The following is a 51,936-nucleotide window of genomic DNA, read 5'->3' as shown; positions in this document are numbered from 1 at the left end:
CCCACTTTTGCTCAAAGTGTGGTATAAGAAAAGCCTGCAGCACTATATTCACTGGGCCACCACTATGGTGATTTTGGGTGGGGGATGACAAATTGGGAGGATTTTGTTGCTATTGTTCCAGCAGCTGAATTGTGTAAGGCAAGAGTTGTCGACGATGGGTCAGTAGTTATGGGAATAGGCTGTTAACATTCAGGAACATATTTTAAAATCTAATTAATTACATTGAAGAACATAACATCAACACTGCACCTCTAAACGATCTGCATGGAGAGGCCAAACGAGCCAGTTGGATGTGGAGAATAATGGTTGGACTAAAACTGCCCACACACTGGCAGCACATATTAATGACATAGCTTAACTTCATATGTTGTACTGATGAACCAACTGTGTTCCAGATGCTGTGGCCACAAAACAACCACGCATTTAATGGGGTGCAGCATAATAATACCACAGGAAACAAAGCTAAGAGTGACGGCGCCGTATTTCCACAGCAGAACCGGTATTACTGAGACTCTTGCGCCACCTTGCGTCCAGGAAAATCATTCTCCCCTCCTGTCCGATTTTACATTGTTTAGTTCTGGAAGAATATATCTAATCTCTGGATCTCTGTCTTGGCTCCGGTGCAGCGCTGAACCGAATCAAGTGTGGAGAGAAGCAGGTTGGGCAAGCGAGACTAATCACTGAGCATCAGTGCAAAGGCTTTTCTGAGGATTAGAGACAGCTGCCACAGTCTGGATGTGGTTTGGGCAGAAAGGGGAGAGAAGAGCACATTGAAAAAATAACTTCATACACTAACGATACTGCTATCGCTGTAAACTAAATGAAATACGAGTAGGAAAACAGAATTCACCGCTCTCTCTGTGCCCCTTACACCGCACGACCCCAGAGAGACCCGCATCCTTCTTTACACCCACCAAATGTTACTCAACAGGGAAGGTCATAATATGAACAGGTAACATCACCAAGGGTGTCAGAAGAGCTCCACTGATAAGGAGAACTAGCGAACAACACCAGATGACTAACTATAAAAAACTGGAGCAGGAACAACAATTTCAACAGGACATATTCAAAACATCAACCAGCAACACCTTTAGAAAGTCCTTAACAGGCACTGAGTCTTGCAGCACTGCGTCAGGCCACGCCCACTATGGCCTTAGATTATTATTATGCATTAGTTTATAAAAAAGCACAAAAATTCTTATTAGCTTAACTGTTTACCAAAATAGTTTAGCATTAATCAGCTCAGATAATGAGTCAGTTTATTCTTTTAGCTTCATATTACATGACTACACTACCCTGCAGTAAAGACACTATTTCCCATGATACCTAAGGAAACGTTACCCGTTGAAAAAAACTGAGGTGCAGTTGAACGCTTCAGAAAACAACCTACCAAGTACATTTTCAAAACACAACTAGAGGCTAAAGCGTGAGCTTTAAAGCTGTACAGACCTGCACATTAGTTTGGAAATGTTTTTTTACACCCACCAGCTGCTGCTAATTAACCTATGCAACTAATGCAAAGAAATCCTTCATATTTTGTAAATTTAATTATAAACATATTTTCACAGGTGGATACACTCAAATAATACCTCGTTTGAAAGCTTGGACACCCCTCTAGAATACCACAGCTACTATAGCCTACTGGGCATTTTTCATGTCATCTTACCTGTTCGCTTGTCTCTGCATACTAAAACATCCATGGACAATTGATCGATAGTTTAGAAACTAAACAAACCATTACAAGAATATTAGTAGATTTCCACAGCTTTTTGCATTTTGCTAAACGCGTGCAAACAACAAACGCCTTTAGACCTACAGGTGCACGCCCAGCAAAAACCAAACCAATCAGCAGCTTCCTCTGATCTAAAACGATAAACTCACCTGAGACACGATGAAATTAGCCTATAGAAAACCGACGCTAAATTCTTCAGCATAAAACCCATTCAGGGACTCAAGATAATAAAATATGAGCATGACGCATATTTTCACAGTTTTCTTAGTGATACACATGTCACAAATCCTAGAAATAATGTGTAAAACAGTGATGTGTAAAACAGTGATGTGTAGCTACTTCTGAAGAACTTCTGCAAACGGTTTTGGTGAGATTTTTGTGTACTGTGCTCTGGAGCCAAAACTCTACTTCTGTCGGTCATGCTAAAATGCTAAAATGCTTAACGTTGGTACACACATGCTGAATGATACATAGGTGTGAATTTTCACTTCATAATCCATATTATGACTGTTTGAAATATGAACTAAAAACAGTTTTAGAATGACAAACAGTACAGCTTCTCCACTGAAAAGACTGAAATGCAATGAGCCTCAAATGTCTGTTACTGGGATTTGTTATTGAAATTACAGTAAGAAACCCAGTATAACAATATATAACATAGTTGCAACTAACCAAGTAGGCTGCATTTACATAAGGTGGACAAAATAATAGAAACATGTCATAACATAACATCTTGTAGCATAAACACCTCTTGATTTACCACAATACAGTTCGACACCACGGTAAAACTACAGCATCCAAAAATGACCAGCTTTTCATTATAAAGTGCGTGAATGTGAACGTAGGATTTATTGCAGGACTGCTGTATAAACCTTACTGATAGACAGGATGGGATGGCTCTGTTATTCGAATTTCCCACGTAACCTGAATGCAGCATTGGGCTCCTCCCAAACCAGAAATAAAACCGACTACAGCGGAGAGATTATATCCCTGAGTTTAGCTTGTCAGGTACTGCTCAATTATAATATCCTGCTACTTTCGCTACCAATGTCAAACCATCGTCTTACTGTGAAACAGGACGATCACCCGACAGACTGAACTGAGGAGAAAACACATACCAACGTACGTTTCTTGGCCTCGAGATCGCCGAAGAATCGAGCGTAGCCGATTAGGTTTCCGTCTGATTTGATCTTGATTTGTCTAAAATAAGGTTATACAATATACAGTCTCCACGTAGCCTAAGTATGGTCAACGCCGATACTGGTGTGTTGCTGAATAAATAAACGCCGTATATGAAAAGGAAAGGTACGCTTTTGGTTTTCTATGAAAAGTAATGTTAACACAATGCAGGGCCGCTGCTGCTCTTTGGTAACCCTGGGTTGGACTTTATACATGTTATGTAATATAATTATAACTTAAATATAATTTAAATGCTTCTGGTCATAACATCAAAACATACATTTTATTCTTTAAAAAATTTTAAAAATAAAGTGTTTATTTATGTTTATTAAGTGTTTATTTCGGGAAGAGCCTTAACAAAACTGAATTTAACAACAACAGTACATAGCATGTCAGGTACACAACAAGCACTCAACACAATAGAGATAGCCTAATATAGAAGAAATAATAGCGGATGAGCATTTAATAAGTTAGGAATAAAACAAAACTATGCAATCAGACACAAAATGTCAAAAATAAGTAAAAAGTTAAAATAAAAATACACAGAATTATGATCTTTTTTTTTTTTTTTTTTTAAAAAGGGAAAGACAAAAAAAATGGGAATTTAAGAGCCCTGCCCTATACTTACTATAAAAAAAATATGTGGACCAAAAGATTTTACAGTTTTGTGTTTAGAAGGCACAGATTTGTCTGTAGCTAGGCAGAATCGTTACCTCAGCTCTATCTGTCCTGACTATGGTTGATTCTTTTGTAATTATATATTTGTGCAGTTTGACCAATGAAAATCAGTATTTTGTATCCCTACAAGCTTGTTAACTGCTCTCTGAAGATTTGTTTAATTCTCTGATGTAATATGTAGCCAGTTAACAATCAAGTGGATTTTTATGTCAATTTTTTCCACCATTTCCACATTTCATGCATTAACTGTGCAGCTGTTTCACGTGTTTATGTGCTGGAATGTGTGACTGTGTGTACCATATATTCTCTTCTGTCTCCAGTTTTAGGTGTGAAAGCCTTTCTTATCATTCTTTGGTTTCTATCTGTCTGTTATTTTTTATTCTTGTGTAGTTGGTATCCGACAAACATAACCAACATGCTGGAACCACAGGCGGATCGGATCATGGCACTTGGAGAATGGGAGGAACGTTGGAATGAGGGCCAAATCGGATTCCATCAGCCTCACGTACACCAGTAAACATCAAATCTAAATGCACATCCAGGGAGCCAATGAAAATGTCAAAAAAGTTGCACAAACTTTACAAGACAAATAAGTCTAGACTTGGCTAATTGAACCCAAACGTTGCCACCTCATTCACTAGCTGACCTAAAGCTCATTGTGATTGAATGATCTGAGGGTTTTTCATAGTGAAGGAGTATAAAGGGAGTGATCATGTAACTCTTAATATATATATATGCAGGAATGTGTGGTTTGCTGTTAATAATGATTTTGTTTTGTGTTTTTTTTTTTCAACAGAATGCTGGAGAGCAACCTTGATAAAGTTCTCGCTAATCGCACAAGAGTTCACTTCTTTTTCCCTCTCTGTGGGAAAACTGTAGATATGAAGTGGTATGAAGATCGAGAAAGATCACACTTAGCATTTTCAGTTATCTGTTCTTAAAAAGGAATACCAACTTGGATTGGACATCCCATACTTCTCTCCTTCTGTGTGAATGTCAGGCTAGCAGATATGGGCCATTCAGTGGTTGGAGTGGAGGTTAGTGAAGAAGCTATAAAACAGTTCTTTGAGGAGAATAACTTGACCTTCAGTGTGGAGCCTGTCCCGACCATACCTGGAGCAAAGGTTTACAAGGTATGCATGTGTAAATGGTGATCACAAGATCACACAGATCATCTTGTTTTCCATAAAGGCATATATACCATTTATTCAACATGCTAATAAAAACCCTCAAGTTATGCAGATGTTTTATGTGTAACAAAGGCCCTGTACATTTGTTCAATGCACGCTCACTAGGGATTCACAGAAAATGACATAGTATGTATTTCAGCATGACAGTCTATAGTTTTCTCACCAATATCAGGCTCTCTTACTGTTGTCACACTGTATGAAGTTACTGATAATGCAAACAATATTTTATACCAGTGCTAGTTCAATATAAAAGCATTCAAATGGAAAAACATGTTGTGGCAAAACTAAATCACTTGTTAAAACTATGCTGCATTTACAGAAATGGAAGAAAGGTTAATCCACTCTGACCTTGTTCCACAGAGCTCAGAGAAAAATATTTCGATATATCAATGTGACCTGTACAACTTCTCCAGGTATCTATGTTTTGTACTTTTTTTTTTATTAAACCACTTTTGAAAGTGTTAAATTACTTACTTGCAATTACTTTCTCCCCATGTCGCAGCTCCATCGAGGGCCAGTTTGGGGCAATTTGGGACAGAGGATCTCTAGTGGCCATCAACCCTAGAGACAGAGAAAAGTAAGATGAGGATGAACGCTCCATACGCAGTAGATCATAGTCGATAACATAAAAGCAGATGCACTTGATTTCAAACCATAATGTCCATTATTTGAAATGGAAACCATTTAAAAAATGTTTATACTAACTAGAACTAAACATTAGGTAATTTATTAGCAGTAACACAGGTTGATAACATTTTGTGACCACAGATTCGATGTTGTTTTGCTTCACTCTCTCTTACAACAAAACAGGTATGCCTCTCTCATAATTTCTCTCATGGCCAAAGACTGCAGATACCTTGTGGACACTTTACTGTACAATCCTGAATTATATAAAGGTAACTTACACATCAACAGAAGTCTGGGGAGTCATATTTGTACACAGGTCCTGGCCTCGTGTGTTTGTGTGAGCTTGGTAAAACATAAAAGATACTTGTGACTGTATTTGTATTTCAGGTCCTCCATTTTTTGTGCCTGATGAGCAGGTCCACAACCTGTTTGGTGAGTCATGTTAAAAACAGTCATGGCTAAGTATACTCTAAGTCTATACTTAATCATAAAACTAAGGCCTATAAATTATCCCAAATATGAAAACCACTTTGATATTATAGGAAGTGATAGTTTAGATTCCTGGGAGATATTCACACACTGAAATTTGAGTACCCTTTTGCTTGGATCAGAGGCTGAGATTAGTTTGTGGTTTTTTTTTGTTTTTGTTTTTTTTAATTGTGCATTTCCTTTCGTCAGGGAACAGATGTGATATTGAGCTGCTGCAGTCAGTGGATGCCTTGACAGACAAACAGAAAGCCTGGGGGCTGGACTACTTCACTGAAAATGTACACCTCATCACTCCAAAGAGCAACTGAACAGCAGTTGTATGTTTAGAGAGCTTAAAAAAAGCTGATATATGGCCTCTTATTGCAACGCAGGTCCAGAGCTCATTTTTAGAGAAAAAGATTTAGGTGTATAGAATTAAAATGCCAAGAGAATTGACAAAAACATTTTTATCTCATAAAGCTTCAAAGATACTAACATATAATGTTGTGAATGCCTCACGAAATAAAAGATTTTTGTATCCAGATGTCTGTGGCTTTACTGGATCAAGCTGGATAGCTGACAGCTGTTACTACTGACACTATGAAAAGATGCACAGAACAGGATGCACATTATAAAAGTCAAATGGAAAAGCAAGGGGAAAAAAGTGAAAAAAAAATGCTCAGCTGCTGAACTTGTCAGGTTTTAACAAATAAATACAATTTTAAAATTCTTACTAAATTTTAGTGCATTAAAGGTGGCATATGTATTTAGTCAGGGAATCTGAAAATCAAAAACAAGTTTGCAAAAAAATAAAAATAAAATATCACAGTCTCTGATTTCAAATAAGACCCATGTCTATCTCAAAAGTCAACATAGGTTATATCTTTCTTTGAAAAGTGTTATTCTAAAATGCTAATTGTAAACGCAGCCTGGAAACAGATCAACTGTTTCATAAAACATGAATTTTATATAGCATCATGTTTAACAGCTGGGATCACTGACAAATGTAATGCAGCGTATCAAGAGTTGAAAATCATAAGTCATACTCATAAAACTGGTAAAAGTCTTCAAACATCACGCTGATAAAAAAAGTTTCTGAGCGGGCCTGGGGTCTCCAGGGCAACAGCGTAACGGAAACACAAAAGCGTCATATCTCTAACATTACGTCAGATGTCAGCTTCTTCCCCATTGGCTGTCGCCTGGACACAGTGTAACATTAGCAAAGGACTAAGAGAGTGGTGCTAGCTAAAATGTAGAAAGTTTTGCTTACAGAAATGCTGAAATATCCGGAGGACACGACAAACGTAGGTTACACACTGAAACAGACGGATTTCAAAAGTTCTAAGATGTTAAGTAACAACGTTTTGCCAGTTAACTAATATTAATACCGATGTTTGTGTCGCCACTTTAATATTTATAACCTTTTCAAAGTGCCAATAAGAACTAACGCTATTTAACGTTATAATTAATCACAAAAGTACGCATCAAGCTAGTTAAAGGTCTGACTGACATTATCGGAGCACCTTACAGGTGAGTGTGAGTCCAGGTCGCTGGGTGTGGAATGATGAATCCCAAACAGTGGAGTTTGTCAGGTGAGGACAGCTGGAACCAATGACTAGTGCACATGCTGCCTAACGCTCATGAAAACACGTTCAACCAGTAGACATCTAACTAATGCTAATGCTAATGCTAATCTCTTTTCTAGCTCTGGTACACCAGAGGAGGGAGTTTTAAGGAAAAGGAGACAAACCAAAGTCAATTTCAATCTTCTGCAGCGTGCAGAGTGGTACGTTTATGTTTATATAACTTAATACCTGCTCCAGCTTTTCAGCTGCGCATATAAACAATTAAAAGGCAGAAAAAATAGGCCTATGATCGCCTTATTCCGCAAATGCACATAGTTCAAAGTTTTTGCTTGTTACATTTGAGACTGACCTGCACGTGTTCCTCACCGCTGCCTCCTCAGGTTGGCTGAGATGTGTGTGTTGAACCATAGAGGGCGCCAAAGTCTTGGAAACAGCCTGAGTCCAGCTCATCTGGACACATACAGATCCTCAGTAATGAAGAGGCGAGGAGACTGTGTCACCCTCGATGATGTTAAACGCAAGTGTTTGAATATGTTGTTGAAATCAGTTAGGGTGCATGACAGCTACTTCTCTCTCCTGAACAAACTGGAGATTTGGATTTGTGTTTACTTACTCCATTACTTGTGTACATGCACTGGTATCACTAGACTGCACCCCAAAAAACTGAGGATTCTAGTAGGGGCTGGATGAGCTTTGAATCTCTTATGACAGATCTTTCTGTATTGTAGAGGTGGCTGTCAGTTTGCTGCAGGAGAATTATTCACTTCCAATTCCACTCTGCTTTCTTGATGTGTTGAAGTAAGTAAATACAGCGGTGGGCAATCCATGTTCCTGACTGTTTCCCAACTATCACTGCCTACCCACTGCTGATTACCTAAATCGGGTGTGTTCAGTCAATCAGAAGGTGGAAAATACCATCTCAGATGATGTGAATCAGTGAATCTTCCAGCTTCTGATTAATTGAACACACTTGATCCAGATAATCAGCAGGGCAGAGCAGTGGCCCTCGAGGAACACGGGTTGCCCACCTCTAAAGTAATATAAAAACATGACTTTATACATGCATATAATTTCGACTGTTGTATTTCACATGAAAATATCAATCACACAGTACTACGTCTTCCCTCTCTGTGTCTAGGAGCAAAGAACTGGACGATGTTCTGGCAACTCTTCTTCTTTACCTCTCTTGTTTCTTTGAGCACAAGTCTCTGGAGAATAAACCAAAGCATTTAATGACGTAAGCATGCTTCGAGTGGAAGAGTGCTGTCTATTATATTTAGATTTCTCTATATGGATTATTGCAATTATTCCTTTCTTCTGATGTGATTTTCTTTGTCATAGCATGGCTGCTCCTTTTTTTATCTGTGACCTTTTTATATTTAATTCATATTCCAATTCTCTTTCTTACTTCTCTGTCCTGTCTTTTTGAAACTTCTCCCTCTTTCTGACCATTCTTCCAGTCTAGACCTCATTCCACAACACCAGCTAAAAGCAGAGCCCTTGGCAAAAAAGGAGATAGCCAAAAGGAAGCTGGCTGTCTGTTATTTCACCTTAGTTATGCACCTGGAGATAGAACAGCACCAACACAGGCCATATCACAAGTAAGCATTAGTTTAAATTTTCAGTTATATGAAAACCTCAGGGAAAATTATGTATTTTGTTGACTCAAAGTAGAAAGAAGAAAACAACCACTAGAGCACAGACATTGAAAACAAGCCTTTCTTCAAAGGCCTTTATTATATTCATTTTTATTTTATGAAATAAAGAAATAGAGCCATGCAACTTACAGAATCAAAATGTTAGATCATGTGCTAAATAGAAGCTAAAAAACAGTTTGCCACAGCATACCAAGGCCTTATGTGTCTTTGTAGGGGCCAGATGTCATCAAACAGTACAGAATGGCTGCTACATGCGGTAGGTGGAATCATAACCTTTTTGCTACAAAAAAATGAATCATCTTAATTGCAAATAGTCTGTTCCAAATAATATGATTTATAGTTACTTTGAATATTGGGAACTGGTTACTGATCTAATTTGTGCTGCCAATCACCTTATTTTTAAAATCAGGATGACTCTGTCTCATAGCTGACCTGAAATTCTTTTCTTGCAAAAGCAGCAGTTGAAACTGTAATGCCTCATATTCACACAAAAATTGCAGTCTTCATCTGGTCCAAGTGAATACCAATTTACCATCTGTGAACACAGATGGAAGCGAGCAGAACAGAACAACACTGAATGCTGGTTTTGCCTGGTGGCCTTAATGAATTTGTTAATGGTAGGAAATGTTGACTCAACACAGGTGCTTTGCTTTGACAGGCTCTCTCCAGTATTTAGCCAGGTGGTTGGACAAGGCTAGAAATGTCACGTTAACAGCACCAGCTTATTGCCTGCTCTGTATGTGACCTTTTTTTGGACAGAAATAGCTGTTGTGACCTTTTAAAAACACAAGAATAAGTGGCCAGCTGGGCTTTTAGTCAGAAAAAAGGCATTCTGAATGTCCATCCAATGAAAGCATTAAAAAAGAATTAACTGAAGAAGGAAGTGATTTGAGGATAAAGAATGGCTTCACACACTCTGCTTTACCTTTCTTTCCAGTCCTTGTACAGTTTCTTCTGCTATGTGGCCTGGGTAACATTTGGCAGGAAGGACCTTAGGGACATCCAAGACGAAGTTGGGCGTCTTTTGTACTCTGACACTTTCAACACGGCCGTGGGGAACAGGACTGATGGGGACTCAGAATTGACCTCCACTGTTTCTAATGGTTCACTGAAGATGGGAGATGCTGACCCTAAGGAGATCAAATGCAGTGGCACATTCAAGCAGAGGCAGGTTAAAGTAAAGTAAATATGTGGTCAGTTAGAGTACATAGCATCACTCTGGTCTTTGTGAAGTCTAAGTAGTGGTTAGGCCTCTAAATGCAGTCACATTTTGTCAACAAACTATAAACTGATGTGTGCTGATGAGGGCTTTTCTTGTTCAGTATCACTTGCTTGGGATGTGATATTTAAAAATATCTAGGTCTAACCATCAGTATGTTTAAACAGTCTGTCCTGATTCAACATATTATATAATCACTTAATAGCTCAGACAGTGAAGCTGTTTGTGGTTGATGGATGTCATACGAGAACTCTAACTGGAGTATGATTGATTTAGACAGGTTCAAACCATTGTTTGATAGGAAGGACTGTCTGACAGCCAGTTTTATGTTGCTCTTTGTGTCTGATGTAAGATTGGCACTTGTGTAAATTGTCAGAGGGCCAATGTTCTTTCCTGCTGTCAGGTTGAGACGAAACAATCGAAAACTGGGCTTGAAAGGTACTCTCCTCCTGAGAGTGGATGTAAGCAGCATTGGTTGGACTAGATTCAGCACTGCTTCCAGCTGTCTTGCAGACACTGAAACTACTGTGATTAAAAAAAAAAAAAAAAATCAATCCATAATATTTTGTTTTATTTTAGATTATTTGTATTTGTTGTAGAGAGAGTTTGGCTACCATAACATTTGCCCTGATACTTGTTTGGGTGTCCACCATATTAAATATTTATGATAAAATATGTGAATAATGTATCCTTTTTAAAATGCATATACAGCTGTTGTCTTAATGCAATGACAGTTCTATAGTATCATAGCATTTTGCTGAATCTGAGGGGCAGTAGGTATAAACACTGAGAGAGAGTCTTTTTTTAAGTGAGAATTACAAATACAAAATTTAAAAAATACAAATGATTATATGAAATTCATTTTACTCTGCCTTTGTCATAATTAATTTGCATGTTTCCCTGGAGTGTTTATTTGGACAATGTGTTAATTACTTTTTTTCCCCTCAGAATGCCTCAGAGGCGTCTTACCCTCAACAATATACTTAATCAGCGTTCCCCATTGATGGTGACTCTATTCCCCACGCCCAAAGAACGGTCATCTTATCTATTTCTCGGGATCCAGGCTAAAAGGCAGAGCTCACTGCAGGCCGAGCACTGTGACACCGAGGCCCTAACAGAGCAGCTCAACCAACAGCTGGCCAGAGCCAGGTGCTGTAAAATGTTATAGAATATGTCACATTTGCACTACTGTCATGTGCAAAATAACATTTACTACTACAATAATGTACAATAATGTCAAACATTCACAGCCATATGGGTTAATGTTGCATTAAGTGACCATTAGTGGACAGAAATAATCTTACAGAAGCATGTCCCTCCCACCTACCATCAATATGTGGCTACTAAACCAAGTTCAAAGGTGATCATTCTGAGTGGTTCTGGCATTTTAGCCACCCTGGTTACATTACAGTGCATTGGTTAATATTATAATATATAGTGGTGCATTACATATATATATATATATGTGTATCTGACTCCTAATTGTTATTTTAAAGTATCGTTAGCCATCACAAAGCTTTTAGACATTAATACCCACTTTACATAACTATTTTCAGTGTTTCCGCAGTGGTCACATTAAAAAATTCCTGTCTGGTTTTAGGCAAATAATATTTAATAGTTTTTTTTAATCAGTATTTACAATAGTCACACAAAACTGAAAAAATATATAATAATATAACTGACATTTAAATGCAGGATGAAACTAATTACTACTATATAATCAGTTCTCCCTATTATGCAAAGATATTGTGCCCATTTTATGTTTTTCTGTCCATATGACAAAAATTAAACCACGTGTCTTGTTTTTTTCTTACTTTTACTTAATCAGGTTTGGAATTCTGGGTAAATCATGGAGGCAATTCAGCTGCGATGCCCTAATACCCTACAAAGAACAGAAAATCAATGGGAATGCAGCTGAAGATGAGGCCCATGAACCAGGCAGTGGTTAAGTATCATGCAAGCATCCATGTTTGAAGGCAGCTTGTCATCCTTCATGAGACCCAAGGTGGCAGACATTGTCATTCTGGTACCACCACCCAGATATACACCAGAGAGTCAGCAAATACCACTGAGCCGGTGACCCCAGATCCTGAATGAGTAGCATATATATATATACTGTATGTGAAACAGACAATGTTTTGACGGAGTGTACATTGGCATAACACAGGCCCTGCATGTGCTTAGACTTACAAATGCATTCCTTAGCAAAGCCCACAGAGTAAAAACTGACAGAAAAGAGTCGAGGAGCAGCTGAGTATTCCCTCTGCTTTGCTCATGTGTGCCTCATTTTCAGAACCACCTGCCTGGACTGTCATCACACATACTGTCTTTGTTGGGATTGGTCTCTGAATTTAAATCAGTTTCTTATTTGCCAGCTGGTGGTGCTATTGAATAAAATAGAATGAAATCCATAACAACTTTGAAGGTCTTCACTTTCTATGGATTCTGAATAATATTCAGTTCACATATGACAATGAAGGAAGCCCAGGTCACTGCTTGCATAATCCCCTTCAATATGTTAATTACATATGTATTTGGGTATCAAATTAGACTTTATTTGCAGTTTATTTGTCAACCTGGTTAGTGTTTACCATTTTTATATAAATCACTGAAGACTTCCCTTCAGACCACTGTGTCATTCTGTGTCCTTGTACTGCCTTTCACACACACTCACACACAGATTCTCTCTCACACACCACTCACTAGCCAGACTTGGTGACAGAAGGGGCTTTGCCTTCGCCCTAATTGGCTGTGTAATCTGGGACACTAGGAGTAGAGTTAAGCTCTCTGGGGAGGAGAAGGTTGAGGCATGGGAAGCTTGTGCATTCAGGAGTGGAGGAGTCACCATATAAAATATATATTGAATTATTTATAAAAACCTGAAATGCATGTGATTTAAATTCACATTTCTTCACACCCAAAATTATTAAGTACTCATCTCTTTTGTACAAAGCTGGTTGGCATCACTTAGTTTTACTGCTCTTTGGTTTTATTGAGGTCATAGAGGATGAGCAATTTGTGGACAAGGAAGTGCGGGGACAAAGGAAATTGTACAGGTCAAGAGGGACCTGCTAGTCCTTCCCCTGAGGGCTGCTTTCACTTTCCCTCTCTGGCTCATCTCTTGTTCTCCTTGTATTCTCATTCAAGAGCAATATGACTCATACCAGGGAAGTAGTCAAATACTTGACAGAATGAAACCAGTCTTATCAGTTAACCTTTTCTCTGACTGACTGAACAATAAAAAGACATGCTACTCTGGCTGTCAAAGCACAGATCTGTAATCTGTCCCTATATGCGGTTTGAATTACTGGTAATTGCTGGTTGTAATCTTGACAGCCTTAAAGAGTTCATACATGTATTTGTTTTCTTGCCAAGGATTATGTGAAGAAGATCAATACCATCTCTGTTCTTAATGGTAATAATATAGCTGCCAGCAGCTAGTTTATGTAGCTTAGCATTAAAAGTTTCAAATGAGGGAAAAACTAACCTGGTTCCCCCCCCAAAAAAAACGAGATCAAATCAATCTGCACAGCCAAAAAATGTCAAAATGAAAATTTACATCTTTACTTGGGTCTCTGTACTTATGACCAGGCAACCAGAATAAACTCCAGTGAGGTCTAAGAAAAAGTCCTGCACATAATCCCCCTCTAAATAGTGACTTACCTTTATGCATTTGAAATTTTGTGACTCCACAAAACCACTGCTGACCTTAAAGTGGGATTGACTGCAATAATCAGTGGATTACAAAAAATCCCTGTTGTAAAGGAAAACACTACACTTGCAGCAGAATGGAATCCTAGCCTGCTCCCAATAACCCTTCTTTTACCTGATGTTAACAGTCATCCCTGAAACTCTGTTTAACAAGAAAGCTAGCTGCTACAACCAGTAACAGCCAACACTTAGGAGATTTCAAGCTTACTAGTAGCTTTACACTGCCAGGGGCAAGGGAAATGTAGAACTCTATCATATACAACTGGGCTTAATGGCAGGTTGAAGGCAGAAGCTAACATGAATCTCAGGGCATGTTTCTTCTTGGAAGCAAATTAAATATTAATTATATCATTATATCTGAAATGAAGCAACTAAAACAGATCTGAATATATAGCTTTCAGCACAGGGTTCACAGGCACAAACCTACAGGTAGAACACCTTTTTTTCAATAATGTTATTCTGTAGATGTCAGGTTATTTATTACCAGCAGGGGGAGACTTTGCCCAATGATTGCTGAGCTTATTGTGAATGGGGTCTTCCCACAGCATGAAACTCATAAATCTAAATTCAGTGTTCCCTTTCTGTTGTGTAGTGGGTTTCCAATAGGATGCTGTGCGTTGTTTTCACATATAACGAGTTGAGGTGATGCTGAAAATACAGTTGCAATTGAAGACTAATCAGTTATGTTTGTAACATCGATGCTGCAAAATGAAACCCAGGGCTTGATTGTAATTTAATGCAGTGAATGAATGGGACTATGTGATAAATGGCTGTGAGGCGTGCCTTTACGCACAGTCTGTTACCCGACCCCCCCCCCGTGAGAAAAAAAAAACAATAGTCAATAGTAATCCATATAAGGACGCACAGCTTGTCTATAAACAACATATTTGGTTTGTTTTAATTGTTCTGTTATTTTTCACTTCCTCTCCGGACACTTTGTCGCATGTTCTCTCTCTGTCTCGCGGTGACATGGCTGAAAAGAGCGCACGCACTCACCGGAGCGTCAGTTGTGCTCGCGCTTTACACTTTGTCCTCGTTCTTTAATGTGAGCGCGGAGGGAGCGAGGAGCGCGAGCTGGTCGTCTCGTGCGGATTTCACTGACACGGGGCGCGTGGAGTACGTCGTAATTAAAGCGTGGTTATTTTGGTAGATTTTCACAGAAATAAATAGAAAAACAGGTGACCGGACAAAGGGGGGAGGAATAACCAAAACGCAACACGTATCCGGTAGGATCCCACTCCTGAGAGAGAGAGAAGCGGCAGGAGTTGGAGAGAAGGGTGCAAGGAAAGCGAGAGGGACAACGAAGAAAAAGACGAGGGGAAAGATTTGACGCTTCACTCGCAACAGCGCGTTTTAATAAATAAAGAGGAATAATGAGGAACGTTTGGATAATTTTGACCCTCGGGCTGACCGCTGTCCTCTCCGGGGAAAGGGTGAGTTTTTTGGAAAGCAAACTTAAAACGAGGTGACCCTATATCGCTGTGGGGGGAGAACTTACGTCCACTTACGGACAAGTCTGTTTTTTCTGGCCGATCTGCAGTTTCCCGTGTGTCTGTCTCCACTTTGGTGCCACAGTTTCATTGGTATAAACAGTGATAGGGTTTGAGCTGTTGGGATGTTAGCGATATGCGGTTGAATCTGTGTTTGACACCCAGGCAGACATAATGCACAAGACTTCGGGCTGTAACACTTTTCTTTTAACAGGCTACTAAAACACACTTGGTAGACTCTGAAAAGTCTGCAGAGATCCATCTGTCATTTCTATTTTCTGGTAACACTGAGCGACTTTAAACGGACCTTGTCATGCGTGGATTTGTGGCTTAAATGAAATGTCTCTCCTAAAGCTCAGAAGTCATTGAACAACTAGAAACGGCGCAATTAAAATGAATAGCACATGAAATATTGAAGACTTTGCGACATCTGAAATAATGGATCTGATCACCACAGAAGGGCGCACAGAGCGACTCTGAACGAGCCCTGTAGCTGTGTTACAGTGATTTGTGGCTGATTCCTATGACAGCCGTGCGGGTTCATGTTAACTGAAATAGAAACAATATTGAGTAGATGTCTTCACTACTGGAGGCATGAGGATTATTAGATAAGTGAATTTCCTTTTAGTGGCGCGTCTTGAATGCCTGTGACATTTAAATAAATAGGGCTTATCTGACTAATATCCTATCATTTTCAATTCCCCTTTTAACCCTCTAATTATCAGTAGCATCCACCTTTTAAACCCGGTTCATTCCCGTTCTTTGCTCCATTCAGATCCAAGTCCAAGTCATGGAAGCGGCTCCTAACTGAGCGTGCATCATTCTGCAAATTGGCTGGCCTGTTGGAATGACAGATTTTGGCACCTTTCATGTGCAGCCCCTGTCATTATCGTCCCCTCCTGTTGTTTCTCTGTGGGTTGTGACTTGTGGCTTGGCGCAGTGCCGCCTCCTCTGTTACAGCAGCTTGTCCAATTACCTGATTCAGACATTGTTGTTTTAATGACGCATTGTTTGGCATGAGGTTCACACCAAGTGGATTTTTTTTATTTCTACGTTTTCTGTTTGCACTTTTTACAATTAAGAACTTGACCTCAATTGTGCATGTACAATGGCCCAGTGTACCCTGAATAAATGCAGTACTACAGCCTCAACAGTAGAGTTGAACCAGCACTTTTCTGACACAGCGTTTTGTAAAATACCAGGGTGGACTGGTTACAGTATATAGGGACACAGTTTTTGGTTGGCTGAACGATTATATGTTGGGATCTTTAAAGAATTCAGTTTATTTTGGCATGGTGGTTTGTCATCTAGATGAGTTTATACAGGTCAGCCACACACACACACAGACAAACACACATACTGAATACTTTAACCAGATCAATATCTTCCTCCCCTTTGTCAGTGTTCCCTGAAGGCCTTGCTGGAACTTGACATGTGGCATTGATTTTCAATATTGACGCTGGTGCTGACAAGTGGTTGATAACCTGCTTTAGGCACATCTGCCTGTGTTTTAATTACCCCTCACATCATAGGGATGCAGTGTTCTAGTGAGTGGCTTTTGAAAACTTACAGATAAAACTAATTGCTCATGGCTCCAGAAAAAAAGAAATCCTTCAATGAGCCAGATTTGTTGTTGCCACCCACAGTACTGTAAGATCATATATAATGTTTATGCTTCTGGTGTGTTTGCCTGACTACAAGCTTATTTAGTGAGCAATACTTTCTCAGCAATGTCACATGTGAGGTCTCTGCACATGTTGAGGCCTCTAGTTGAAGGGAAAGTAGAACATGCTGCTGTGTTTTCACATCTCTGAGGTCAAAGTAGTGACTGTGGAGCTGAAATTGTCTGCGCTTTTATGCTTTTCTCTCACTGGCTCTGTCACATTTTCCACTCCTCTGCTTCCCAAAAGTTTTGTGAACAAGGAGGAAGAGTTTGGCTGGACTAAGCTCTGCTGTACATGCTCGACCCACCCCGCAGTGTTTTGGTGCACGCCAGTCACCAGATGTTGTGGTCTGTAATTTGTGTCATGTTTTGGTGGGAAGCGTGGGTGTTGCTCAACTCCCTTTACATCTGTGATTTACAAGGGGGTTCAGAGTGCTGTCTCACACTCTGATGCTGGACTCAAAGGAGTCACTTCAGAGGAGGGCTAGATTTGCTATGAGCTTCCAAATATGGTGGTAAGAGAGGGAGGATGGAGGACACAGACTCAAAATGACATAGAACATCTCTTTCGAAGTTTAAGAGATTTTGAAAGCAAGAAAAGGAAGATTTGACGTGTTTATATTTTCTGCTGGCATTTGTTATAGACTAACCCTATTCGAGAGGGATGATGTGGGATATAAGCTGTCTTAGTACTTCCTCAAAAGGGCAAGTGAGGTTGAGTTGCTATGATAAATTGCCCTGAAATAGTTAAGAAGAAAAGACACCTTAAGCCTAAGAAAATCCCTTATATTATTTCAAGGGTTAAAAGGCCAAAGCACCAAATACAAGACTTAAACTTGAAGCCTTTAAAGGCTGTTCAAGTGAGAGGAGAAGGTGCAGGCTGTGTATTGGGGGGGATGTATTATCTAGGTCCCACAGCTGTATTCAAGCTTCATTTTCTGCCTTGAATGCCAGTGTTGTATCTGTAGAATACTTGGTAATAAAATGAAAAGCACAGACACACACTCTGACCTTCCCCTCAACTTAAGACTGTCTAGTGCATTTCCAGGCAACTCACACTTTTTGTAAAACACACAAACACATCTACACACATCATTTACCCTTAGATGCACCAAGAACAAATAACTCACAGTATTTTTTCCTTTTGGCTAAATTGATATGAAGGTTACATGAATCCCTACCGCTATTAATGTTTTTTCATCCTCCTGACAGCCTCTCCATAACTATTGAACTAAATGTGACGCTTTACTTGTTTTGCTGCACAGTACAAGGCTTTCATAACCTGAATGAGGTGTGTACATTGGAAACCTTCTCTCCATTCAACAGTGATAAAAGCAATTTGCCTCATCGTAAGAAATTAATTTTCAATGTACCTCATGATAAATAAGTAAAATGCGGTGGGTGGATGTAACATTTACCCTTTTCTCCATCATTCTTTATTCAACTGGAGAAAATAGAATTAGAGAAGGGCAGCAAGGAATACTAAGCAAGGATAAATACAAAGAAAGTAAAGAATATAATAAAAGTGATGTTATAAAAGGGTAATAATGACAGAGCAGTGAAATGAAAGGATGCGGCGTGACATAAAAGTAAAAGCCAGATGCTGTGCTTGACTGCAGCATCTCTTGCTTTATATTTAATGAAACTCTTTTATTTTGCATTAACCTAGAATTCCTCAAACCGAAGACATAACCAGCTCCCCTGCATGAATCTGCCAGTGTTTTGTCTGACTGTGAAAAAGCCTCTGCTTTCTTTTTATTTTTCTAATAAATCCATCACTGACACACACAGGAACACTGCGTTTCTCACTGCACAGAGCACCCTAGATCCTCACTAGTGTTCAACCCTTCAGGGGGTGCATTCACTCAGTCCCTGTCCGCCAAGCATTATGCAATCCCTAATGGACTCTACAGAAGGCAGGAGGCAGGGCCTGCTGGACCACTGAAAGCACAACAGACACCAGTGAGTTGTGAACACACACGCACGCACACACACATGGCCTCTAGACTCCTCCATCCCTCTCTACATTGCTCCACTCTTGGCACATCTCTCTGCTAGCGGGATCAAGATGCTGCCTGTCATTACCACAGTCTCCTGGATCAGGCTAACAGTGACAGAAAGCTGGAAGGAATGAAAGGAAAGGATTTTTTCACTGAAGATACACCCCATTTTTTTCCCCCTTCCCTTAAGATGCTGAATTTGCTAACATCTGCAAGACGCATGTGAGGCTGCCCTCCCCCATTCTCTGTTCTCTTGTTCGGCAGAGTTGGACGAGCCTCTTAACTTGGCAGGGACTTGTGCATACTAGTAAAGACTCACAAATAGTCCGGCTTTGACTGTGCATGTGTCTTTTTACGTCCCTGTGGGTATATGTGTGTGTGACTTTATGGGAACATGTTTAAAATACACTTTCATCCCAGCCACTGAGGCAGAGAAGAAACACAGTAGGGAGATGCGGCTGCAAGAAAACCAGCAGCAGCAGCACTGGTTTATGTTGGGCCACAGCCACTGTCTCTAGCAGACTTATCAGTGGCTGCAACAGTATACAACAAAACCTTCCGCATGTGCATGTGGCAATCTAGCTCACAGTATTTAGACACAGTAGTCCTGGAACATTACTCTTTCGTCCTCTGTTCCCACCCTCTTTCTCCCCATTTTCTTCTATTTAATTAGCTTAGCAAATGGAAACTTCCTTGGCAGGACTGTGTTGGAGGGGATTGTGGTTGTGACAAAGAGAAATGGGGAAAACCCTGTGTCAGGATGGCTGTTTTCTTCCTTTTTTTCTATTTTTTTTCTTAATGCCCGCTGCTTTCCAGTTTCAGTCCGTAGGAGGAAAAGAAAAGGGAGATGAAGGAAAAGGAGCAGGGGAAGAGTGTGAACGCTGGCTCCATTTTGGTATACAGGTTTTCCCAAGCCAGACAGGACCTGGCTGATGCTTTGCTGTACAAAATGAAAAGTGTCTAACTTGCCAGAAGGTGAAACAACAGAAACAGACTCATGTGGTAAATAGAGTACCACTAAAAGTATTTGGTGTGGGACTACTGAACTGGTCTACAATGGGAATAGTTTAAGGTTTTAGGAAACTTCTGTTTACAATTATTGTTATTGTTTGTGTTTACATATTCTTCTAATATGATTTTGAAAGAAAAATTCTAAGTGATAAGCCAGAGTCCAAACTGCATAAGAGCAAAAGACTAAATAAACTAATTAGTACTGGCACAAGTAACTTTTACTGAGAGAACACAGTATATATTTTTGTTTACTGGTTGAAATGAGGGACAATTTGCTGCAGCTTAGGGGATTTACCTATGCTGGACACGTATGTGTGATTAATCAAAAGATGTTTTTTTCTTTAATGAGTCAATTGGTAATATTCCAGTTTATGCTTAAGATGGTGTCTTAAAATTGCCTGTTTTAGCTGAAAATAATTTTAAAAATGATTTTAAAATGATTTTAAAAATGCATTTATTATTAAATTAATTTTGCCTTTATACAGAGCGTCTCTCACTCCAGCTAAATAATATTTTCCTTTAGAACTGCATTAAATGTTATTAGTGTAGATTGTGGTCAGTTCAGGTTTTTTTTTTTTTTGGTCTGCTTGTTAAGGATGAAGTGAAATTAAATGCTGCTTGGGAAACTGTCTTGGTTGACTTTGATCTACTGAACAAGACAATGATCTCAGGTCCAAATTAGTTCCATCTGTACAGTATCGAGAAAAAAAAGGCCGATATTTGAAGCCATGACGTCAGCTAGGTTTTTCCATCCAACTCCCAAGATTGCTGTGGAAAACGGCACGGCACATTTAACACATCTGTGCTCACTCATATTTACGAGCACGCTTTATCGTCTCCAAAAGGCGCCAAATTGATATCTGCACTGGCATTCCTCCAAGCAGAAAAAAAAGTAGTTGTAATGTATGGTGCTTCCATTATTTCCCCCCATTTTGAGTTAAAACAGCTCTGAATGAGCTGAAGCATGTAAATCATGATTTCTATGCAGGGTGTATCGCTAACCACAAATTATACTCCATGCAGTCACTTAATTTAGAGCTGTTTTCATGAGAAAACTCAGAGATTCCAGAGGGTATTTAGGAAAGCAGAGCTGGAGAGGGATATTCATTAGTCCCACACAGCATTTTTTCCTCTAAAATGCATGCTGGTGCGTAAACTCGTTTTAGTGAAATGCAGTGACTTTAAAAGCTCCAATTTAGGCTTCATGAATATTCATTTATGAGATGCAAGAAAAAAAAAACAGGAAGCAAATGTGTTTCTTTTCCTGTCTTAGAAGACTCCTGAATACTTTTTAATGATTTCCTTATGAGCTCATAACCTGTAATAATAAGCATATATTTCCATGTCTAGAAAAATGAGCATCAATCTCTAATACTGCATATTCTTGGTAAGAAACATTTCAGTCTCAGTAATGTTTTCATATCCTATTTTTAATTTTAATTTCAAAGGCACCGGTTACTGCTGACTTTGGTGAGGTTTGCTTCATTTCCTTATTTTGAATTGGCGGTGCCACAATGTCAAGAACCTAGATCCACATCCAGATGTTTGTGTGTATCGCTGTGGCAGATGTCCAGTGTTTGAAAGTCTGAACTGTGACCACATCATCAGACCAGTCCAGACAGTGACTCACAGTGTAAGACTGAATGAGCTAATAGTGGTGGAAAACGGGGCAACTATATAAAGGAACATTGCTGGGCACAAAAACTCTTAAGCAAAGTTTCATTTGCTACTGAGGATCAAACTAAGGACCTTTTCACACCTATTCTAAAACTAATTTATAGTCCATAATCTGAAAAAACAGATATAGTAATCTTAAAAAAAGATTTACAGTGGAAAAGTAAAACCTGTGAATATACCTCCTCCTGTGAATGGAGACATATACATAAACTAATAATGGAGCCTTGATGTTATTTCCTTTATACTTTTTGGTGAATAATAGCTCTTTTTATTTCACTGGGTATAAAGATTGTCTTGAATAATAAAAAGTATATAGTATCTTGATATATAAAAGGTAATCTTAAATAATTTTGAGTGTGGTAGCACAAGTCAGAAATATGAACCTTGAACCAATTTCCATTCAATAGGTTTTTCCTGAGCTTTCAAAGTATGCAATATCCTTCCAAATCTGCTCCGCTAATGAAAACCAAAAGAGGTGATTGAAAAAGCTTGTGAGTGGATATTCTTCCACTGGAGTGAGCCTTCACGCTCAAGAGTCATCAAATCAGCAAACCTTTATGTCAGTTACTCAAGAGTATCTAACTTGTTACCATTACCCATAGTAGAATACTGGACATGTCAGGCTGTTTATTGAACTGGGAAATGCTGCAGTTGATTGCTTATGAATAATCATGGGATCACAATTATCAGTCAATTTTTCTTACATATTGTTGTTAGGGCTGCACCCAGCCATTATCATCTTCGCTAATGTTAAGCGTAAAATTATTTTGTTTTCTGTTGCATAAAATAAAGAAAAACTGTAATGTTTAAAAAGCTAAAACTATCAAACATTTGATTTTTTTTTTTTGCTGAAAAGACAAAATCTGAAAAAAAAAAGGTTTTCTAACTGCAATGGACAATATAGTTTTGTTGATGACACTTACTTAAGTGCACAGTTGGCATCTTTGTCAGCATTTTGACTGCTGTTTATAATTCCAGTGGCTACATGACATTTTGATGTGGGCAGGATTCTTAAAAATGTAATTTCAGACATTTGACACAGACAATTAACTGTGCATAGCCCAAGCCTTATCAGCCTACACTGTCTCTGTGCTGTGGTTGTTAACATGATCAGAGGCACTAATGTGACTATTCTATCAGGAGAGTTAATCTTCACTAATGCATTCTGATAACAGCCATCTGTGTTCGCAGCATCAACTGTAAACCCTTTCAGGAGAGTACCACGTTGCATTCAGCACCTCAGCAGTCATTCCTCCATTACACTGAGGGATTGGGTTTGTTATTCAGCCCAGTGAGGCTTTAGACCAGAGAAACCATGTCAAATGGGATCCATTTTTGATTCTAAATGCAAATACCGCTGACACGCTCATTGTCAAAGCTCTCCTTTCCGATGTGACCACACAGCCCCTTTTCATGGGTGGAAAATTTCAGACAGAGCTATATAAGCAAACAGAGGCTGCCAGTCAGAATGTGTCATGTCCACAGTCAATTACACGTTTGACCTTTTAACCTCTTTACTGGAAATCTATTCTTGCTGGGTTGAGTGTGTTTGGTTGCAGGGTTTAAGATGCTTGGGATTTGAAAATTTGAGTGAATATCCCAAGAGCCTATTATTAGTTTCATATCAAAAGAACTAGAGAAGGATATAATGTTGACCACATTGTCCTCACTCCTGTTCTGCTTTCACCCGTCCGCTCAGGCTCACTCTGTCTTATTTCTAACCCCTGCCTGAAAAATAAGCCCTTTTGACAGTGACATCAGTCAAGGTCGCTGCTTCACTTATAATCCATATCGTTTCAGTGCTGTGGCTAAATGAGTTTTCATGGTTTAATGTTGGCAGGCAGGCAGACAGAGTGCAAGGCATGATTACTTTGGTGATGATAATTTGTTCATCAAGTGACTGGGTGGGTGAGTGGAAGAGCTACATGACCGCTACCCTTCAGACTCAGCAGGCTATCCTTTTTGTCCGGGCAGCCTCCTGGCTTTCCAACAGTTTTCAGATTCATCACAAAATTAAAATAAAAATAATTAAAATTAAATGAAATTAAATTCTGGATATAAAAACAATGCATGCAAACACTGGTGCACATTCACAGTCTAACATTTTTAAACTTTACTAACAAACTGGCTCAGTTAAACAGTGCTCTGTTTAAATGAAAATGTCCATATTATAATCATCATACTTCATCTCATATCGTCTATGAGAAAAGAAGTCCATCCTACATCCCACTATATAACTGGCCGACTGACTACTTTCCTCATATGATGAGAGCAATATACAACTTGATGTAATTATTTCATGTCAATTACCAGAGTAACTTTGGCTCTGTGCTGTTTTTGAATCATACTGTGGTATTGTGGCATCCTGATTTTACAATGTGCATCTAATGAACTCCACTGACCTTGACACATCTCTGTGTGTCAGACAAAGCTGCCTACACATCACCAGCGGCTCTGAAGAGCCTATTGAAGATGCCTTTTTGAAGATGATTGCTTGATGCAGTGCCTGCTTTGGTTCAGTGTGGTGATACTTCGCAATGTGTGACTTTGTGACCGCAAGAGGCTTTATGACAAGTTTTCTTGCCGCTGGAAACATCTGTTGCCTGGTGGGTTTTTGATAGTGGCTCCTTCTTTAGTGTAGGATGTACCACCACAAACTTTGCCTTGCAGCTTCACAGCATATCTTGGTCTGTTTTTACTTGAGAGATCAGTCTTTAAAGTTTATGCATGTACGTGTGTTGTTTCAGGATCTTTCAGGAAAACCAGACGGCAGTCTTCAGAAACCGCACATTCTTGCAGAATTAAAGCACAGGGAAAGAAGTGGGAAGGCCCTGTAGTGAGCAGAGGAGCAGAGGTTTGGCAGACAGATTAAAAGCCATTTTTAGCTGCAGGAGTTTTGTTAGTCATATTTGTCCTGCATACAAAAGGGAGACCACAAAAATGTTCTCTTCTGTGAAAGATTGGCTTATTGCTAATTGTGTGTTCTCTCAGCTGAACGTGTTTTCTGTCTTGATAAATTGGCAAATTCAAAGTCCCAACTTTTTCTTTCACAAAGTCATTAAAGATTGAAAATGCAGCCTAGCTGCTGCAGGAGCACTAGGCCTATTTTGGTTGCCAGAATTCAATTATTTACATGGGATGGGAGATCAATAAGAATTTCACCCCATCCTTTACAAATATAAGCCTGAGACTACAAAAATATATGCACAAAATAGAATATAAAAAGCAAGTGATCCACACACAAAGGTCTCTCCAGTTATGGGCTAATGAAAACTGAACTGCATCACGTAATGCACGAGGGAGGATATCGTCCAGAATGAACGGAATTGTTTACTCATATTTCTGAACTCACTTGTGGGCTCTCTGTTGTTTGGTTGATAAGAGGAGAATGGATCTGGCATTGAGCAGCTGGTCTGCATATGTAAAACATGGACATTCTTTTTTCCCTTTTTTTTTTTCTGTTGAGCGGTTTGTTTCAATAAACACAGTGCAGACACTGTGGTGTTTCAGTCAAGCATCACATTATATACACAGAGAGGGCAGTCTGAACCCTGAGGTGGGCCATTTTCTCCAAACAAAATCACATTTGTTATTTCACGCTGATGAAACGGAAGGTTTATGAACTAAAGGAAGGGCTAGTTTTGCCTAGATCACTTTATCACACACAGACCACGCACAGATCTTTAACTGCTTAACACTGGAGTTATTCACTTTGTCTTTAAAAGCTTTTAAAAAAAAATGCAACCACTATATATTTTTGCTGTTGATTTATCTTCCATTTTTTTCTCCAGTCATCTATGCATTTAGTTTATCAAATGCCAAAAACAAGAAAAAAGGCCATAAATGTTTAAAGACCAGAAGGAAGTCTTCAGATTCCCTGTTGTTTCTGAGCAGAAGCCAAACGTTATTCAATTTACAATTATATATGTCAAAAAAGGACATAATTGCATTTGAGCAGTGAAATCAGTTGATGTTTGGCATTGCCATCAGTTTATTTTTAAGTAGCTCAGCTAATCAGTTAATCAACTAATCACTTCAGCTGTAGTTAAAAGTAGTGCTTGCTTCTGCTGTTAAACTACTATTGACAGCATTAAGTGAACAGATCTTGACTTGCAAGCGTGCTGGTATTTGCACGCTAAGATCAATCTAGTTTGGACTATGCTGCTAAGGCAACTGAAGCACTGTCGAGCCGCAGTGAGCTAATCTTCAGCATGTGCTAAATGAACCTCGGATGACTCTTCAACACTGTTAATCCACACAAGTAACAGTGTGACAGTGGAAAAGGGGACCGTGGTTTCATCCTTTCCCACTCCGTACCTGAAATCTGCAGTTTGCCTCTTAAGGTGAATATTGAGGTGTACACACATCCATCCATGTAAAGGAGTAATCCTAGGTAATTACACCAACAGTGTTTCAACTACAAATTAAGTGTTAATGCTGGGCCTTATAGCACTTTAAAGACAATAGAAATTAAACTAATACTTCATTTATAATGCAAAGAAAACACTACTGTACATTGATGGGAATTCCCTCATCACTGTGTGTGAGGATATTCCAGGCTTTTTGTATTAATGGAGACTAGAGATTTAAAAACTCTCATGTGGCTGTGGACCCTACACTGAGTCTAGCATGCAGCTCAGCTCATGCGCCCATAATTAGACAGTGTCATTAATGCTCAATTATGTGAGTCATGCTTAGCCCACGTTGGATCTAGTCACGGTTCATACTAGAGCCCATCAACAGCCAACTTCTCTTCTCCTGTGGTTTTCATCTCCCCCATCTTTGGTCTTAGATGTCTTACCATAGAAACGTGTTTCCTATTCTTTTCTCTTCTCTTCTCACCCTGAACTATAAGTGATGACATTACACCACTGCTTACATTCGAGTGTCACCCCAGTATTCACAGTCTGTTGTTAACACTGCAGGCAGTTTTGATGAAGAATAGGTGATAATAAGTCATTACCTGTCACATAAACTTGCCAAATATAATGTTTAAGGTTTTCAAAATCAAAGCACATAGTGTGAGCCTCTGCCCCTAATTCAGTCTCAGTAAGACCAGTAAAGCGATCGCATAATAGCCCATGAATAACTACAAAGACAAATAAATAAAGATGTACAAGTACATTAATCAACCATCTATTTATAAAACAGATGATGAACAGTGTCAGTCTAACGAGCTAATGTGAAAGCAGATTGTTTCCTGCCTTACAAAGCATTCACAAAATTGTCCATGAGAAACAAGAACTCTTTATTCCATAACTTCTGATTTGCATTTCTTTCTTTTACTCTCCATTTCTCACATGGTGTGGGAGGTTGCGGTAAGAGCAACAGTCATGTGCATGCCAAGAAAGTGCAGCTCTATTATTGTCAAGGTGGAAACAATGCACAGTATAAGAAACAGGTTGTGATAACAAAAGGTGTAAAATGTGTGAACTTTTGTCACAAATAGGGAGAAATGTGGTAGAATTTTGACTGCGGGAGGAAAACAGGAGACTCGTGGAAGAATTGGGAAGGTTGGCAAGTATGTCCTGACTTTTAAATAGCACTTCACAGTATAGTTCAATTTTTTTCAGTGTTATAATAATGTGTCAGTATTTTAATTGTTAGTGGTTGATGTTCAATTTGCCAGGATTACAGTTTCTTTGGACATACATTTTTAAGCCTTAACATCTTAGCATGACACTAATGATGGCCTGCACATCTATAGTACATCTGCAGCAGTCATCCAACATTATCATGTGACATGGTGGCCCAGACTGGATTAGAGCCAGAAGATAAAACCCTCTTCAAACAATGCACTGATTACAGCCATTCTCATTGGATCATGAAAAACAATAATACACAGATTGCTTGAGCTTTGTTGTGGTTAAGTTTTGAACCGGCCGGAGATGCTCTCTGACCTGCTGTATAATTACATAACATGTAACACTATGTTTATTTTCTGTGTTATAATAATTATAATATCAGAGGGAAGTTAAGGTTTAATATGGAATTAAATCATTGTCAGATGTCTTTTTTTTATTTTAGAAAACATTAAAAAAAACACAATTTAAGGTGATCGATGATGCAATCTCCACTCCAAATTTGAACAGTGTGTGTCTGAATACAAACACATGGTGACCCAGACTCACAGGCTAGCTGACTATTAATAAAACCCTGTGCTTAGTGTAGATGACAGCACCTCTGACTCACCACCACACCGAAGTACTGGGACTGCCAACTGTCACACTGTGAGTGTCAGACTCAGCCAATCACACCGTTCCTGCTGTTTCTTAATCTCTGAAAAGTTTACACTTGAGTTTTATTGTTTTGTGGCCACAAGGCAGAATGTACGTGCTTTTTCAGGCAGTAGGTTGTCAGAAGTCTGTTGAGGAAGTCTGGGTGGATGGAGATAGAGAGCAGATGCACGCAAGAAAAAAGAAACAGCTTGTTAAAATACAAATAATTAATACTGTTCAAAAATGACAGCTAAACTTTGTCAAGATTCACATCATTGGTTGGCCTGAACAGCTAATTTGTCTGACTGAACAGATGGCTATGGTAAATATTTTAACATTTAATTATACAATCACCATACTGGCCTGCCACAACTGTTAATTTTCTTGTTCAATTTTCATCCTTTTTATCTTATTTAATTGCTGTCTTTCACTGTTAGATTCATTAGGTTTGGTCTACATTGGAATAAGACCAAATATGAGAAATTTAAAGATGTTTCAATCCTTTCTGCACATTAGAAACATGGCCTATACACTAAACCTTGCTCCAGAAGTGTAGTGAAATGTTAACATGTCGATCACGGTGTTTCCTAAAATCTGGCCAAAGGTTGACTGACAGACCCGATCCTTCGTTGTGTGTCATGCCAGCAGCAAAAACGCACACACATTCTCCAGTACACATACAAACACGCTCACTGCTGGTCAGGATTAGCCCTGGATAATGAGATCAGAGATCACCACCTGCCACCATCTCATCCTTCCTATGCCTCTTTCTGATGAGCCATTCTTTAATTTGTCACCGTCCCCTTTCTGACAGTTACAAAGTGAGTGACTTCTTTCATTAACCTTTCTCACCATCTTTGCTTTCTTACTGTCGTTAATTGTGCACACATCATCCCCGCTAGAAGTGATAACAGGTTTGCCCCAACTAAGACCAGAATTTATCCTTGACCTTCCTCCTTTTTTTTTTTTTTTATGATCGTGGATCTTAATTTATTTTTCTCGGATTTTCCCAATCCTCCTCTTTCGTGTTTTCTGTAACCATGGCTTTCTCCTCCATCACTCCCATCATCCCATCATGGCTTCCTATCCTCATACTGTAGTCCTGTGGCCCTGTTGACTCCCTTGAGTCCAAATCCTCTTAAGGAAAAAGCTTGGACGGGAATTCAATCGCTGCACCACAAGGATTGAACCAGATCAGCACACAAAGCAGCAAAATCGTTCTCCTCCCTCTTCCCCCCTCTTCGCATGCCTCTGCCCCATCTGCGTCTCTCTCCCTGTCTCCCCTCTGGCTTTCATCTCAGGTGATAAAGGCCTGTTTGTCAGAGCTGGCAGCAGTGAAAGATTGGTGTCCTGGATGTCGGAATGTAGCATATAATCATTTTTTTCCCTGCATGCTGATAAGTGCATAAATGGCAATATGTATTAAGAGGCATGAAGATATGGTGTATTTGATTCAAAACTTTGGTTATCTGGATTTGCACTCTTCTAGCTATATGTGTCTAATGCAAACACATGTTTGAGTTAACATATAAAACTGTATTGTAACTGCAACTTTATGTTAATCAGAATAAATGTGAGTTTAGCTACCACATAGTCCTTCATTTCCCTTATCTTCCATCCATTCTTTACTTCTTTTATTTTATGTGGTGAGGAAGACATGGGGCAAACTTTGACCCTCACAGTCCTCCAGAGAGCTTTTATGTTATGGTGTTAATGATCTGGCAATGGAGTTTTTCTTTTGCTAACAAACTAGTTACCAACACAGATGCAGCCAGAGGTGCTCAGGGTTGTGGTAACAAAACCTGGACTATAGTGAAATAGCAAAAGTGGTTACATAGTTCATCTGTCAATAAAATCACACACTGTCATCTCTGCACATAGACTATGCAAGCACAAAAGGTGCAGGCACATAACACAACCACTAAAAACCTTGCCCTGTGGGGTTTTGTAACACTACTGGAGAAAAACACAAGCTTTTAATGTGGATAGTTGATGGAAACCATGTCCTTCCATTGACGCAGTGACACAGAAAAACAGACTTTGTGAAGTGTGAGAGACTTGTTTCATGACATGAAGCAGTGGAGAATTGTGCAGCACCCACTGACAACAGGAACCATTGGAAATCCATCTATTAAAAAAATGTTTACATTGAAGGTTGTCTGTTACTGAATAAAGGTTTTCAGCATATTTGCTTTCCTAACAATTGACAGAGTCCTCTTTTGTAATGAACAAATTGGTTATTAACTGACCCTGTACCTCAGTTATAAGACTAGTTGATTAGCTTGGCTCTAAGTCTGGCGCACATGAACAGTGATTAATGATTATAACCTGTTTTTGAAGCCAAAACTATGTGCATGCCATGGTTTCAAAGATTAAAGGCACAGAGTTTAAATCACTTAGCAGCCTTCCTTTATGTTAGACATTATGTGCATGCCAGGGGTATAACAGCTAATAGGAGAGCAAGGGCAGAACATCTTAAGTACCATGATGTGTTTATTTTTCTCCATTAGAGTGAACATATGCCATTTTCCGAGTGGCCAGCATTCGGTAATACGTGAACAACTGTAATGTATGTAAGTACAAAGGCATCATGGAACAAATGCACATGCATACACGCCTAATTAGCCTAATTATAGTGACAGGGTTCAAACAAAGGACATTCTTGTAGTGCGTATGTTGTTGACAAAGTACTGTTATCGATGCAGAACCTACAGTTCTTGTATACTGCATATGTAGCAGCACCTGTGTTAGTACAGGAATGGTTGATATTTCAGGCCTGCTGTGGCTTGAAAGACAGCATTCATCCCTTTCCAGAGCACTGACTGACTACCTGATAGAGGAAACCTGCATGAGTGTGTGTTTTTGTGTGAAGAAGAAAGAAATAAGGTTGTGCATAAGCAGATTCTATGAAGATAAGGTCAATGCATACATCCTGTTTAGCTTGTTTAGCTTGTGTATCCATGAACACGCAGCAGCTCCTGTGTTAATGTATGACTGAGGTGTGTGTGTGTGTTTATGAACGCAAAGCACTGTACTGAAAGTGTGTTTGCCTGTGGCACAGGTGTGTGTGTGCTCAGCAGGAGTTTATATAACAAACAGCATGATGGAGCTCAGCTGGGAGCCACATGAAGCTTTTGAAGCCTTTATTGCTGTTGAATAACAGTGGCTATATTTATTTGGAATAAAATGCAGATATAGTAAATTGCTATTCATCTGTCAATCCATGTCATATCCTGATTTTAAAAGCACACAAAGCAGACACACATATGGTGTCCTGATTTCCAGTCTCTTTGGCTCCCACAGTTAACTAGAAACAGTTAACAAAACAGGCATTTTTAATACTTATATGGAAATAAATCACCCCATCATTTAGTTGTTAATTAGCTAAAAAAAAATTAAAGCTTGCATCAGTGTGGGAATAACATAACTCAGAGTCCAAATCCATAAAAGAAACAACACTGTGTGAAGTGAAGACAGAGGCTGAGGATGGCTGCATTAAGTTGCTTACTGTTCAAAGTTCTGTAGTGACCATTAAAGACTCATTTTGACAGCATGTTGCAGCAGTACCAGTGTCTGATTTCTATAATTGGAGATGTCCTTATCAGCAAGGGACAGATCTGACAGTGACCAGAGCTTCTGCCTTATTTTTTCTTTTTCTTCATGAGCTAATTATCATTTTCATACAAGGCTTCCGAAAAACAAAATAGCTGTTTAGGGAGAGATATTGGTTTTAGAAGAATGACTGGAATTTGTGACATTTAGAATGTGGTTCTACTTATTTAAATCCTCCACAGTCGCCAAAGTCTTTGTTTACATGGGTCAAAATTACTGGAGAGGTATTTGCGTTTACTTGTCAACTTTGTTTAATTATATCCCAGTGGCTTTTTTGTGCAAACACAATGCTTATAAACAAAACTCCTGGTATTGTGGCATCCTGTTTACTGGTGTTGGAATGTTACATTTGCCAGCGCCAAAGCAAAAATTACTCCTTAACCTTCACCCACATTAGCCTGCAATATGTGGATGTCACTAACCATTATTTGTACTTCTCAAAATGTCAAAAAATTATGAACTATAACCATTACCAGAGACTGAAGTGGCATCACTAAATTGCTGATTTTGTCTAATCAACACGCCAAAATCCCACAGAAATTCAATTTATAGATGTAAAACAGAGAAAAGCAGTCAATGTTCATATTTGTGGAGAGGTTCTCAGTTATTATGATTGCTGACGATTTAATTTATGTTAAGTGACTAATCAAGTAATTAGCTACTGCTAGCAATTGCTTCCACACAACTAGAGATTTGTATTTATATATAGATATATGTATTTTCCCTGATGAGGAAAATGTAACACAATTGATTTCCCTGACACTGTATCCTAAACTAAAGGTTTCTACATATAACTGTAGAATTTATTTTTACTCTCCACCTCTTGCTCTCTTAGCAGCCTGGTCCAAGGACATGAGATAAAGAGAACCCGTTTTCTCTGCTGCACTTACAGATGGTCTTGGCACCCTCTATGAGTATTCCTCCTCCCCAGCCTTTAAACCAGAAGAGGCTTTCTGTCTCTCAGCTGCTGACAGAAGCTAAAGACAGCAGACCTTCGGTGCTAAGGCCACACGCTATTCAGCCGTACCCATATGTCTGCATTAAGGAAGCAGGAAGCCTGTTGCATGCAAAGCAGTAGAAAACAGTCACACATGCATTTAAATAGAGGTGTATATATATATTCCTGCTAAGGTGTGTAAGATGTCATATGCAGGTAAAAATGTGGGTTATACAGATTTTATGGCTTCATTTGTCTAATATGCACTGCAGCTCTTGGGATAATACCTAAGTTAAAGGCATAACTATTAATTTCCTGATCTTACAAAGACAGACTAGGCTCTCACAGCGTGCACCTGTGGGCTAAACGTTAAGTTAAGTGAGTGTTAATGTGAAGGGCTTAAAATCTGCTGTTTGGGGGCCAAGAGAGAAATGAGAATGCTGCTCCAGATGCCTGATTAGTTTTGTTATATATTAGGTCTGAATGAAGGAGGGTGACTGGAAGGATTTTCAGAGAATAAGTGAACACTGCAGGCTTAGTCATTTTCAGCCATTATTTGGTAGGGTACCACAGAAACACAGCTAAAGGTTGCCATGAGGTGGCTATTAGTTAAGGCAGGAAACTGATACCGTCTCTGAGTGTGTTCGTGCCAGCTGTGTTTCAACCACACTCTTTTTGTTGTGACCTTGCTTTTTTGTCATAACCTGGTCTGTTAGCTGCTTTGAAGAACATCAGTCACTCTGTAGTGCTAGGAAATTTTAATGGGTGGCCACTGAAGGTACATTGTTATTAATTTGTAGTATTTCTTATGTGAAATTGTCAACAAGTAATCAATTGTTTGAGCAACAGAAAAATGATCTTATTAAATGGATAAATTATTACAGACCAAACGGAAATTGTGATATACGTTTTTGACTGTTTTCATAAATTAAATCAGTATTCGATAATCCTTTAAATCAACAAATAATTCATTAATTAAAATAGATAATTAGTTGCATCATTAGCTAACAGGTTTTTAATTAACATGTAGTATGGCATCCATGTGCTGTTCTTATCAATATCAGGTCTTACACGAAAAAAGATGAATTCAGTTTCATTTTACCAAACGAGATTGAAAATTTTTAATTTACCAGATCAGACTGTAGTGAGTTTAGAGAATGATGAGTTACATTGTGGATATGGAGGAAGGATGCTTTAAACCTCTACACAAAATTGGCACATCAGTGAGTATTTCAGGGAGAGGATGTGGAGGTTGTATAACTGATCGGTTTAGGGCCAAAAAGCGACCTTCTTCACTTCTAGCAGAGGCTGAAGTGTTTGTAAAACATTCCACTGTTCATCTGCTCTCATTAAACAAGCGCTGTCTCTAATGCATACAGCTGCTCACACTGTGGGTACATAGCTGGACTCCATTTCGGATCCCTGCGAGTGGTCTGAACCTCTTATATGTGGTATTCATGATATGTGGCTGTGCTATCAATTCCAGCTAAATGGAGAAGGTCCAGATTGTTCCCATGTTGTGCCTTAGTGTTTTTGGGTTATTGGAGTCTGAGATACATAGAAAATGAAACCTGTTTTATGTAACGCACTGCGGTTGTTCTCTACATTTACTTGGATCGAATTTTTCTCTTAAGCTTCATATTTCTCTTCAGTCTGAAGGGAAGGAAAGCTGCCATGCTACAGCAAATCTTACTGTTTCCCCCCTGAGTACTAAAAATGACTGGAAGGTGAAGCCCATTTCCCAGTATCTAGTGTTTCACAGCTGACAAAGAATCCAGGCTTTCCTGAGGGTATCAGAAGCCAGTGGATATGCAGGCAGGGAGGCATAGAGGGTGGGATTCAGCATAGGGAGCAGCAATGCTCCTTTTAAGCCTGGGAATGTTCAGAGCTCCGTCTTGTGTAGAAAGCAAAAAGAAAGAGTTACGGTCCATGAGGCTGGATACCACAGCACTGAGGTATTCTCCAAATAGGGCCATGTTAAAGCCACATGAGCTCCACATTGTTCTGCTCTTTATAAATTCTGATCGCCAAGAGAGAAATTTCACAGTAAGGAGGCTTACAGTGAAAGTTTATGTTAAGTCTGATCAGAGCCTCTAGAGAGCCACTTGACACAATCAGACTTTAATCAGTGTGGTGATCTAGTGGTCTGAGATGAAGTATAGCAGCTGTATTGTGAGAAAATCCTTATTTAAAAATGCATAGCTGCAGTAGACAATATTTCTTGATTCCACTGTACCTACTCTATGCTTCTGAACACCACTGGGCAGGTAAGGGTGACAGTGAGGTGGGCACCATTTTTGTTGTCTTTCCCCCATCAGTGGTCTATCAGCATGTGTGTTTTTCTTGGAAACCATGTAATTGACTTTCTTCCTGTTGGGATGCAATACTGCAAGGGAGGAAATCATAGCCAGTCTATGTTATGTCTCACTGGTCTGTGGGAAGGAAAAGGCAGTGGAGCATGAGGTGGTGCCTCAAACACAGCACATTATGGTAGGGAGGAATATGATTCTACCCCCTTGTGCTATTTACAATATACAACCAGAGCTAACTCATTTAGCCCCTCTTAAGCACTCTGTTTTTACTCATCTTCATTAGATTTGAAGCAACATCTAAATCACCAGTACACATTGCAGCCACAAAGTGTTACCATCACATATGGATTTAGTTTAAGTTGTCAAGTTGCTAATGACTAGCTGCTTTTTTGGATGACTGGAAGAACAGAACATATGTGCTAATGTCAACATGCTAATCTACCCACAATAATGCTAATATGCTGCTACTTAGCAGGCATGTTTACTATGTTCACATTGAAAATGTGACTTATCAAAGTTATAAAATTCATAAAAGTGATTAGGATTCACCACCTCAACAATATCAATGCAAAATTTATGGTCACTTTATCTAAAGCTGTGGACTGACTGGCCAGCATAGTCATCCACAGAGCCACACCACTAACATCACTAAAACACCTGTTTATCATATTTAACCTCTTTTACGTCTAACTCTGCCAATCATTTAGATTTCCTCCAACCGCCACAGTTTTAGTTCATAATATTGCTATGTGGGCAGAAAATGTTCTAGCTATGCAGTGGAGAAGTAGCTGATCTGTCATATTTTTCTGACAGTTGGTGTGTATTTTGCAGCATCAGGCCAAGCCATTTAGCTGACACGTCTGTTGAGCAGTGGCACTCATGGAAAAGTCTGCTGCATTTGATTGTCCTGCAGCCTTAGACTGTTTACTTAATGTTTATGAGGACATAAAGTTGTTCTAATGCACCCGTAAAAGGCTGGTCCCCTCTTTTTAATCATAATGTGTAGGGAAGTGCCAGAGGAATTAAAGGCTAACTTATCTTTTCACCTGCATACTCACTCATATGTGAAAATGTTTTAATCTCTTGTCCTGACTAGAACATCACAGTTCTTCCTCCTTTGGGTTGTAAAGAGATCACTTTCAATACGATCTGAGAAATTAAAAAAGAGATGTGTTGGCATTTTGTGTAATTACCTAAACAGATTAATATTGATTTTGACAAATAACTCATTGCAATTAAGGTAATTTGCAGTTGCAACAACTGTCACTGATACAAATACTCTAAATTTCTTTTGACATGAATATAAGTGTTAAATGTTAGTGTGTTAACATTTATACTTAGCTTTTATTTTTATTGTCAACAAATCTCATTAGATGACCATAACTAACCATGTGTTTCTGTATCTCAGTACACCTGTGATTCTCAGCCCCGAGCCCTTTAGTTCCTACCAAGACATAAACTTAAAAACCTGTAGTCTCAGCAAATCTTATTCATACAGGAGTAAACACAAGAGTATTTCCAAACACTCAAACAGATTTCATGCACTATTGGGATTAGTACACTTTTCATGGACCGTTGGGTATTTCCAGCAAGGCAGTGTATGTGGTACTAACTTAAAATAAAAACTACAGTGTCTATGTCATCAAATTTGTGGTTCATTGACATATCAGTAATATTTTTGGGAAAATAAAGGGAAGTCTAAGCTGTAATAGGCTTTGGCCACACTGGGAATATTTGTTAGCATTCTTGTTGTTTTCTTTGTTGGTTTTGGTATTTTCATATGGCCTGTTGACAATTAGAAAGATAACAGTTATCACTAGACTCTGTTAATTGTGCATGTCTGAAAGTCTCCTGACTTCAGCCCATACTCTGCACACAGTACACTATGGTGCAGACACCCCTGGAAGTCTGAGCTGGAAACCCCTCCTGCTCCTGCCAGCCCCCTTCTGGAGGGGCCTGAGTCCCGTGGTATGTGGTGTATGCCTTTCTCTGTCAGACGGCCGTTTGTTTTGGAATAAGAGACGTTACGAATCTGATCCAAAAGCACCCACATGCTCAGCTTGTTGAGGGGGGCCTTTCACCTACAGAGGCAACATGAGCTAATCCTTAAGGAGCAGGAAGAAAATGAAAAGAAGGGCTCTCTGCATTACTGATACTCTGCAATATTGAGTCTGAAAGAAACACATCTCTGAGACATGAACTTGTCACAAATTTACATAAAGCTGTCATGTTTTGTTTGAAGTTATAAAATGTATTTTCCTAGAATATATTTTTGTCATTCTGTGAGTCATTAAGCATTTTACACATCACAGAGCAATGTCTGCGAGCTGTAGATAGGATATTGACAGCTCATATCTCATGTAGCTAAAAAACAGTTGAGTCCAACATCGAAGCTTGTGTGGGTAAGTGAAGAGACAACATTTAGACAAGTAGATGTATAAACCATTATTGTCAAGTCCAGACCATTGCTCTGTCTTTATCTTTGTTGCACTCTCTTTTGCATTTTCTTTCTATTCTCCCTTGTCAGTGTTTCTCTCCCACCCACCCACACACATAAACGCACATACATACACACAGTGTTACCCACCACTACTCAGCTGGAGTAGCTCCAGACCTTAAGGGCTCAGAGAGAGTTTGATTTGTGTTGACTTCCTGCAGGAACTCCCCCTCTCCTCAGCCTGTGGCTCAAAGACTATCAATTAGTTCCTTATTATGATCCCTGGGAGGGCAATAAAAGTTAAAGTGGGTTCAAAGAGCACAGAGGTGGACGCGCACACACACACACACACACACACTTCTTTTTTGGCCTGTTAAGAGTTACAGTTTAGACATCGACTCTCACAGTCTTGTAGGTGGCTGTTACTGCCTGCTCTTCCTATTTACATTTTCCAAACAATGCTCACCACCCACATACATGACTCACAGAGACGTTTTTTCTGTCTTACCAGCAGTTTGCTCAGGCATCAGCAGGTGTTGGTGAGACAAATTGAATGTTTGGATGTCACCAACTCCTCCTGTCCTGTTTTTTTTTTTTTCTGTCTCTAATAACAACAGCATCGCATGTCCAGCTGTTATTCATACTTCTTCCATGAAAGCAGCAGCTGTCTACTGAATTGATAGCTGATGCTGCATGAAGCCAATTTGCCACCCTGTAAAGCCACAGAAATCTCTCCAACTCATCGTCTTCTGTCACTCCTCTCCTGCTGTCTACTACTCCAAACATCAGGGAGGCTCGTTTGCTCCCTCCCTTCTAAGAAAGTTAGAAAATGTGAGCAGGCTATTAAAATTCAGGCTTCAGACTGTCATTAATATGTGCTCAACAGAACTTTTAGCTGGATGATTAGATGTGTGCAGTAGATGCATAGTTACAGTATGCAGCTAATGAATACAATTAAGATTAAAGCTATTGAAAAGCTAGTGAAAAGAACTATAAATGTAATGCAATCTTGAATACAGAGCTCTTATAATTAATACAAGGATAGCACCACATCTTTATCCTTAAAACAAATAGCGAGATATTTCCTCATCTGTTCCATGGTTATCCCTACTCTGACCTGTCCCTCAAAGTCATGCTCCTATCAGCTTTTATTCCCTCCTCTCTCTTGCTGTTGCTGAGTGTCCTGTCTGTTGTCCAGGTCATGAAAGAGCTGATGAGTGGAAGATGGGGGTAAGGTTGTGGAGGGAGTTTGTCGACAACAGAGCGAAACAGTTACTGCCTCCTAGACTGTGTTGCTTTATTGACCTATATGTGGCAGGCCAAGTAGAACAGATAAAGTGAAAGCCATCAGGCCAATCTGCCACCTTTACTTTGTTAATTAAGGATTAGCTCGCTCCTTTTTTCTCTGTCTCTCTCTCACACTCACTCACTCACTCACTCACTCACTCACTCACTCACTCACTCACTCACTCACTCACTCACACACTCACACACTCACACACTCACACACTCACACACTCTACAGATATTACTGAGTTCTTTCATAGATGCAGATATTTGTTTGCCTGGTTTTGATAATAAGAACTGGTTTAACTGACAGGGCAGACAATAATAGTTAATTACAATATTCATATGAAGAACTCTGACACTGTAAAAGTTAATATATTTGATAAAGTAGAGAACCTCTAGGGTACCATGAATGATTGATTTGCTGATTTATAATACCTGAGTTTTGCAAGTGCTGGTGGGTGGATTGTTTTAAATGTTGCTTCTGATCTTAGCCAAGCTAAGCGGCTGCTATTGCTTTATTCTTACAGACACAGGAGTGGTGTCAATCTCTGCATCTATCTCTCAGCAAGTAAACAATCAATATTTCCTAAGCTGTTCAATATAACTGTGCATATAACCTCTTAACCCCGTGTAAAACCATGTTTGACATTTTTACACTTTTTTAAATGTAATGTTTACACATATTAATTTACTTTAGAGGTGCTAATAGGATACACCTGGACACTGTAGATATTCATATTAAGAAGGGAGAGGATAAGGGATAGTTGTGAAGGACAATGCCACAGTATGGTGACTACACTTGCACAGCAGAGGAGCTGTGCTTTTTGCTGTGGTTCTTTCTAAGCTCCTTGCAGTTCTGATTAGACTTGAGGAGGAAATAGTTAAGAGCCAGAGAGAGCAGCAGACCGTTGGAGGAGGATCCTAGACGCTGTCTGTCTGCTGCTGGCCCCTTGTTTTCTGCTTTTTCCTCTCTGAAGTGGGTGCTATGATGTGCACCCGTGTATTCGTCTCACGCCTTTGAGATGTGAGAGTTTGAGAAGGGGGTGTGTGTGTGTGTGTCTGCTGGCACATATGCATGTCCCATGGGTGCTTTCATGGACACGCTGATGTTTGAAAGTGTGTGTTTGTGTGTCTGCATTCCTTTGAGGAACACTGTTTCCCCTGGCCTGACTAGGAGCTGAGCTAATATTTGTTGTGTTAGAAATGAGAGCAGTGTGTCAACAGTAGAAAGTGAGGAGCCCAGGGTTAGTGTAGATGACTCTGTTTTCCTCCATATGTATCCCCTCATCCCCTCAATCCATATGGGAAGGAGAGACAAATGCAAATATTGCACTGACTCACGTACATAGAGGCCCAGTAACTCTCCAGCCCTGGTAGACATGGACATAGTGGTTTTGATGGGCTTTTAGCTGAGCGACCTTCAGGCTACAGGATTGTTTGCAACAGTGGGTTATTTCCCCTCCCACCTTCACTCTTTTCTCATCCTCTCCTCCTTTTGTCCACCCCCGCTGTCTCTTTTATCTCACACCCTCTTATCTTCAATACCTCCTTCTTGGTCATCTGTGATTTGTCAAATCTTGGTCTGCAGTTCTTCATGTTTTTTTAGGTCAAACAGACATGAAGACAGACAGGCAGTGTGAATGCTGCCATCCCACTGGCTTATTAGAGACGTCAATAACGCCAGGTCTTCTCACAACTAACAGGGGCCAACATTTCTAGCTAGTAGTAGCTCATTATGTCAGCTCGTCCTCCTTCTTGCTTACTTTCACTTGCTCCCTGCATGTCCGTCCCTCTTCCTTTCACTGGCTGGCTATGTAGGCAGTGTTTGTTTAGATTGTCTCTCTTTGGTTGTCTCTCTGTGCAAACACACATGTGTCCTTGTGTGTCACTATGTTTGAGAAGACACAAGGCTCCTGCAGTTATTTACTCTAGTGATGAAAAGTGATAGTTCCAATATGGGAATGCCAGTGCTGACTGTAGCTATAATTATTATTTAAAACAAAGCTGAGATGTCTAAGGTTTGGTCTCTGAAATATATTTTGGTGAAATATGATTCACTGTTTGTGTGTGTGTGTGTGAGACAAAGAGAGGACATATGAGAGCTTTTCTTTCATATGTGCATTACACTTGCGACACTTCTTTCTTATTTTTATCTGCAGAAAGGCAACATGTTGCTTTGAGAGTCTGTGCCTTTGTGTACATATACTTTACTGCTCAGTGACTGTTACTCAGGAGCACTGGTGTATGTCAACCTCCTCCCTCTGCTGCAGTGCTCCAAGGCCTCTTCTTTCTGAAGCAGGGTCTTTTTTTAGCCCACTAGAAGGTGCACAGCTTTGAGTTCAAAGAATGACACTTGTCAAAGCAGGAGTAGGAAAAAATTAAGTCTCATTTGTAACTGAGCAGTGTGAAAGTTAAATTCAAACTGCCACCAGACATTACTAAGATATACTGTACTCATCACTGGTTCCTATGTGGCTACTAAGGGTTTATTTGTATCCAAGCATAAATAGAAGGCCCACATCTTTTTTCCAAACCTCTAGCATAAAATAATGTGATACACTATACACACCAGTGGTTAACCTTACTGTCAAAATGGCATTTGAGTAAGGGTTTAGAAAGCTTTGTTATTCAGCTCTTCACTACAATAGTCACATTACATTAAATGAAGGTGGCTAGAAAAATGTTTTTCCATTCTGGATTCGATACTGAATTACTGCACCCGATAAACTTTTTATTACCCTGGCTACACAAAACTTTGATATCCCATTAGTTTTCCGGTTTAGTGAATGAGGACATAGATGGAGAGGGAAAGAGCACCGTTTTGTTTTCTAAGGATGGATGCATCAGAAGACTTTGGTATAATAGATAGGATACAGAAACTGTCCTCTGTCACAGGAAACATAAGATTCAAATAATTTGCTGAAATAGTTGCTAAATTAGATCCATTTAACTCTGCCGGATTTTAAATTGGTCTTTAGACTGGACCAGCAATGATGTAACTGATTTCCATTTCTGGTGTCCACTTTGCTTTACCTGTCATTGGACCAATGGCTGGTTCTGTTCAGAATCTGTAATAAGGATTGGAAGTGGAGACTACCTGTAAATGTCAATGGATGATAAAAAAAGAGCAAAGTTTATCAGGGCTGCTGTGACTGGGCACACACATCAGTTGGTGATAAAGTCAGTCTGCTTTATCGTGCTACATGTGCAAACACGCAGGGCTGTTAGATTGTGCATGTTCATGCATGTTGGATAAGGTGAGGTCTCTAAGGTCTGTATTGATTTGGTGCTGTTGTGTGGTTTGTACAGTCCAGTTTCTCTAATCCAAATGCTTTCAGACTGTTGAAACATGAAGATTAGGGAGGAATCAGGAGACTTGCATACCAACATGTCTGCAATCAGGGCCTCTACATATTTGTGTACCTCATCTGAAAATTAGCATAAAAGTTGTGAAGCACAGCATCTGCTCTCAATTCCTTCATCTAAAAATGAAAGATCAATTAATATGCTACAGGAATCTTTTCATTGCACAAAAATGTAAAGACTAAAAACAGCTAGCCTAACCCTCTCAACAATATATTGTTGCAGCCTGTATATCTGAACCTACAGGACCTTCTAGTGCATCATCAATAAGTGTAATTCATTTAATAAGTCAGGTGAAAGTGTTTCCATTTCTAATATCCTTGAAATTTGTGATCAATAGAACAGAGGGAGTTAAAGCTTTGTTGTTAATGCTTCAGCTCTTTATGCATTTGTTCACACATTTTCCTGTGTGGACTCATGTTATGGGCTCGATTACTTATTCTAATATGTTCATACTTATAATAAATGAATGTTTGTGTACATCTTGTCCTGTACACCCACATAACTAATCATGCATATATGTGTGTGTGTGTGTGTGTGTGTGGCCTCTATCTCATTAGTGCTCTTTGTCACCATTTGATCTGTGCCCTGCCTCCTGTTGGTCCATTGTACTCATAGCACTAGTGCATAAAGACCTGTGGACCACATGGGCCAGTAAATTGGTTTGCCAGGCTGTTGCATTAGAGGGGGGTTGTGTTTGGAGGAGAAAAAGGCAAGAAAGGTTAAGATAAAGTTGCTTTGAACAAATTCTCTCTTTGATCAGGCAGCTCAGCGGTGGAAGGCCTTTCTTCCAGAAGTCAGAGCCAGCTGAGAGAGGAGAGATGGAAATACGTATTGTTCTGTTTCATCTCGCCTCTGTCTTTCTTTCTTTTTTCCTCTTTCACACTGTTGTTGTGTGTACTCCCCGCTTCTTTGTTATGGAGAGTGCATGGCCTTTCTTTCAAAACTCCACACAAGCACACATGTGCACACACAATGATTTAAAAGCATTACTGAACAGACTCGCATTAGAATACTAAGTGTAATTGGAAATACTGAGCGGCGGCCACATTGTAACTGAAAAAAGACATTCTCTGTTTCCTGTTCTTATTGCTAAAATGTTTTGTTGATTCGTAGCTTATTAAATCTGCAACTGTGCGACTAATCGGGTAATCATAAAAGATTTAATACTTGTCTGTTACAGCATCCCTAACATGAGGATTTGCTGCTTTTGTGCTTTATACCACTACAAAGTGAATATATATATAAAGAGACCTGAAAATATATGCTATTTTAGGTTCTGGGAAATTGTGATTGGATTTTTTTCCAATTCTGAAAACAGGCATTAATAGGGGATCATTTCTCTTAAATATTTCCTCATTCCTTACACTTAACAACAAAAAAAAAATATATATATATTTTATAGCCAATTGATCATTTCCTCCAATCTAGGTTCATTCAGCCCCAGTCTTATCAGCACATCTTCAGAGTCTTCAGAACAGACCTGGAACTCTAGCAATCACTTTCACACACACACACACACATACACACAAACGGATGATACATTGTTGGGTCTCTCTTTTGTATTTTTTCCTAAAGCAGGACTATCAGCATAGAAGGGGTAGTACAGCCGACCACAGATTGGTGAATAGAAATTGAAAAGATGTTGCCATGGATGCATTTATAGCTATTCCAGTTACACACTCTTAACACAACACCTAAATAGTTACATGTACCGTAAACACACTTGTATAACAGCTGTCATGTATAGGTATCCAGTATACATCTGGTTCTACAAGCCACTTAGAGGAAAGTCTCTCTTTCCTTATCTTATTTCTCTATATCAACTTACACACCATGTGAGGGGGTGCTTTTTAAACAAACAGGCTCTGTTAAACTGTGGTCTTTTTAGCCCATCACTCCATTAAGCCGGAACACAAACATTCCCACTAGTCAGCCCAGTTGTCTGGGCGACAATGCTCTGGGAAGGGCGAGATGTTGTGATTGGACAGTCACATGTGCTGCTGTGCTTGATTCGGGTCATAAAACCTGACATTTGTTTTCAGCCTTGCTAGTGTCTTGGCCCTAGGGACAGAAATGTCTGTCAATTGGTCCGCTTCTTTGGACCAAACTGAATTATCTCAACAACTACTGGATGGATTGCCATGAAACATGAAGAACAATAAGTTCATAAATAAATTACCACAAAGCAGGTTATTTAGACCATTTTCACTGCACTTGGCTGCCTGAGATTTCAGAAAATTTAGCATTTAAAGGAATTTGTGTTTACCAATTAAAGAAATAATCACCAACAACAAAGAGGTTGTGACTAATGATTTAAAGACTAGAGTGAATACTTAGCCATTATTCTTTCTAATTCAGATGTTACTGTCAGTGATCGAATGCAGAAACAGTGAACACATGGAACCTTTAATGGTCTTCACTCTGTTGTTGTGATGTGGTGCAAGTCCATGGACTTGTACTATATAACTAGAGATGTGTAATAAAAGTGACATGAGTCCTGAATATGTTGTCATTGTGTTGTTCTGCAGATAGCAGAAGGAGCCAAGTCTTCCTCTCAGCCTGATGACTTGTACCTGGATGACACAGGCTCAGGTGGTTACTACCCTGAAGATGATGATGACTTCAACTCAGGGTCTGGCTCAGGTAAGACAGACAGACACACTCACTCACTCACTCACTCACTCACACACACACTCACACACACACACCCTCACACGCATGCACACACGCACACAAATGTGTGTGTGTGTGTGTGTGTGTGAGTGAATATATATATATATCGACCGGTAAAGACACACACACTTGCAAGCTCAGCAGGCAAGTGGTGTGATGACATTCATTTTCAAGCGTGCTGCAGGTCAGTTTTATGAGCAAGTTTCTTTATCAATAGCAGACCAAAGCTGCGCCATCATTTCCTCCCTCCTCTTATGTTATCTCTCTCCTTTGTCTTCCACTCCGTCTATTCTTTCTTTCACTCTCTCTCTATTTCTTGGCTCAATTTGAATTGAGATTGCCCTGTCACTTGGACTGTCGTGGGAAAGAGTGCAAATTTTACATGTCTTCTTTTATTAGCTCCTCAGCTCTACTTGCTTTAAGCACCTTTTCAATGCTCATTCCCTGGAGAAAAGTAACTCTTCTCTCTAAGAGAGTTGTCTAACTGCTGTGAGGGAAGGTCAAGCTAGGTAATTAAGACAGGACAATGATCGATAACCCTTTCAATACTGAATGTATACACCATTACTCTGTGTGCCACTCTGTATTTTATAGGAAATTCTGTATGTTTGTAACAATTGTAATACATTAAAATTAAATCCACAGTGTGATATTAAGTGAGACAAAATACTTTACTCTGATAAAACTTGATAAATGCATGCCCCCATTTTATCTATACTTATATATCTTCATCTCCATGTTTTTATACTGCATTTTTACCTGCAATGGAATATATTCCATATTATTTACCCATCTCTTTTTTCTCCCAGGTGGAGGTGAAGAAGTGGTGGAGGAAACAGTGACCATCAGTACAGTTTATATCGAGCCCAATGCAGTACAACCTACCCAGGACTCCACCAAAGATTTCACCCCCAGGGTGGACACAGCCACAGTTAGAGAAAAGGCCAGGGAAAATGCACGCAGGAAACCATTCAGAACAGAGGTAAGAAGCATGATGAAAGTGTACAACTAAATAGATAGGACTGCAAACAAGAGCTGATTTGTTGCTTTAAGTACCACTGGCACACTCAACAAAACAAAACTCACTAATTATCAGTTTTTACCACTGCAGCACTGTAAAGCTCCAGAAAAAGAGTATTAATATTTAATATTGAAATAATCCTATCCTCTAGTGCAAAACTCTTGCCTTGTGACTGATTATAAGCAAGTAAATTGTGACAATATGCAACTGCTGTCATTTATGATCAGTGACTTAAAGTGTGGCACAGTATCTTACTATGTTTTTATCTGACCCTGTACATCACCAAATCCCCTGTAATGCCATGGCCATGAGGTTGTTTTCAGGATAAAGATCAAGTGCTCAGTCAGTTCTCAGTGTTTTTGCTCCATTGCAAATAATGGGGGATTACATCTGTCACAGACACAATCACATATTCTGGACCCGTGCTAGATCTCACTTGTGCTGCACTTTTACTGTACTGCGCTAGATGTGACATCTGTTTAGGATTAATTGTCAAGGTCTCAACCCACTAAGCCAAGCCTACCTGGCCCTGTCCCATTTTTTTCCTCTGGCCTCTGTCACTACTCCGTTGGCCAAATGCAATGGCTTAGTTGCATTTTGGTTCTTTGCACACTTCTCTAGTGTTGGTGGAAAAGCATGAGATGCATGGGCCAAGACATATTCCACATACATAGCTTGCTTTCTTAGGCTCCCTATAAAACCTCGGGGTCACTGGCCTTTGGCTAGACTGTCTTGCTAAGTGGACCAGTGAAATTTCCCGACTCCTCTAAACAGTTAAACATTTTGGACAATACACCTTTAAGACCATTGATATCTGTATGTTGAGTATTAAACTACAGCCAGCAGCCTAGTAGCTTAGTTCAGAATACAAAATGGAAATGGAGAAATGACTAGCTGAGCTGCATCGGAAAAAAGTAGCAAAATCCACCTACCAGTTCCATTAAGGATCACTGATTAACGGAGGCCACCAGACTGCAGGAAGTCTGGATACCTGATCAATAAATAGTCTGGCACATAAACTCCTGCGAAACCACAATGTGTCATTTTTACTCTCGTTTTTATAGGGAGTACCTCTGACAGATAATATTTTGTAGATTTAGGGGTGTTGGTAGGTGGATGTTTTTTTAATCTAAACAGACAGACTAGCTGTTTTTCCATTTCCACTCTTTATGCACAGCTAAGCATATTAAAAGGACATGTATTAGAATGATATCAATCTTGTCTTTACCTAAAAGCAAGCAGCTTTTCAAGTCAAGCTATTGCATGAATGTTAACATTAATATTAATATACTAAGCAGGAAATAAGGGATTGTGGCATAGCACCCAATAAACCCAGGTCACACAAATAAGTAATATTTAAATGTAAAACCCAGCAGTTAATTGAGCAAACTTTATATTTCTCCATCTGCCTCTGTTCCTCCCTGTCTGGCCTTTCCACTACCTGATTTTCCTTCTTCACACAGACACCAGTGCCAGTTACAGAGGACAGGCAAAGCAACCTTTTGACCAGTACGACTAGTGCCCCTGGCTCACCACACGAGACCATTGAGGTCCGCACTGAAAACCTCTTCCAGAGAACAGAGGTGCTGGCAGGTATGTGTCATCTGCAAGTCTTTTCTTTGGAAAGTGACTTAAATGCACAAACACACCTGTACTTGTAATTTAACTTTAGTTCAGACTTTTCTTTATGTTTAAGCATGCCATAGCAGCTTTTCCTGCCAGAAGACAATACTCAGATGTTTGTTTTCTGTGAAGGTGATGAGTTGATAAGTGCTTAAAGGACATTTGCTAGTTTGGTGATAAGTTTATCTGCTTTCTTGCCAAGAAAGTGATACCACCCTTATGTCTGTACGATAAACAAGAAGCTACAACCAGTAACAAGTTAGCTTATCTTAGCACAAAGGGGGAAAACAAAGAAACAGTTGGCCCAGCTCTTTTTTAACTCATTTTTGACAGAGTAAACAATCAAGATAAACTCTAAACCTGAAAAGGCAAGAACAAAGCAAATACGAGCAATTATGTCTACTTACTTTGACATCTGCCATTATTCTTAAAAGAATCATTTTAATAAACTCAGTATTCATCCTTCTGTGGGACCTTGTAGAGTTCACAGCACTGTGGCTGTTTCAAGTGTTGCTTGATTTGAAAACACGAAAGAAATCTATCTGACTGCAAATGACTGTCTCTTGAATGTCTCTTTACCTGCATGTCTGAGGCAGACTTTGATTAGCACCTCCCACTTACTTTGTTGTGATATCCATCTAGTGCACTATAAGAGATATGGCAGAAATAACATCAAGAACAATTCAAGACAGACAATAAATACAAGTCTGCGTCATCAAATGAGATGTGAAATTTGACAGATGTGGAACATTTACCGAGCAGAGAGGGGCTCATAAAAGATGCTACTAAGCTGCATTATGGGAAGTGTAGTATTCAGTGTTTCAGTTTTTTTTTTTTTTTGGTAATATTTGCATACAGGATTTACTTATTTACACTGGTTATTGGCCAGTTGTACAAAAAAAGAGACAGGATTTAATTTGAGTCATACTGGATTGGTTGTTGTTTTATTGGTCCACATTGGAATTATTCGCCTACCGAGCAAATGGAGCCAATGCCATCAGCTTCTCCCTCTTTTGAGTCTTAGTGGCAGTCTTTGATTACAATACAGACCATGTAGCTATTTAACTAAACTTAGGGGAATAAAACTCTGTTTACTGATCGAGGATTGCAGACCTAATCACCTTAATGGAAGACTTTTAAACAAGAGCTTTTAAACTAATCAACACATTAGAAGAAGGTGGAATGAAACAGAAAATGATTGACTTTGCGTCTCCTCAGACAGATGTTTCCCCCTTAAGTAGCTGCATTGGTTTCCACAGTCAGAGGTATTGGTTGCAACAATTAAGTCCTACATTTTTATAATTTCTTGTGGAATTGCACTAAAGTATGTCACAACAATATTAGAAACATTTAATAAAATGATTGATTGTACAAGATAGAAAACATAACTCATGTTAAGACTATGAGGAGGGAACTTTGTTCTTGAGCAGCCTGGTCTGGTCAGAAGAAATTTAAGGTCTCATTCTCCTGGAGGACACACAGCAGACATTAATTGCTACCTTTCCTTTCCGTCTCGGCCTATCTCAGCTGTTATTGCAGGTGGCGTGATTGGCTTCCTGTTCGCTATCTTCCTCATCCTCCTCCTTGTCTACCGCATGAGAAAGAAGGATGAGGGCAGCTATGACCTGGGGGAGCGGAAACCCTCCAGTGCAGCCTATCAGAAGGCCCCAACTAAGGAGTTTTATGCCTAAAACTCTCCTCTGTCACAAATTGACAAATCTCAAGTGACTGTTACAAAGGCAGTCCACAACAACAGCAAACCTGTTCAAACACAAAAAACTACAACAAAATGTTTTCAAGCTAATTAAGGAAAAATAGCATAAAGGAAAGCTTTTGCATAGGGTATTGTAATTAAGACCTTTTCTTTCTTCTTTTTTTAAAAATGAAAAACAAGCATTTCTTATTTTATGGCAACTCTCAGTGTATAATTTTGTGTATTATTTGAAAAGGCTGAAAAAAATAAAAACAAGATCTGTAAAGGCGAGGAAGCTGATTGCACCTGTCTTCTGTTAAAGGAGCTGTTTTTAGTTGCTGACTACTTTTAACTGTAGCAGTATGTTATTTGTAAAGAAATAAAATGTAAGTGGAAATAATTGAATATAATTATTCTGTATCAATCCTACTTTCATTTTTTTCTTTTCATTTTGTCCTAGCATGTCTGGTGTTGATCTCTAAAGGTGTATTACATTAATTTATCTTTTCTCTGATGTTAAAAATGCCTTTGTAGTTTTGAAGAAGCTCTTCGGTCATATTAACGCTGTTAATGGTCAATGTAAATGTTCTCCTTTCAGGTTACAATGTTTATTTGCTCTCACATCATTTTTTTTTTTAGTTTCATTATCTTATTTGTTTATCTTCTCAGTGTAGCCTTTTTTTGTTTTCAGCAGCGTTTTATTTTTAAACCAGGAATCGGTCTTTAAAAGATTAAAAATAGTTATGTCAGGGGTTGAGAAAAATCACAAATCTCATTCTCTTTTATGTCACAATTAACTTTTCTATTTAAATGCATTCTCTTTTACATTGCACATTCACTCTTTTTGCTCTCCGCTGCTGTTGTGCAGCTTTGTGTGTATGTAGTGTTTTGGGGTGATGTTTCTTCTTCATGGCTTGAGGTCTTTTTGCCCCACAGCCACCTCCATCCCCACTGTGTCCCTCAAGTTTGCTGATGGCACCCAAATCTTGCACCCCCTTTCCCTCCTCTTTCTCTCTTTAGCTTATCCTTCCTAACTGCCACCTTCTTTTTAATCAGATTGGAGCGCGGCCCGTTGAGCTGTCAATCCCACCCCCAACTCTCCCTTTTTCTCAGCTGTATGGAGCCACCCTGGTAGTCTGGTGTTATTGTCCGTGTCCCAGCATTGCTGCTTTAGGCCCAAAGATCTGCTCAGTGAAGGCCTGCTACTGCTTGGACTCACACAATCCAGTCCAGGGCCTAATCCTTACACGCAGAGCACATACCCTCTCTGCAGCAAACAGCACCACAACCTCCCTTTAGCAACCTAGTTTTCTCAGAGGGACTGATAAATACGGCTGCAGACAATGTAAGATTTGAGTGTTACGTCTGAATCATTTTTGACATTCATGTTGAGGCCTGTTTATGGTATTTAGTGGTCAATGCAAGCGTTTCAAAAGAGCTTCTGTTGAAAGATGAGAATGTTTAGCAGGTTGACAACCTACACAATGTATCCACAAGTTTAACTGAATGAAAGGTCACAATATCTGCTGCAAAATAGCAGCAGCTACGTCAAATGAAAAAGATTGCGGGCAGATGACTTGTTTTTTTTTTAATTGTCTACATTCACTTGCTCTGAAGAGACACACAGGTTTGTGAAGTTGCCTTTTTCAGTTGTAAAGTAATGTGAAGTAGATACAGTAGATCCTGTCATGCTGTCCGAACTCTTAACCCAACACCCAAACCCTTCATTCCTCTACCTCTCAATCCCTCAGTCTATCTGTAATCTCTACTTGTCCACCTCCATCCTCTTTTCTCCATCTCTGTTATACTGTCTTGCCATAGTACCGAAGGTACCGAAATATACTGAAAAACCCAAAGACTCACAGTATTTCTACTCCCAACTTCTCATACCTACTCCCCTCCATCATGGCCACATCATGTTGTTTCATCATTCTCTTTTCCTTCACACTTTTAGTTTTTTCCCCTCTCTTTTAGAGACCTGACCTCTGAGTCCATTTACTTATTAGCATATGAAAAGATATATAAAGATATATAAATGTATATTCACAAATGTTTTAAACCTTTAAAGTGCCTACCATTTGGAAATGTACTTGCTCAAGGCGAGCATGTAGCGGGTGTGTACACAAAGGAGGGGTATAAACGACTTCGACTGGCATTCTGTGAGCATGGATGACTGTAATGGTAACTTTTTTTTAGTCTTACAAAAGCTGACAGTATTGTACCTATAAGTTGAAACAACACTACTGAATAAACATTGTGGCCTAATAACCAGGTGTTTCTGCCATTTTGTTTTAAAATTACACTATTTTTCCTACGTGACCTGTTGATTGTGTCAAATTATTAATCGCTGAAATGTCTCAAGTCCGATTATTTAGTGGTCTCATCTTTTTTTGCTATTACCAGTTGATGGAAAACCCCCAGTGTGACATCAGGGATTATGGTGAAAATCTGATAAGTTTATACAGTGGATTAAGCCATTTATCAAACATGCTCAGCAGTCACTTGTTTCTCAAATATGAAGAGTTGCTGCTTATCTATTTTCTGTCTCAAATTATTGTAAACTCTTGGCAAAACAACAAGAATTTTGATGTATCAGCATTGACTGACAATTGTCTGACAATAATATTATCACTAAATGATAAATTGTTCTACAGATGAATCTGAACTGACAATTAATAGAACAGCTAGAAGGTTTCAACAAAATATTTGCAACAAAATACACAGGACATGTTTGACATTTTGGGAAATATGCTTGCGGTATTTGCCTTCTTGATAAGAGCTAGAGCTTGTTATTGGTGCATAAAGTGTGGAGCTAGAGCCAGAAGACGATGAGCTTATCTTAGCATTAAGATTGGAAATGGGGAA

The 51,936-nt window shown here is 39.3% G+C and overlaps 3 protein-coding genes across 5 annotated transcripts; all 3 read left to right on the top strand.

Annotated features, from left to right (window-relative positions):
• Positions 1–2,685: 2,685 nt before the first annotated feature.
• LOC113126358 (probable thiopurine S-methyltransferase) lies at positions 2,686–6,418 on the top strand. 3 transcript variants are annotated; one of them, XM_026300326.1, is made up of 9 exons: positions 2,686–2,740; positions 3,980–4,102; positions 4,386–4,478; positions 4,590–4,722; positions 5,140–5,192; positions 5,282–5,356; positions 5,590–5,675; positions 5,794–5,838; positions 6,085–6,418. In XM_026300326.1, exons 2-9 carry the CDS (start codon positions 4,005–4,007, stop codon positions 6,201–6,203), a joined length of 702 nt encoding a protein of 233 aa, XP_026156111.1. In that variant the 5' UTR covers positions 2,686–2,740; positions 3,980–4,004; the 3' UTR covers positions 6,204–6,418. The 3 variants fall into 3 exon arrangements, with proteins under 3 accessions (XP_026156111.1, XP_026156110.1, XP_026156109.1); XM_026300325.1 differs by having other exon boundaries at positions 2,716–2,854; XM_026300324.1 differs by lacking the exon at positions 2,686–2,740 and adding an exon at positions 2,861–3,037.
• Positions 6,419–7,411: 993 nt separating this feature from the next.
• ppp1r36 (protein phosphatase 1 regulatory subunit 36) lies at positions 7,412–12,812 on the top strand. The gene is made up of 10 exons (XM_026300522.1): positions 7,412–7,466; positions 7,580–7,660; positions 7,841–7,977; positions 8,189–8,258; positions 8,599–8,697; positions 8,921–9,061; positions 9,332–9,374; positions 10,056–10,285; positions 11,286–11,486; positions 12,166–12,812. Exons 3-10 carry the CDS (start codon positions 7,851–7,853, stop codon positions 12,284–12,286), a joined length of 1,032 nt encoding a protein of 343 aa, XP_026156307.1. The 5' UTR covers positions 7,412–7,466; positions 7,580–7,660; positions 7,841–7,850; the 3' UTR covers positions 12,287–12,812.
• A 2,223-nt stretch (positions 12,813–15,035) lies between these two features.
• sdc2 (syndecan 2) lies at positions 15,036–51,339 on the top strand. The gene is made up of 5 exons (XM_026300820.2): positions 15,036–15,481; positions 44,590–44,704; positions 45,544–45,716; positions 47,219–47,348; positions 48,906–51,339. Exons 1-5 carry the CDS (start codon positions 15,422–15,424, stop codon positions 49,067–49,069), a joined length of 642 nt encoding a protein of 213 aa, XP_026156605.1. The 5' UTR covers positions 15,036–15,421; the 3' UTR covers positions 49,070–51,339.
• The last annotated feature ends 597 nt before the right edge of the window (positions 51,340–51,936 follow it).

Source organism: Mastacembelus armatus, chromosome 11 (assembly GCF_900324485.2).
Source record: "Mastacembelus armatus chromosome 11, fMasArm1.2, whole genome shotgun sequence".
In the NCBI taxonomy this organism is placed as follows: domain Eukaryota; kingdom Metazoa; phylum Chordata; class Actinopteri; order Synbranchiformes; family Mastacembelidae; genus Mastacembelus; species Mastacembelus armatus.
Note: the sequence above shows the minus strand (reverse complement) of the source record. Positions and strands in the feature narration are given on the sequence as shown.

Coding starts and splice junctions, on each gene's coding strand:
- LOC113126358 (XM_026300326.1), top strand. CDS start 4,005: ATGCTGGAACCACAGGCGGATCGGATCATGGCACTTGGAGAATGGGAG. Junction 4,479..4,589: donor AAAACTGTAGATATGAAGTG/GTATGAAGATCG, acceptor TGTGAATGTCAG/GCTAGCAGATATGGGCCATT. Junction 5,839..6,084: donor GCAGGTCCACAACCTGTTTG/GTGAGTCATGTT, acceptor TCCTTTCGTCAG/GGAACAGATGTGATATTGAG.
- ppp1r36 (XM_026300522.1), top strand. CDS start 7,851: ATGTGTGTGTTGAACCATAGAGGGCGCCAAAGTCTTGGAAACAGCCTG. Junction 7,978..8,188: donor CACCCTCGATGATGTTAAAC/GCAAGTGTTTGA, acceptor TCTGTATTGTAG/AGGTGGCTGTCAGTTTGCTG. Junction 9,375..10,055: donor CAGAATGGCTGCTACATGCG/GTAGGTGGAATC, acceptor CTTTCTTTCCAG/TCCTTGTACAGTTTCTTCTG.
- sdc2 (XM_026300820.2), top strand. CDS start 15,422: ATGAGGAACGTTTGGATAATTTTGACCCTCGGGCTGACCGCTGTCCTC. Junction 44,705..45,543: donor CAACTCAGGGTCTGGCTCAG/GTAAGACAGACA, acceptor TTTTTCTCCCAG/GTGGAGGTGAAGAAGTGGTG. Junction 47,349..48,905: donor GAGAACAGAGGTGCTGGCAG/GTATGTGTCATC, acceptor GGCCTATCTCAG/CTGTTATTGCAGGTGGCGTG.